The 70,964-nt window shown below is 45.4% G+C and overlaps 6 protein-coding genes across 7 annotated transcripts in view; 4 read left to right on the top strand and 2 right to left on the bottom strand.

The window, feature by feature from the left end:
• Positions 1 to 14,500: 14,500 nt before the first annotated feature.
• LOC109756906 (uncharacterized) lies at positions 14,501 to 19,858 on the bottom strand. Its single transcript, XM_020315749.3, has 4 exons — positions 19,701 to 19,858; positions 15,737 to 17,348; positions 15,059 to 15,130; positions 14,501 to 14,938 (listed from the first exon to the last, which is right to left on the bottom strand). Exons 1-4 carry the CDS (start codon positions 19,856 to 19,858, stop codon positions 14,501 to 14,503), a joined length of 2,280 nt encoding a protein of 759 aa, XP_020171338.3.
• A 3,395-nt stretch (positions 19,859 to 23,253) lies between these two features.
• Positions 23,254 to 27,284, top strand: LOC141042605 (probable apyrase 3). The gene is made up of 4 exons (XM_073511453.1): positions 23,254 to 23,259; positions 26,738 to 26,794; positions 26,885 to 26,977; positions 27,066 to 27,284. The coding sequence occupies exons 1-4, from the start codon at positions 23,254 to 23,256 to the stop codon at positions 27,282 to 27,284; spliced, it is 375 nt and encodes a 124-aa protein (XP_073367554.1).
• On the top strand, positions 26,736 to 28,241 carry LOC109756907 (probable apyrase 3). Its single transcript, XM_073495867.1, has 4 exons — positions 26,736 to 26,794; positions 26,885 to 26,977; positions 27,066 to 27,453; positions 27,543 to 28,241. The coding sequence occupies exons 3-4, from the start codon at positions 27,354 to 27,356 to the stop codon at positions 28,076 to 28,078; spliced, it is 636 nt and encodes a 211-aa protein (XP_073351968.1). The 5' UTR covers positions 26,736 to 26,794; positions 26,885 to 26,977; positions 27,066 to 27,353; the 3' UTR covers positions 28,079 to 28,241.
• Positions 28,242 to 46,273: 18,032 nt separating this feature from the next.
• LOC109749830 (protein DETOXIFICATION 32) lies at positions 46,274 to 48,593 on the bottom strand. 2 transcript variants are annotated; one of them, XM_020308770.4, is made up of 7 exons: positions 48,313 to 48,593; positions 47,688 to 48,232; positions 47,515 to 47,601; positions 47,130 to 47,425; positions 46,932 to 47,050; positions 46,770 to 46,856; positions 46,274 to 46,652 (listed from the first exon to the last, which is right to left on the bottom strand). In XM_020308770.4, exons 1-7 carry the CDS (start codon positions 48,508 to 48,510, stop codon positions 46,479 to 46,481), a joined length of 1,506 nt encoding a protein of 501 aa, XP_020164359.1. In that variant the 5' UTR covers positions 48,511 to 48,593; the 3' UTR covers positions 46,274 to 46,478. The 2 variants fall into 2 exon arrangements, with proteins under 2 accessions (XP_020164359.1, XP_020164360.1); XM_020308771.4 differs by having other exon boundaries at positions 47,688 to 48,237; positions 48,313 to 48,504.
• Positions 48,594 to 54,139: 5,546 nt separating this feature from the next.
• Positions 54,140 to 61,544, top strand: LOC109749831 (putative disease resistance protein RGA1). Its single transcript, XM_020308772.4, is given in 5 exon segments — positions 54,140 to 54,448; positions 57,042 to 58,102; positions 58,575 to 60,698; positions 60,837 to 60,934; positions 61,285 to 61,544. Coding segments are annotated over 3 exon segments (3,180 nt in total). The 5' UTR covers positions 54,140 to 54,448; positions 57,042 to 57,064; the 3' UTR covers positions 60,855 to 60,934; positions 61,285 to 61,544.
• Positions 61,545 to 69,189: 7,645 nt separating this feature from the next.
• The window catches only part of LOC109749833 (transcription factor MYB2), a 1,909-nt gene continuing 134 nt past the window's right edge, over positions 69,190 to 70,964 (top strand). Inside the window, exons 1-2 of the mRNA XM_020308778.3 lie at positions 69,190 to 69,830; positions 69,921 to 70,964. The exon at positions 69,921 to 70,964 is cut by the window's right edge and continues 134 nt beyond it. Of these exons, the coding sequence (XP_020164367.1) occupies positions 69,650 to 69,830; positions 69,921 to 70,774 (1,035 nt within the window). The 5' untranslated portion in view covers positions 69,190 to 69,649 and the 3' untranslated portion in view covers positions 70,775 to 70,964. The remainder of the gene's footprint in view (positions 69,831 to 69,920) is intronic.

Raw genomic sequence — 70,964 nt, 5'->3', positions numbered from 1 at the left:
CATGCATCATCTCAAAAGTACTGCAGAGTTATATTACATCAATTGTTGCTGCGGTTCTAACTAAAGATAAAAATTGTCTTGGTCATGAACCTGAAGCGGCGGGGAGAGACGGGGTGCCTAATACCAGCGCTGGCCCTCCACCCTTTGGATTCTGTTGACGCGGCTGATGATGGGCTCGATACGCTCCTTGAGCGCCACGAGGTCAGCATCCTCCGGCAAGCTCTCCAGCGTGGCGTCGAAGTCGAGGTCGGGGTTCCAGTACGCCACCTTGGTGAGGACCTTGGTCATGGCACCCCGGCAAAGCCTCCGGGCCTCATCGGCCAGAGAGGCTGCCCGATTGGAGTGGAGCTGCTCCAGGGCCCCGAAGACACCCTCAAAGAATAGGGTCAGCTTGGCGTTGGGACTCACGTTGCGCTCCGGGGTGTACCTCACATTTGGCATCCCCATGGTAGCCAGCTGTGTGGTGATCCTGCCGGCGACGCCTTCGAGGCGACCGATTCAGCGTTTCTCACCCTCCACAAAATCCTTGTGGTTGGCGGCTTCGTTCTTCCGCAGCTGCTTCTCGGCCTCCAGATCCTTGGCCAGGGTCTCCTCCCGGGCCTTGGCCTCCGAGAGCATCTCCTCAAGGCCCTCCAGCTTTAGCTTCAGGTCTTTGATGGAGTCGTTGTCCTTGGAGAGCTGCTCAGCCTTGCCGAGGACTGCGCCCTGCGCCTCCACCAGGGCACCATTGAGCGTGTCCTTCTCCTTGGCTAGCTTCAGGGCCTGATACTTCAGCCCGTCCCGCTCCTCCTCCAGCTCTTTCACCTTGCCGGCGTGAACCAGAGCCTGGGCATTGAGTGCCTCCTTGTGCCTCTGCTCCAGCTCCTGGGTCCGCTGCACGACGAGCTTCTCCACCTCCTCGTCCTTGCCGCGGAGCATTGTGGAAAGCTTCTCCTCACGCGCGGCAAGGTCCTCCTCCTGGGAGTTTAGCGCGGCCTGCTGCTGGTGCCGAGCAGCCTCGGCCTGGGCAGCCTGCTGCTCCGCCAGTTCCTGGGCCTTCCCGATGTCGGCCTGCTTCATGACGAGCTCCAAGTTGCACTCAGCCAGCACGTCCTGGGCGGCCTTCAAGTCCTTGTGGGCTTGGCAGAACCAAGCCTGCGCCTCGGAGACGCGCTCCTCGAGGTCCGCCTCCGCCTTGTCCACCACCGCCATCCTGGACTTGGCCTTGTCCAGGCGGGCTTGGTGAAGCGCCTGGAGCTTCTGGAAGTTGGCGCTCATGGCCTGGAGGAGCCGCTCTTCCTGGGAACCGCCACCACCGGCGCTCGGCTCGTCAACAACCTCAAGACCGGCGGCGGCGAGCACTTCGTCATCAAACACCTCCCCCTCGACGGGCGCCCCGGTGCTCGCCGTCCCTGGGAGGTGGATGAACAGGTCGTCGCTCACCCTCAGGTACCTGCCCGAGCCCGAAGCAGCGGAGGAGGACGGTTGGTCGTCGACCCCCCCCCTCCTCAGCAGCAGCCTTGCCGGCCTCCCCGGCAGGCCCCTTGCCGGCCTCCTCGGCAGCAGCCTTGCCGGTCTCTTCAGCAGACCCCTTGGCGGCCTCCTCGGTGGCAGCCTTGGCGGCCTCCTCGGTGGCAGCCTTGGCGGCCTCCTCGGCAGCGACCTTGTCGGCCTCGGCCGCGGCGTCCCTGGCGACCTCCTCGATGACGGTGTCAACGTCCCCCGGGTCCACCGGGGAAGGATCTAGACGCCGAGGAGGGGAGTGAGGCGAGGCCAAGACCAAGATTCAAGAAGAGAAAAAGAACAAGGACAGAGGCGAATCACTTACCCGTGCCGGGCCGGGAAGAAGTAGCCCCTTCCCTGCCAACATCTGGCACCGGGACGGAGCCACCAGCACCCGGGTTCTCCTCATCCTCCTCCGTGCGCATAGGCTCGACGCTTGGCGCCCTTGCCGGGGACGCCCCTCGGGGCGGCGTAGTTGATGGGGGCGGCGTGTTGGGGGTGGCCCCCAGTGGCTCCTCCTGCTGCCGCCCTCCTCCTGCAGCCACGACAAGGTCAGCACCAAGGGATTGTACCCCAGCACACGTTGAGGGGGGATGAGTGGTGAACTTACGCAGGGGGCTGCACCGGGGGCTGCTGTCCGGGCTGATCACCACACCACCAGCGGCGTACTCGAGGTACCCGCCAGGGGCTGGCCGCCCGCCGAAGCCCTGGCCCTCTTCACCCTCTGGGCCAGCGTCTCCACGTCCCTGCGGAGGCTAAAACAAATCAAGATGAGCGACATAGTCTGAGGAGACGGAGATGACAAGGAGAAAGCAAGATACTTACTCATCCTCCACCTCCTCTTCTGTTGCCTTCCTCTTCCTCCTTGGGCTGAGGGACCCAAAATCGAAGACAACCTCCGTGTCGTCATCTGCGGGAGGAGGAGAAGCAGATGGAGTCCGAGGACGCTTGGACGAGGAAGAGGCAGTTGCCTTCTTCTTCGCCACCGCGGCCTTCACCACCTTCCTCACCGCCGCGACCCTCGTCTGGCGCACGGACGCCTCCTGGCTTGCTGCGGTTGCACGGCCCTGCCGGGGCGAACCGGCTCGCCAGAGCTGGCCCGCCGCAGGACTTGCCCTCTCCCCGTGACCAGAGGGTCGACAGTCTCGACCTCCGACGACAACGACTCGTCGACCACATCTTCGATCAGAGGGGCCCCGGTGCCGGCGCTGCTGGCCTCCCCAGCGGACTCTGCCCACTGGGCAAGCTCCTTTTCCTCTGCGGCCGCCGCGGCCTTGTCCTCCACGCCGCCGGCACTGCCGGCCTCCCTGGCGAGCTCCGCCTCCGCCGCCCTGGCGGCGACGTAGTCCAGCTCCGCCTGGGTGGTGTCCTGGACGAGCAGTGGCTCGTCGCGGACGTACTTCTCCTGCAAGGTATCGAAGAACTCCTGCACCTGATCCGCCGGCGGCTCGGCCCAATTTGGGACGAGGTCGAGCGCGTTGAACTCCGGCATCATGGCGATGATGTCGTTTCAGCGCGAGTTATTGCTCAGCGGGACCACCCCCACCGGCAAACCAAACAAGGGCCCCTTGGCGACCTTGCCGGCCTTCGTGGCCTTGCCGGACCGCTCGACCTTGCCGTCACAGTTCACGTCGAGCTGGAAGAGCCGCTGGCAGAAGTGGGCGTGCCCCATCACCGTGAGGTTGTGGTCCAAGCCGAGGCAAACCATCATGATGTCGGCCGCATTCATGAAGAGCCAGGCCGGCCTCCCCTTGTTGTGCAGCGGGGCGATTCGGCGGCGGATGAAAACCGGCCCGATCATCTCAAGGGTGAGCCCGGTCTCGGTGAGGCGAAGAATCCTGGTGCTGGCGGCCGTGAGCTTCGCAATGTCAGCATCAACATCACCCCAGTCGTTTCTGCGAACCGGCGGCGTCTGGCGAACCTGACAGAAATCCTGCGGGTCCTCCTCCTCAATCCAGCACCACCGGCCCCGCCACTCCTCCCACCTCTCCTTCCGAGCGCCCTCCGGGTATGTCCCTTTGGTCCTTGGGATCCAGGCGACACAACCAGAGATGGCACCTTCCTTTTGGATTCGAGGATAAAAGTAGTGGCGGAATAGCGCCGTGTTGGGGAACACTCCGGCGAAGCCCTCGCAGAGATGGGCAAAGAGAGCCATGCACGCCACGGAGTTTGGAGTGAAATCCAGAAGGTGAAAGCCATAGGTGTGCATGACGTCATTGAAGAAATCAGAGAAGGGGGGCAGAGGCCGCAGGAAAAGTAGTCGACGAAGAATGGGTACCGATTCGGGCCGGCTTCGGCGAAAGCGGCAGGGATGACGCGCGTGGCCGGGTGCCCCGTCGTCTCCCCCCCCCCCCCCCCGTCTTGCACCCCACAGGTGCTTGAAGTAGTCCCGAAGATGGACCGCGTCGACCGTCGTGGGGAAGTAGGCGGACTGCGTCCGCCGCGCCGCCAGCTCGCTCTCCGGCGGCTCCTTCGCCCCGGTGTCCTTGGCCACTCCCTTGCCTTTACTGGTTTTGGGTGCCATGGCGTCTGCGAGAGGCGAAGGGGGAAAGACGACGAAGGTGCAGCGGCGGCGAGCAAGGGCAAGAACTTGAGAGGGAGGAAGAAGGGGACGGCGTTTCCGAGATTGAAGAAGACGCAGGGGGTAAATGACCAGTGCGCCCGCGGTTGTTCCTTTTTACGGGGAAGGCGCGGGCCGCCTCTTTTCCCATTAACTGCGATGTGACGCATGCGTGCGGAGACCGCCCCACGCATGACCCCCACGTCACGCATGACCCCCCATGTTGCGCGTTCAACGCGGGTCATGGGGAAGCGCAGCGGACGAAAAAGTTACTGCGGTAAAATCCGCCCCACCTGCCCGCGCACCGTCCTGGGCCTAGCCCAACAACGCGTCACGCTTATGTGTGGCCCAGGCCCGGGGGCTCCTGTCGGTGTACAAAAGTAGGGGCTCTCCTTTTGACCCCTTTACTTGTGCACGAGCAGTCAGAGCCGCGCCCGCGCCCACACTTAGCAGGACAGAGGAGGTAAGCCGGAGCACAAGACAGCCAAGACGACGCCAAGACTAGGAACACTAAAGAGCAAAGGGGCGAGGTGGACTCCCCCGGCAAGGCCCTTGCCGGGGCGGCCTCCACGGCTCTAGCCAGAGCCTTGCCGGGGCAGCTTGCCCAACACCAGCAGAGCGAGCCACCCTTGAGCCCAAGGGTTCCAAACACCGCCAACAACTACGTTGGAACCAAGGCTCGGGAGGCACCTCCGTGGTGGCATACAGATCTTTGTCAAGATCATAAATACACAAGATCAGATGAGGACCAGAAAACGACGACCCTCGGCGGGCTCCTAGCCGAGGAAATCCACAAGACCCCCGAAAAGATCCTTGCCGGGGACGACTGCGGCGCCACGGCAAGACCCTTGCCGGGCCCCTGGGAAGACACTTGCCGAGGGCATCAGCGGGGCCACAGCCAGGCCCGCGCCTGCCAAGACTCCACCGCCATCCCCGTGCAGCTGCTAGCCCAACCAGCTGGGCAGGCACCTGCGTGGCGACGAGCGGCCTCTACACCAACCCAGCAAGCACCTGCGTGGTGGCATGCAGATCTTCGTGAAGGCTCCACCACCGCGCCAGCCCAGCAGCCAACATGGCGCCACGATGCCTCATCAGCTCGGACGCGTGTAGAAGCCAGGCGGGGCGGTGACAGCTGGGACGTGCTTCCTTGCCGTCCCCAATAAAGCAAGAGGGGCATGTCGGCAACGCATTAAATGCGTTTGTCCGACGGTGCCAGAGGATAGACTCATCCACTGTACACATTTCCACCTCCTGCGTGCCACTGTGGCGACCCCTTTTGTCTATAAAAGGAGGCCCGAGGCGACCAGGAGAAGGATTCAGATCTTTTGGGCAAGTTACACCCCGTAGCTAGCTCAAGAACACAAGAACACTCAAATACATCCACCAAAGCAGGACTAGGGTATTACGCATCTCCGCGGCCCGAACCTGGGTAAACGATCTATGTGCTTCCTGTCAGACCCGCTCTTTGCACAACCCCGCGCCCGCCAACCGTAGAAGGAATCCCAGTGATTCCATAGGTGTTGATTCCCCCGACAGTTAGTTGCGGGATGATGCATTACGGAATGAGTAAAGAGACTTGCCGGTAACGAGATTGAACTAGGTATGATGATACCGACGATCGAATCTCGGGCAAGTAACATACCGATGACAAAGGGAACAACGTATGTTGTTATGCGGTTTGACCGATAAAGATTTTCGTAGAATATGTAGGAGCCAATATGAGCATCCAGGTTCCGCTATTGGTTGTTGACAGGAGATGTGTCTCGGTCATGTCTACATAGTTCTCGAACCCGTAGGGTCTGCATGCTTAACGTTAGATGACGATCGGTATTATGAGTTTATGTGTTTTGATGTACCGAAGGTTGTTCGGAGTCCCGGATAAGATCATGGACATGATGAGGAGTCTCGAAATGGTCGAGACATAAAGATTGATATATTGGAAGGTTATATTCGGACACCGGAAAGGTTCCGAGGGTCACCGGATAAATACCGGAGTAGTGGGGAGTTACCGGAACACCCCGGGGGGTCAATGGGCCTTCATGGACCTTAGTGGAAATAGAGGGCAGCAAGGGAGCTGTGGGGCGCGCCCCCCTAGGCCCAAACCAAATTGGTTTTGGGCTTGGGGGGGGCGGGCCCCTCTTTCCTACTCTCCTCCTCCTCTTTCCTTCCCCTCCTAGTTGGACTAGGAAAGGGGGAACCTACTACTAGTAGGAGTAGGATTCCCCCCTTGGGGCGCACCCTATGAGGCCGCCGCCCCCCTCCCCTTGCTCCTTTATATACGGGGGAGGGGGCACCCCTAGAACACACAAGTTGACAATTGTTTTAGCCATGAGCAGTGCCCCCCTCCATAGATTTCCACCTCGGTCATATCGTCATAGTGCTTAGGCGAAGCCCTGCGCCGGTAACTTCATCATCACCGTCGCCACGCCGTCGTGCTGAGGAAACTATCCCTCGGCCTCAACTGGATCAAGAGTACGAGGGACGTCATCGAGCTGAACGTATGCTGAACACGGAGGTGCCGTACGTTCGGTGCTAGGATCGGTCGGATCGTGAAGACGTACGACTACATCAACCGTGTTGTCATAACGCTTCCGCTTTCAGTCTACGAGGGTACGTAGAGAACACTCTCCCCTCTCGTTGCTATGCATCACCTAGATAGATCTTGCGTGATCGTAAGAATTTTTTGAAATTACCGCGTTCCCCAACGGTGGCATCCGAGCCAGGTCTATGCGTAGATGTTATATGCACGAGTAGAACACAAAGAGTTGTGGGCGATAATAGTCATACTACTTACCAGCATGTCATACTTTGATTCGGCGGTATTGTTGGATGAAGCGGCTCAGACCGACATTACGCGTACGCTTACGCGAAACTGGTTCTACCGACGTGCTTCGCACACAAGTGGCTAGTGGGTGTGTGTTTCTCCAACTTTAGTTGAATCGAGTGTGACTATGCCCGGTCCTTATTGAAGGTTAAAACAGCAAACTTGACAAAAAATCGTTGTGGTTTTGATGCATAGGTAAGAACGGTTCTTGCTAAGCCCGTAGCAGCCACGTAAAACTTGCAACAACAAAATAGAGGACGTCTAACTTGTTTTTGCAGGGCATGTTGTGATGTGATATGGTCAAGACATGAATATATAAATTGTTGTATGAGATGATTATGTTTTGTAACACAGTTATCAACAACTGGCAGGAGCCATATGGTTGTCGCTTTATTGTATGAAATGCAATCGTCATGTAATTGCTTTACTTTATCACTAAGCGGTAGCGATAGTCGTAGAAGCAATAGTTGGCGAGACGACAACGATGCTTCGATGGAGATCAATGTGTCAAGCCGGTGACGATGATGATCATGACGGTGCTTTGGAGATGGAGATCAAAGGCAGAAGATGATGATGGCCATATCATATCACTTATATTGATTGCATGTGATGTTTATCCGTTATGCATCTTATTTTGCTTAGTTCGGCGGTAGCATTATAAGATGATCTCTCACTAAACTTCAAGGTATAAGTGTTCTCCCTGAGTATGCACCGTTGCGACAGTTCGTCGTGCCGAGACATCACGTGATGATCGGGTGTGATAAGCTCTACGTCCACATACAACGGGTGCAAGCCAGTTTTGCACATGCAGAATACTCGGGTTAAACTTGACGAGCCTAGCATATGCAGATATGGCCTCGGAACACTGAGACCGAAAGGTCGAGCGTGAATCATATAGTAGATATGATCAACATAGTGATGTTCAACATTGAAAACTACTCCATCTCACGTGATGATCGGACATGGTTTAGTTGATATGGATCACGTGATCACTTAGATGATTAGAGGGATGTATATCTAAGTGTGAGTTCTTAAGTAATATGATTAATTGAACTTTAATTTATCATGAAATTAGTCCTGATAGTATTTGCATATCTATGTTGTAGATCAATAGCTCGCGATGTAGCTCCCTGTTTTATTTTTGATATGTTCCTAGAGAACTAAGTTGAAAGATGATAGTAGCAATGATACGGACTAGGTCCGTGATTTGAGGATTATCCTCATTGCTGCACAGAAGAATTATATCCTTGATGCACCGCTAGGTGACAGATCTATTGCAGCAGTATATGCAAATGTTATGAACGTTTGGCAAGCTCGATATGATGACTACTTGATAGTTTAGTGCACCATGCTTTACGCCTTAAAACCGGGACTTCAAAAATGTTTTGAACGTCATGGAGCATATAAGATGTTCCAAGAGTTGAAATTAGTATTTCAGACTCATGCCCATGTCGAGAGGTATGAGACCTCTGACAGTACTTTGCCTACAAGATGGAGGAGAATAGCTCAACCAGTGATCATGTGCTCATATTGTCTGGGTACTAAAATCGCTTGAATCAAGTGGGAGTTAATCTTCCAGATAATATAGTGATTGATAATGTTCTCTAGGCACTATCACCAAGCTACTAGAACTTCGTGATGAACTATAATATGCAAGGGATGACGAAAATGATTCCCAAGCTCTTCGCGATGCTGATATCGGCGAAGGTAGAAATCAAGAAAAAGCATCAAGTGTTGATGGTTGACAAGACCACTAGTTTCAAGTAAAAGGGTAAAGGAATAGAAAGGGAACTTCAAGAAGAATGGCAAGCTAGTTGCCACTCCCATGAAGAAGCCCAAAGCTAGACCCAAGCCTAAAACTGAGTGCTTCTACTGCAAAGGAAATGGTCAGTGGAAGTGGAACTACCCTAGATACTTGGCGGATAAGAAGGATGGCATAGTGAACAAAGGTATATTTGATATACATGTTATTGATGTGTACTTTACTAGTGTTTATAGCAACCCCTCGGTATTTGATACTGATTCAGTTGCTAAGAGTAGTAACTCAAAACAGGAATTGCAAAATAAACAGAGACTAGTTGTGGGCGAGATGACGATGTGTGTTGGAAGTGATTCCAAGGTTGATAAGATCACCATCGCACACTCCCTTTACCTTCAGGATTAGTGTTGAACCTAAAATAAATGTTATTTGGTGTTTGCGTTGAGCATAATATGATTGGATCATGTTTATTGCAATATAGTTATTCATTTAAGTCAAAGAATAATTGTTATTCTGTTTACATGAATAAAACATTCTATGGTCATACACTTAATATAAATGGTTTATTGAATCTCGATCGTTGTGATACACATATTCATAATATTGAAACCAAAAGATGCAAGGTTAATAATGATAGTGCAACTTATTTATAGCACTGCCATTTAGGTCATATTGGTGTAAAGCACCTGAAGATACTCCATGCTGATGGGCTTTTGGAATCATTTGATTATGAATCACTTGATGCGTGCGAACCATGCCTCATGGGCAAGATGACTAAGACTCCGTTCTCCGGAACAATGGAGCGAGCAAATGACTTATTGGAAATAATACATACTGATGTATGCGGTCCGATGAGTGTAGAGGCTCGCGGCAGATATCGTTATTTTCTGAACTTCACAGATGATTTGAGCAGATATGGGTATATCTACTTGATGAAACATAAGTCTGAAACATTTAAAAAGTTCAAAGAATTTCAGAGTGAAGTGGAAAATCATCGTAACCAGAAAATGAAGTTTCTACGATCTGATCGCAGAGATGAATATTTGAGTTACGAGTTTGGTCTTCATTTGAAACAATGTGGAATAGTTTCGCAACTCATGCCACCTGGAACACCACAGCGTAATGGTGTGTCCGAACGTCATAACCGTACTTTATTAGATATGGTGCGATCTATGATGTCTCTTACCGATTTACCACTATCGTTTTGGGGTTATGCATTAGAGGCAGCTGCATCCACGTTAAAAAGGGCACCATCAAAATCCGTTGAGACGACACCGTATGAACTGTGGTTTAGCAAGAAATCTAAGATGTCGTTTCTTAAAGTTTGGGGCTGTGATGCTTATGTGAAAAAGTTTCAACCTGATAAGCTCGAACCCAAATCGGAGAAATATGTCTTCATAGAATACCCAAAGGAAACTGTTGGGTACAACTTCTATCACAGATCCGAAGGCAAGATCTTTGTTGCTAAAAGTGGTTCCTTTCTAGAGAATGAGTTTCTCTCGAAAGAAGTGTGTGGGAGGAAAGTAGAACTTGATGAGGTAATTGTACCTTCTCCCGAGTTGGAAAGTAGTACATCACAGAAGTCAGTTCTAGTGATTCCTACACCAACTAGTGAGGAAGCTAATGATGATGATCATGAAACTTCTGATCAAGTTACTACCGAACCTCGTAGGTCAACCAGAGTATGATCCGCACCAGAGTGGTACGGTAATCCTGTTCTGGAGGTCATGTTACTTGACCATGACGAACCTACGAACTATGAGGAAGCGATGATGATCCCAGATTCCGCAAAATGGCTTGAGGCCATGAAATCTGAGGTGGGATCCATGTATGAGAACAAAGTGTGGACTTTGGTTGACTTGCCCGATGATCGGCAAGCCATAGAGAATAAATGGATCTTCAAGAAGAAGACTGACGTTGACGGTAATGTTACTGTCTACAAAGCTCGACTTGTTGCGAAAGGTTTTCGACAAGTTCAAGGAGTTGACTACGATGAGACCTTCTCACCCGTAGCGATGCTTAAGTCCATCCGAATCATGTTAGCAATTGCTGCATTTTATGGTTATGAAATTTGGCAAATGGATGTCAAAACAGCATTCCTGAATGGGTTTCTGGAAGAAGAGTTGTATACGATGCAACCAGAAGGTTTTGTCAATCCGAAGGATGCTAACAAAGTGTGGAAGCTCTAGCGATCCATTTATGGACTGGGTACAAGCCTCTCGGAGTTGGAATATACACATTTTGATAGTGTGATCAAAGCATATGTTTTTATACAGACTTTTGGAGAAGCCTGTATTTACAAGAAAGTGAGTGGGAGCTCTGTAGCATTTCTAATATTATATGTGGATGACATATTGTTGATTGGAAATGATATAGAATTTCTGGATAGCATAAAAGGATACTTGAATAAAAGTTTTTCAATGAAAGACCTCAGTGAAACTGCTTACATATTGAGCATCAAGATCTATACAGATAGATCAAGAAGCTTGATAAGTTTTTTCAATGAGTACATGCCTTGACAAGTTTTTGAAGTAGTTCAAAATAGAACAGTCAAAAAAGGAGTTCTTGCCTGTGTTGCAAGGTGTGAAGTTGAGTAAGACTCAAAACCCGACCACGGCAGAAAATAGAAAGAGAATGAAAAGTCATTCCCTAGGCCTCAGTCATAGGTTCTATAAAGTATGCTATGCTGTGTACCAGACCTATTGTGTACCTCGCCATGAGTTTGGCAAGAGGGTACAATAGTGATCCAGGAGTGGATCACAGGACAGCGGTCAAAATTATCCTTAGTGGAATAAGGAAATGTTTCTCGGTTATGGAGTTGACAAAGAGTTCGTCGTAAAGAGTTACGTCGATGCAAGCTTTGACACCGATCTGGATGACTCTAAGTCTCGATCTAGATACATATTGAAAGTGGGAGAAAATAGCTAGAGTAGCTCCGTGCAAAGTATTGTAGACATAGAAATTTGCAAACTACATACGGATCTAAATGTTGCAGACCCGTAGACTAAAAATTTCTCTCACAAGCAAAACATGATCACACCTTAGTGCTCTTGGGTATTATCCACATAGCAATGTGAACTAGATTACTGACCCTAGTAAACCCTTTGAGTGTTGGTCACATGGCGATGTGAACTATGGGTGTTAATCACATGGTGATGTGAACTATTGGTGTTAAATCACATGGCGATGTGAACTAGATTATTGACTCTAGTGCAAGTGGGAGACTGAAGGAAATATGCCCTACAGGCAATAATAAAGTTATTATTTATTTCCTTATATCATGATAAATGTTTATTATTCATGCTAGAATTGTATTAACCAGAAACTTGATACATGTGTGAATCCATAGACAAAACAAAGTGTCCCTAGTATGCCTCTACTAGACTAGCTCGTTAGTCAAAGATGGTTAAGTTTCCTGACCATAGACATGTGTTGTCATTTGATGAATGGGATCACATCATTAGGAGAATGATGTGATGGACAAGGCCCATCCGTTAGCTTAGGATAATGATCGTTAAGTTTTATTGCTATTGCTTTCTTCATGACTTATACATGTTCCTCTGAATATGAGATTATGCAACTCCCGAATACCGGAGGAACACCTTGTGTGCTATCAAATGTCACAATGTAACTGGGTGATTATAAAGATGCTCTACAGGTGTCTCCGGAGGTGTTTGTTGGGTTGGCATAGATCAAGATTAGGATTTGTCACTCCGTGTATCGGAGAGGTATCTCTGGGCCCTCTCGGTAATGCACATCACTATAAGCTTTGCAAGCAATGTGACCAATGAGTTAGTTGTAGGATGATGCATTACGGAACGAGTAAAGAGACTTGCCGGTAACGAGATTGAACTAGGTATGATGATACCGACGATCGAATCTCAGGCAAGTAACATACCGATGACGGGAACAACGTATGTTGTTATGCAGTTTGACCGATAAAGATCTTCGTAGAATATGTAGGAGCCAATATGAGCATCCAGGTTCCGCTATTGGTTATTGACCGGAGATGTGTCTCAGTCATGTCTACATAGTTCTCGAACCCGTAGGGTCCGCATGCTTAACGTTCGATGACGATCGATATTATGAGTTTATGTGTTTTGATGTACCGAACGTTGTTCGGAGTCCCGGATAAGATCACAGAAATGACGAGGAGTCTCGAAATGGTCGAGATATAAAGATTGATATATTGGAAGGTTATATTCGGACACCGGAAAGGTTCCTGGGGTCACCGGATAAATACCGGAGTACCGGGGAGTTACCGGAACACCCCGGGGGGGTCAATGGGCCTTCATGGGCCTTAGTGGAAATAGAGGGCAGCAAGGGAGCTGTGGGGCGCGCCCCCCTAGGCCCAAACCGAATTGGTTTGGGGCTTGAGGGGCCGGCCCCCTCTTTCTACTCTCCTCCTCCTCTTTCCTCCCACTCCTAGTTGGACTAGGAAAGGGGGAACCTACTCCTAGTAGGATTAGGATTCCCCCCCTGGGGCGCACCCTATGAGGCTGTCGGCCCCCTCCCCTTGCTCCTTTATATACGGGGGAGGGGGCACCCCTAGAACACACAAGTTGACAATTGTTTTAGTCGTGTGCGGTGCCCCCTCCACAGATTTCCACCTCGGTCATATCGTCGTAGTGCTTAGGTGAAGTGTTGCGCCGGTAACTTCATCATCACCATCGCCACGCCGTCGTGCTGAGGAAACTATCCCTCGGCCTCAACTGGATCAAGAATACGAGGGATGTCATCGAGCTGAACGTGTGCTGAACACGGAGGTGCCGTACGTTCGGTGCTAAGATCGGTCGGATCATGAAGACGTACAACTACATCAACCACGTTGTCATAACGCTTCCGCTTTCGGTCTACGAGGGTACGTAGACAACACTCTCCCCTCTCGTTGCTATGCATCACCTAGATAGATCTTGCGTGATCGTAGGAAATTTTTGAAATTACCGCGTTCCCCAACAGTTCGTGTCCCGAGGGCAGAGGTTTGTAGTAAGCATCAATTTTCCTCAAGTGGATGACCTTAAGGTTTATAGAACCATAGGTGTACTTGGAAAACGACCACTGGACAATTTCTGCACAAGCAAATACATAACTTTATCTTGTCCCCCAACAAACTAGTAAGATTGCCAGTCTTACTAGCCTGGCTAGTTGTGTGTGTGTGTGTGTGTGTGTGGAGTACTCCTTAGGACATCAAACCCTATGGAAATTCCCCAGCCCCGCGCCCTGCTTCTCTCCTCTCACCTAGTTAATGTAGACGGGGACGCCGCTAGTCAGCCTCTCCTCCCTCTAGTTCTTCCAGCAATTCTTTAATTTGTGTTGGTCCAAGAAGTGTTGCCGAACCTCTAGATCGGTACACGTTGATCGGCGATCATCTAGAGAAATGATCACGGCTAGGAGATTCAACCTAGCTGCGGGAATCGTCGGTATTCATCAATAATCTACTCTGCTTCCGCTATGTTCTAGTTAGTGAGGGTGATTGTTACCCGCATCTTCATGGTGTTATGTGATCGCGTACATAGTTTTTTTGTTGCGTAGCACGTTCCCCTACGAAAAAGACATGCTTCATTTGAGAGAATACGTCTATTCTACCGGTCAACAATGTGAAATTGGTGGCGAGGTTATTTCCAAAGCAGGAGTTCACTGTTTTTTCTTGGTGCCATAAGCTGAAGTTGTGTTTATTATCAAGAAATGTGAATTATATTTCCCTAATTGTGGGTTTATGCTAAGTTCTGTTGTGCGTAGGCCGGGGTTACAACCTCCTTTTCAAACAAAGAGTTTCTATTGTGCATAGAGGTCTTCGAGAGGCTTTATAAATATCACCAACAAATTAGCATATGTCTTATACATAGGACATGAGGTACAGATCTTGCCGATCCAACTATAAGCCGGAGCCACCAGCCTGCAGTAGTGGCGAAATGCTCAGAAGAGAATAAATGGATTCATCATGCCCGAAAGTCCCAACGTCAAAACGAAAGAACCAATAATTCTCAAGCTTCAGTGCCGTCTGTGCTACTTCTTTCAGTGCCTTATCCATCTCATGCCTCAGGAAAATGTTGATGTACTTGCTATCCCTAGCCATCATCCAGTTCATTTGTTGAATCACCACCCTTCTTATGCCCGGAGCATCAGAAGATGGCGACTTGTACAACTCCAGTATCTTCCTAAGCATCTGGACGAACATATCGTCTGTAATCTCGGCATTCCTCAGCGCGTTAGTGAATTTCTTTGCATTCCCGCTGGTGCAGATTTGCATGCACAAGCCAATAAAGCTCTCCAGCAGCTTGCCTTGTTCATTTATCATGAGCGCCTCCATTTCCTGCATATATAGCGCTTATAATTTCGAGGACATATCCCAAAGGAAAACTAACAGAATTGGATAATGGTCATGTGATTTCACTATCTTAAACTGGGAGGATGGATAACTCTATTTGCTTACATGATCAGAAGGTTCACCAGAACCACCGACACCTTCTATTTTATCCAATGCATGTTTGATTGCTTCCAATACCTGTGAAAGCATTCATACACTTATCATCCCCAAAAGAACAAACGGACTATTTCAAGCATAATATACGCATGCTTGCTTTGTTATATAAAAAAATGCTTCGACAAAATCAAGCGTAAGATAATCCAAAGCCAGCCATTTTAATTTGGAAAAGTTGTATTGAGCTCCTAGTAGGTGTAACCTTATCTCGACTGTCCAATTTTGCATCAGAGTTTGTGCATAGAAATTTATCTTTTTTTCTCTCCCAAACAATAAAACATCCGAACATGAAACTTTGCAGGTCAACATTACACAAGTATTATGTGCAGAAATTGTTTCGGGTATTATCATTTGAGAAATTTATGTTGTAAAATATCTAAACATTTCCTGCATAGATTAGTACATGTGTGATGTTGACCTGTAAAGTTTCAAGTTCAAATGTTTGCTTCTTTGGAACAAACCTAAAAAGAAATTTTCTATGTAGAGATAGCACAAATCTTGAGACGAAACTTGATGGTCCAGATAAGAGGGGTGCACCTACATGTGTGCTCGGAGTAGGGGTGAAAAATAGATGGAACATAATTTTCACTTCCAAGTTTTGATTCAGGATAGAAAATGCTTAGCATTTACCTTTGGTAGAGCTTTGTTGACTGTCTCCAGCTGATCACCGTAATGTGGTCCCTGGTAACCCCGAAGATTCTGCAAGAATTTCGCCACCATAATTCTGTGCTCTGCGGACTCTTCGGAGAGTGTAGACACAATTCGTTGCATGTCTTGCAGCTTAGTTTCTGACAATATGGCCATGATGCTCCTTCCACTCACTGCGTTGAGCATGGCATTTTCTTTGATAGGAGCACTGAGTAGTACTAACGCTTCGACCGCCGACATTCTGACTCCGGTTGACACTCTCAGAGAGCTGTCTTGGCCTTCATCACTGTCTTCAGCTAGGAGACTAATGAGTTTCCAGATGATTAGGTGTGACCTTTCTATCTCCATCCTGGCATTGTCATTTAAAGCTAGACATGCAAGGATGTCTGCTGCTTGAGCAAGCATCGCTGGTTGGCTTTCAGCATAATCTATGATGAACTTTCTGATATTCCGTATGGTGTGTATATTCTTGGATACTTGGCACCTGAGCTCCTCGCCGGTCTCACCAGCTGTGCTCACAAGCTTGCGCAAGACATTTAGTGATTTCTCGACTATAATTTTATCAATATTAGAGTCTAGAGTTTTTTCATCCTGGCAGCTTGTAATGTCTAGGATCTTGGAGAGCAGGTTCTTGGCATTCTTCGCCTCCGCACGGTTTTCCGGATTAGTCAGGAGTTTGTCAAGAATATCTACACCAAGCAATGTGAGCTCTTTGCTCACACGGATTGAGTTGCTAAAGGTCCCACTGATCTTTGTCTTGTGTGTGATAAGCAGTGAAGAAATAGACTGGAAAATACCAGGAAAGCTCTCGACCTGAAGGTCAGGCGCGAGCTCGAGCAACACGCGCGCAGCATGCCCCCTGGTGTCTTGTTCCGCATCTTTCTTCAAGCCCAGCATGTAGACTGCTTTCTCGACAGTATCAAGAGAAGATCGAATCTTCGTGAGCACCATTGCTTTGTGTTCCTTGATTCTGAGGAGGTGGTCAAGAATACGAATTCCCAGCAGCTGGTCATCCAGTGAGTTAGAGGTCAACTTCTGCTTTGCAAAGGAAACCAAGTCCATGTTGACTGCCTCACGAAGATCCCCACTAATGCATTTTAGAAGGCATTCCTGTAGATAGCGAGCAACAGCTAGAAACCCCCAAACTCCTAGCTTATATTTCAAACAAACCACAAACATCCGTTTCAATGGGCTTGCCACTATCGCAGACACGAAATAGAGAAGGCATTGGCTGAGCACCAGTGCGTAGAATATGTTCAGGGACAGCCTAATGTTCTTATGATCATCGTCCTCTTGATTCCAAGCATCAACATAATCTTGTCTTCTCAGACGCAATGAAGACATAACAATACAAGCAATGAGTGCGGCGAGCTGCACATACCCGACTAGACTTGTGTAGAGGAATCCGAAGCAATAAGATCTATGAGAGGAAAATGCAGATTGTAACTCGGGCATCATCTCATCTATGGAATCTTCAGTGCTTGCATGTCTCTGCCAGCTTCCACGCCCTAGAATTGCAACGTTTTCTGTGTTTACCATTGTTTCAGCTAGGCGAAAGAAGAACTGGTCCTCAGATTTTGCATTGTTAAAAAGCCTGGCAATTGAAATACAAGTATGCAAAATTAGTTCAACATATAATCATTGGTTTGGTGATCCTTATAACTCACAAATTACAGTTAGTGGATCTTTATTGGACCACAGTTAATAGATTAGGTCTTATTAATTTGATCTTAATAACGTACCCAGTCAAGCGTTAGTACCATTTATTAGGTGAAACTTCTGGTCCATAGATCACAACCTTTCAGTTCGATCTACTCAAATCAAACCAGCCTATTAGGGCACGAAGTCCTGACCGATGGCAATGCACCCTTCTCACAGTGAGGCCACTTAGAAGAGAAATGCACCCTTCTTACAGAGAGGCCACTTAGAAGAGAAATGCACTTACAGTGAGGCCATTTAGAAGAGAAATGGTAAAGAGAATAGACTATATCTTGTGATTTGATCCACTGTGCCAGGTGTAGGGTCTAATATCTTGGTAATTTCATACGGGAGTGGGTGGCCAGTAACTGAAATTTACTGGATGGTAAGAAACCCTAGTTTCACAGGCAATTATCAATTTTCTCGATGCAAATTTACAAAAATGTTTCATTTAAACTCGTAGGATTTGACAACGTGGGAACTTTGTGGGGGGGGGGGGGGGGGGGGGGGGTATTTGCGGACCGATAACCAGCAATATTGTCCGGTTAATGGGACATCGACTAGACGACATCCTTTTCGAAATGTGTTTTTCAATCAATGTATAGTTTTATGTCTTTGTTTAGGTAATACACTTGACCATGTGCATTTCATTCAAGTTTCTTCTCCTCTTTTAGTGCATCTACCTTCTCTCTTTTGATGTCATGCACACCTTACGGCTGGATCTCATCGAGCAATCTCCTCACCAATGCGCTGATGGTATGTCAAGAACACAAGATAGCCTAATTTAGTGTGTCAAGGGTGGTCGATTCGATAGCGTAACCCTAAAACAACCTTTCGTATGATAATTTTATTTTTAAATATAAATAATTTTGCTCAAACATACATGTATTCATCCAAATCGACAGATTTTTGTAGGTATGCCCATTTGTTGGAGGGTAACAACATATTCAGAAAGTTAGGTATTATCAAAACGCTAGCACCACAGACAATGTTAGGTATTTTTTTTTGCGGGGTAATGTTAGGTATTAATTTATACATGCTACATTTTTTATCAATCATGAATGTAATACAACACGCCGAAACGTATATCTTGGAACTCCTAGCACACCAGTGGGAGTTGGGCCAATTCTGACCCTACCTAATGATTGCATGCATTTGATGAATTCAAAATTTCAAGTTTTTGTTTCATTGACATTTTTACCTAACTTTATTTTTTTAATTGTTGGCTTTATTTCAATATTTTTATCTTTCTTAAGTGCAGTAATTTTCTTGTTTGAACGTACTCCCATTTTCTTTTGACAAGCCAACAAAATTGTTCATTTCATTCAAAAATTGTTCCTTCCGTTCAAGTGTTTGGTTCATGTTATTACGCATCATAGTCAAAATTAGGTTGATTATGGACAGAAATTAGTTTACTACTTTTGAATTCTTCATTTATTGTATTCAAATATTTAGTTCACGATATTCATATTTTTAGTTCATTGTTGTCAAATATTTGGTGCACAGTAGTCAAATGTTAGGTTGACCACATCAAAAACATTTTGTTGTCCATAATAAAATATTTGAATCTCCAACTTAAAAAAAGTTGGTCTGTAATAGATAGATTTATTCAGTACATAACATCATTTATTTCCTTTTTGTGGACAATATAGAATATTAGATAAATAAAGAAACAACAAATAAAAAAAGGGGGGATATAACAAGATAAATGAAATCATAAGCAGGCAAAGAATAACAAGAAACAAATGCGCAGATGAAATATTAAAATAATACCGGGTGAAAACCTTGTAAAAATGCAAAAGTCCGCTTCCATGGTTAAATACGTCTAGAATAGAAATCCAACATAACGTCCTCTAATTGGTGTAAGCATTGTTATTCTGTCCAACCATTTGGAGGTTTTTGGATCCTATCATCGCTAGCATCGCTCATGGTCAAATCACTTGGTTACGATTCACTACCATGGGTACTTGTCAACTTTGCAATAACTAATTAAAGGCTATGTGCATATGCAGATGCCGGGGTTGTTGCGTACCCTCGTTCCATAAGAAAAATGATTCACTCCCATGGTGGTAAGACATGTACACTTCACTCTTGCATTAGTACAGCAGGAAGATTAATTGCTCTTTTTGAACAAAAAAATTATTGCAAGATAAATCTTAAGAAAAGAAGTAAACATGTCAAAATGGAATGATTCATGTGTAAAAAGAATGATTTAGATTTTTCAATAAAGAAAGAATGAGTGATATACCAGGTAGCTTCCATGAAGACGATGATGGTTACGAACCAGAAGTCCTTCTGCTTGATCAGCGTGGAGAATCCACCGAGCAGCACAACGGTGGCCCAGATGAAAGCTAGCGCACCACAACCACTCATCACCTTTTGAAAGAACGCCATCCGGAGGGCCATGGTATTGATCTTCTTTTCCGGCGCTTGTGATCATATTTCAGAGGGTGGTGCGGGCTATTTTCTTGGTTGAGTTCTGGTATATTCGGCCCGTTCATTGTTGTGGCACGTGGAGAGCTCTCTCTCTCTCTCTCTCTCTCAAATCGAGTGTGGGTCTCTCTTTTTGTGTTCTCCTGCCTCTCAAATCGAGTGTGGGTCTCTCTTTTTGTGTTCTCCTGCTGAGGGTGGCACCGCCATTTTATAGTCCTCAGTCGCAGGTTCATCTTTCCTCATGCAATTCTTCGCAATGTGTCTGATGTGGTTAAAGGCATTACTTTGTTTACTATATCAACTTAATTAGATTCATTAACGAAGCTGCGTAGGTAGCTGACGTTCTTTTTGTATATATATTTTGTTCATTAACGAAGCTGCGTAGAGCTGACATGTGCTCTATCTGTATACACGCAAAGCCATGCAGACGATACATAAGATGTATCGCATGCAGCTTCCATGCATCTTGTGTCGATGACAACGATGCATAGACACATCCATCTATGTAATTAATTAAGAAACCATGCATAGTGTAAACCGTCCCACCCTCGCCAGGATTAGTAACGCTGACCCAGTCTTCCTCTCCATTCATTGTTCATTGTAGAAAAATATATCCTTTGTTTTTTTTCTTACTAGAAAAATATATTCTTTGGTGATCGATCTGGCTTCTGTTGACGGGTCAAGCATAGCACATTGCTTGAGGTTGTTACCATTGATGGGCCTCACCGCCCGTTAGCAGAAGCTGCCTCCTAGTGGCTGGTTTTATATATGGCCCCTTCCAACAATATTGGCTCGGTTCCTTTATTGATGGATTATATTTTAACGACGGATTATTTTTTAATGTCAACATAATCCATCTCCATCTTTCTCATATTTTGCCAAAATAAACATAAGGAAAAAAATAAACCTTTTGTATTATCATGTGCAACATATATATAAGAATATTTATTTGTATGCGTCTCTTCTGATTGTGTAAAACTCAGTGAGTTTTTAGTCCGAACCATCATAGTATCTACTATTTAGTGACTTGTCAATCAACATTTTCAAAGCATCATCGAAGCCATCAGTTTTTACTCTGACCTACAAAAGTGAACGTATAAACACATATTAAATAAAAATTAAAAATATGATATATATATATATATGTGTGTGTGTGTGTGTGTGTGTGTGTGTGTGTATATATACATATATATGTATATATATATAGTGTTACTATTCATCACCCAGGGTGCAGAATAAGCTATTCTTCAGCCGAGGTAATCTTACGATCATTTCATAATTAAATTACGTTCGGAATTCAAATAGTTACATTCCTATTGTTTCACCACGTAAAATTTGGCAGAAGAAAATAAAAATATAGGTCATAGGACAAGAAAATTCGCAGTTTATGTGTATTTTACACTATGTTTTTACGTTTGTAATTTTACATAACAAAAAATATTTTTTACGACGATTATATATTTTCTTGCGGTTTCTTTTTACGTCGGAAATAAGACAAAACTTACGAAACGTAAAATTATGGTGCATTTATGGTAAAATAGAGGTGGGTGAAGAATAAGTATTCCTCACCCAGGGTGACGAATAGTCAATTTTTAGTAGAGTGAGTTGCATCCCCATTTTAATAAACTGTAGGTTCGCATGTAAATCACTTGTTGGCAATTATTCTTTGGAAATAACTTGTTATAGTATGTGATATTTTTCACTATATAAATAAGTATGTGACATTTCTCTCATAGAAAACAACCGTTTTTTCTTACAGAAAACAAAAAAAAATTAAGTCTCTCTCACACACACACACACACATGCACGCACGCACGCACACACACACACACACACCGCACGGCACAACACTCACACTCAAATATCATTCCCCCAAATTGTTGTCCCTGCTACGGCGTCTCCGCTGCCATCTCTCCCTGCCACGGCTTCTCGCTACCGCATCTCCTTGACACACGACACTCAGTCCGCACCTTCCTCTCATCGTCATCTCCCCTCCACATCGTCTGGGGCCAATTCCCGGTGCCAAGGAGTGCACACCGTCGTAGACGACTGCTTGAAGCCCTAGAGGCGGAGCACCGTTGTCTCGTTTAAGCAGAGGTAGCTTGGAGCAGACCTAGGGCTGGCGATGATATCGATCCATACGTGCTTGCACTGTTTGTGTTTCTTCCCATGATCTCACGGTGTTATTCATTCAATATGTTGTCCATCGATATCACCGCAGTGACGAACTCAATTATTCGTCCAATGTGTTGTCTTTTTTACGCATGTAAGCGATGTTGAAGTTATGTTGGCACTGTGGCAATAAAATAATTCCTACAATGGTAGGATGATGTGGGCATGGTGTTAATAATATCAAAACAAGCACAGTGCTAGCATGAAACAAGTACTGATCGCACATTTAAATACATGTATTTCAAAATTTAATTTACTTCAAATATTAAAAGCACTCATCGCACATTTGAAAATTGTTCACGTTGTGTAAACAATGTGTTTGCACAATTTTATAACATGTTCATAACATTCAGAAAATATGTTTGTGACATTTAAACAATGTTCACGTGTTTCAAACAAATGTTTGTTACATTTTTCTAAAAAATATACAATGTCAAAAAAAAATGTTCGCATAATCTTTAAACATGTTTCATATCATTCAATATAATGTGCATGACATTTTAAAAAAATGTTCAAATGTTTTCAAAAATATGTTCGTGACATTTAAAAATAATTATTATTACAATCTAAAAAATATTTATGTAATTGAAGAAAATGGTTCGTAGCATTAAAAAATGTATGTGGCATTTCAAAATGTTCTTAACACCTAATATGTTTTGCACTTTAAATGAAATTCACGGCATTTCGGAAAAATCTTCGATATGTGTGTGAAAAAAAATTGAACGCGCATTTAATAAATGTTCAACGTGTATTTCAGAAAAATGGTCAGCGTGTATCTGAAAAATGTTCAATATGTAGACGGAAAATGGTCCACGTGTATATGAATAACGAAAAAGGAAAACAAACAGAAAAAAATTAAAGAGGAAAGAACATTACAAAAACACATAGAAGCAAAGAAGAAGAAGAAACCGCACGTAAGATCTAAAATAGGTCTGAATCAGTTCGGATAACCTTCCTCTCCATTCATTGTTCATTGTAGGTAAAAAATATACTTCTTTTTTTTCTTTTGAAAAAATATATTCTTTGGTGATCGATCTGGCTTCTGTTGACGGGTCTAGTATACCACATTGCTTAGGTTGTTACCATTGATGGGCCTCACCCGTTAGAAGAAGCGGGCTCCGATACTAGTGGATAGAAACAGGTATGTCTTTGTCTCGTCCGCAGCAAGATACACGGTAGCCTTGCCACAAACGACCATGTCGGTTTGTTATGCAAGTGTGTTTCGTTCTTTATTTTCCTTATTTTTTCTCATTTAGGTTTTTTGTATATATTTGAAATATTCTAAATACATATATTCCAAAATTTGATTTACTAGAAATTTGAAAAGGGCTCACCTCACATTTAACAAATTTTGATGGAGTGTAAAAAATGTGTTGGCACAATTTCGTAAGATGTTGCTAACATTCAGAAAATATGTTCATGACATTTAAAACAATGTTCGCGTGTTTCATACAAATGTTTGTTACATTTTTCTAAAAAATATACAATGTCAAAAAAATGTCCGTGACATCTTTAAATATGTTTCATATCATCCAATATATTGTGCGTGACATCTTACAAAAATGTTCAATGTTTCAAAAATATGTTAATGGCATTTAAAAAAATAATTATATGATGTAAATATTGTAATAAAATCGTTTGTAACATTCAAAAAAATGTACATGGCATTTCAAAATGTTCTTAACACTTAATATATTTTGCACGTTTAAGTAAAATTCATGGCACTATTTAAAAATATTCAATGTGTGTGAAAAAAATGAATGCACATTTGATTAATGTTCAACGTGTATTTCAGATAAATGTTCAGCGTGTATCTAAAAAATGTTCAATCTGTATATGGAAAATGGTCAACGTGTGTATGAATAGCGAAAAAGGAAAAATAACAGAAAAAAATTAAAAGGAAAAACCTATACAAAAATCACATAGAAGCAAAGAAGAAGAAGAAACCACATGTAATCCTAAAAACAGGTTTGAATCAGTTCGGATAAGCTTCCTCTCCATTCATTGTTCATTGTAGGCAAAAAAATCCTTTATTTTTCTTTTGAAAAAATTAGATTCTTTGGTGATCGATCTGGCTTCTGTTGACGGGTCTAGTATAGCACATTGCTTGAGGTTGTTACCATTGATGGGCCTCACCCGTTAGCAGAAGCTGGCTCCGATACTAGTGGATGGAAAAAGGCGCGTCTTTGTCTCGTCCGCAGCGAGATACATGGTAGCCTTGCCTCAAAAGACCGTGTCGGTTTGTTATGCAAGTGTCTTTAGTTCGTTTATTTTTCCTTTTTCTCTTATTTGCTTTTGTCTATATATTTGCAATTCTACATACATATATTCAAAAATTTGATTTACTTCAAATTTGAAAAGGGCTCACCGGACATTTAACAAATGTTTAGGCAGTGTAAAAAATGTTGCTAACATTCAGAGAATATGTTCAAGACATTTAAAAACAATGTTCACGCGTTTCAAACAAATGTTGTTACATTTTTCTACAAAATATACTATCTCAAAACAAATGTCCGCATAATCTTTGGACATGTTTCATATCATGCAAAATCATTGTCAAAACATGTTCATGTGTTTTATGTTCATGACATTCAAAATAATGTTTATACACTGTGAATAATATTCATGTAATTTAAGAAACTGGTTTGTTCCATTCAAAAACAATGTATGTGGCACTTAAAAAATGTTCTTAACACTTAACAAGATTTGAACGTTTAAATAAAATTCATGTAATTTATGAAATGTTTGATGTGTGTTGAAAGAAATTCAATGTGCATTTGACAAATGTTCAATGTATATCTGAAAAATGTCCAATCTGTATACAGAAACTGTTCAACGTGTATATGAATAACGAGAATGAAAAAACAGAAAGATAAATAACAAAAACACATAGAAACAAAGAAGGAGAAAAAAATGCATGTTAGATCTAAAACAGGTCTGAATCAGTTTGCATAACCTTCCCAAAACAGCTCGAGAAAGCTACAGTGTTGGGCCCTGCTCATTAGGGGACCACGATAGGTGAAATGAGGGTATGTATGGCAGTAAGCAAGACATAGCCCCTGCACACGGAAAATGCTATTCTTCACACATACTTAAAGATAGTGGATTGGTAGAACTCATGCACCTTAGCCTTTAGCTTTTTTCACTTCATTCAGTCCATCTTGCAGCAGTATTGTTTTCTGCAGGCTTTCTTTGCTTTTCTATCATTTATTTAGTTTTCCTTTTTCTTTCGGGATTTTGTGAGTTTCTAATTCTTTAAAATCAATAAATATGTTCTCAAAAAAAATAAGGTCATGATTTTAAAAAATGAAATAATATTTGGAAATTCATGAAGTTTTTTTATAAATTCTTGAAATAATTCCAAATTGGTGAATTATAATGAAAATATAAAAATATTTTTTAAATCCTTAACATATTTTTAAGTCGAGAGTCTTTTTCAATATTTTTAATATATATATTTGTTTTGTAAATAAAGGTAGCTCATCAATTGCTCCCTCCATTTCATCATATTTATTGTCCTAGCACACAACGGGGCCTAATGATATCATTCCTTAATGAAGTCAACATATAACAATTTTTATTGTATTTATATTTTTTTTACTTAATTTATTTTTAAAATCACTGCCTTTCATAAATTTGATGTTTTTTTATTTCCCTTCACTTTTATTAATTTTATTTCTCAACCAAGTCTCATTTTCTATTGATAAGCCAATTTTTGTGTTCAGTTCATTCGAGTATTTGGTTCTAGTTTTTACGCACCACAGTCAAATATTTGTTTGATTATGGCAAAAAATAGTTCACTATATTTGAAATTTGAGTTTACTATATTCAAATATTTGGTTCACACTAGTTCTAGTTCAGAGTTATAAAATGTTTTGTACACTGTGGTCTCAAAATATTAGGTTTATGCAACAAAAAACATTTTTATAGTGATAACAAAATATTTAAATCACTATATTCACAATTGTTTTTATTATAGATAGTTGTATCATTACAATAAGATTATTCAATTCCTTTGAGGACCATATAGAATATCAGATAAATAAAAAACAACCTAGAAAAGAAAAAAAAGGGATATAGAAAAAGTAGAAAAGATAATGAAAATCAGAAGCAAACCAAGAAAATCTAGCAACCAAACCAACACAAGAAAAAGTTAAATAAATACCGGGTTAAAACAAGGGGGGAAAACAGTAGAACAAAGGAATATATCATGTAACAGGCATAGACTCTCAAGCAACACAATCTACGCCCTTCAATTATTTTCCAACTGATTTCTTTCGTTGGTGCTGGACGACCGCAGGATGCTGCCAAGTCTATGCTTCCTCTGCTTGGCAAGGTCAAGAGCGTTGTCCCGGGGTCGCTTATGAAAACGACTCCCCTTAAACTGGGGGTAGGTATACAACAGAAATGAAATTCAGTTCCAGAATAAGAAACACATGATAAGAAACACATGACGAAATACTACTACTACTGACAATTCAGCTCAGCAGAAACAATTACTACTGACTTGTTGATATAAACTTTTATATAAAAGACAAGTGAGGATGCAGAGTGGCGCAGTGTCTTAATTCTAAAATAAATATGTTTGAACATATATATTCTAAAAGTTGACATATATCTAAGCAAAATTAATTTGATCCTGAAAGTATATATGTTCTGTTGCGGAAATGAAATGTGCAGCCGACGGCTGGTCTCAGACTCATCGGAGATGAGGAAGCAGAGGAGATTCTTCAAGCGGTAATCACTTTCATCTTGCACATGTCTGGTTGTATATACTGTCACTGAAGATACACCGTTGAACAAGGGCTAGAAATGATCTTGTTGCAGGTCAGGGATGTCGTCCACACCGAGAGCAGGTTTCAGTACAATCCAAAGTGGATCAACGTTCTTGAGGGATCTCAAGAAGGATCTTACATATGGGTATCATAGCAAACCACCAATCGCATATAAAGATGAGCAATGGATTCATATACACCTGCATGCACCTTATGATTTTTGTACATGGTAGGTTGCTCTGAACTATCTGCTGGATAGATTAGGAGGGGATTACTCGAAGACGATAGGCGTGATTGATCTTGGAGGTGGGTCGGTGCAAATGGCGTATGCGGTCTCCAGTGATGCTGCGGCGAATGCTCCTGCTGTTCCCGACGGCAAAGACCCCTACATCACAAAGGAATACCTCAAGGGAAGAGACTACAACGTTTATGTGCACAGGTTATTGTCCTGACTCCTGAGTCCTGACTGACACACATCTGTGTTGCAGTTTAGAATTTCGAAAATTAAAGAGAACATATGAATGAGTGCATACTTGTACTACGGCGGTTTGGCCGCTCGTGTGGAGATCTTGAAGGCGAAGAAGCGGCCATTTAGCTCCTGCATACTCCGTGGATTCAGTGGTACGTATCTGTAACAGAAACAGAGGATCACAGCCATGCACCATTTTCAGTTGGATTTCCTGTTAACAATGCAAGCTTGTTCCATGAAGGTAAATACACCTACAATGGCGAGGACTACGACGCATCAGCCTCGCCGGAAGGCGCGGCGTACGACAAGTGCAAGGAGGAGATCGACAGGGCGCTGAAGCTGGACGCGCCCTGCGCGGCCAAGAATTGCACCTTCGGCGGCGTGTGGAACGGCGGTGGCGGGGCCGGCCAGGACACCGTCTACGTCGCGTCCTTCTTCTACGGCAAGGCCACCCAGATCGGGTGGGTCGACATGGGCGCGCCCAGCGCCAAGTCCAGCCCGGCGGCGTTCCGGGCCGCCGCCGAGAAGCTGTGCCCGCTCAGCGTCCGGGAAGCGAAGGCCACGTACCCCGGCCTCCTCGACGTGCCCTACGCCTGCATGGACCTCGTCTACGAGTACACCCTGCTCGTCGATGGTTTTGGACTGGCGCCGGCCAAGGAGATCACGCTGGTGGAGAAGGTGAAGCACGGGGAGTACTTGATCAAGGCGACGTGGCCGCTGGGTGAAGCCATCGATGCCGTCGCGCCCAAGAAACGAGTTGCGCGATTGCTACTCTAATAATCTGCCGGCTGTCGGCCGGTAGGATCGATTGTGTTGCGTTGTGTGCCGCTTAGTTAATTGGTGTAACACGACATGGTCTGTATCGCTCGATGGATGTATCGATTCGCAACAATAATCTCCTGATGAGAAGGTAAAGAGAGCTTTGCTCTTTCGCGGCAAATTTGACGAGTATAAATATCATCATTTTTTAAGAGAGTACTAATTTTGAAAAATTAAGTATCCACCGGCTCTCATATTTGACTAGCCAGACTGAATTCTCAGAAAAATACTCCTCTCGCGCACGGCCTTCTCTCTCTCTCTCTCTCTCTCTCTCTCTCTCTCGCCCGGTCGCATCCACATCGGCGCCACCGATCACTCCCACACGCCCACCAACAACCTGCAACCCTGCCAACCTCCGGCCGCCAAATTCCGGAGAGAATCCAATGAACTTTTTTTTCTTCACTTTTTCATCCTTCTGGTCGTCTCTGGCCATGTCGGTGCTCCTCCTCGTCGGTCCTAGCCTGGTGGCGGTCCTCACTGTCGTCTCCGACCACGAGTAAAGCTGCACCTCCCCCAGAAGAGAACTACATAGGGAAAGCTCAACTTACAAAAAAAAATGTCACCCTGCCATCGCCGATTCAGATGAATCATCATGTTCCGGACCATGACATCGCACCACTAGTAGAAGGATGAAGGGAAGAAACCATTCAGATCAAGAAGCACCTAAGCCATGGCCGAATTTCGTCAGCTTTCTCGACTACTTTGTCGCACGTTTACATTGTGCACGATGATCCTCTATCAAATTGCTTCTGTGGAGCATCTATCCTGGGTCCTACCTAGCTTATGACATTATCTAGCGGCAAGAAGTCATTGTTAGCCGTGTGGAAGGAAAAAGGAAGAAGGAAGAAGAATGTAGAAGTAAGAAAAGGAGGGACAAAGGCTTCCATGTAGGGTCTAGTTCGTTTCATGAGTTAAGTGTGAGGATTTGGTTAGCTCTGCACTTTTTTTAACTTCTCATACTCAAGAAGTGAAGGTTTGAGAAGGTGTTCGAGGAATTAATTGTTGAGGACTCGATTAAAAATGCCCCAAGAGAAGATATATACGACAAAACGAGGTAAGCTGATTTTTTTTTTTTTTTTGAAACGAGGAGGTAAGCTGATTTTGCAGGCGCTCCTGCAGTTTTGCATTTCTTCGACGGTGACGATTTGGGCGACCAAGTGATGGTTTCCAGCGGAGGTTGGGCTCAGCCTCAGCGTCGCCGTCTTGCCCTTTGGGGTGACGAGGGGAACTCTATACCAGACAAACGTGAGCATGAAGCACCGTTCTTATTAGTGAGTCACTCGTGTGTAGCACATGTGCACATGAAAGCTCATGCTTCCACAACGCACGGTGATGCTGTTATTCTGTGCTGATGGTGATAGTGTCGGGCGTATGAACATGGAGGAATATGAAAGGAACACAATCCTGATCGACAGAGAACAGGCATCACATCGAGAGTGCGCAGCATGCTTAGCGTATATGCCAAGTATACATGGTTGCATTTTTCTCAATTTATTTCACTCATTTTGACGCTATTCTTCCAGGGATATGATTGTCGGTCCCTACAAGATGTCTATGGTGATTTTATTAATCTCAAAATCTACTGGCTTAGTCCTTGGAGATGAGCTTTGCTACATCCATGTACAGTTACGTGAGAGGGAGGCTTACGGGGCGAGATGGCATTATTTAATTGGGCTTAGTTGGGCACGGCCCCACCCTGAAAATCAGGGGGGGGGGGGGGGGGGGGGGAGGTTTGATCGGTGGATTGGAAAGTTTCGTAAGATTACATAGAAGGTCTTCGTAGGTGTAGCATTTTTGCTCAGAGATGCTCATAGGGGTTTAATGCGCGTGTGAGCGAGGTTAGGTGTGTGCGCGTGTTTGTGAGCATTTGTGTATGTTTTGTGTATCTAAAAAAAGTATATGTCAAGTATCTTAGTATATCACAATGTTTTTCTTAACTGGAATATACATTTCTCAATAAAGAATATTTCCTCTTTTGAGGCTTCCGCTTTTCTCACAGAGTTGGTTCTAAAACCGGCAGAAACTCTGCATTTTCATATAGAAGAATAGAATTGACCGGTTAATAAATAAAACTGGCAAAAACTGATACATGTGACGCGCACACACCAGCTATGAGGCTTTGCTACAATCAACTCGATGACTTTGTCGCCTAAGCGACCGGAGTTGACACCCTACAACACGACCCAATGTCCTTGGCCCAGCATACAACACACACACGCACATGCGCGCGCGCATACCCCAGTCCCACGACCACGTACCAAACGAGACGACTCTGTCACCCAAGTGACCAGAAACAACACGCTGTAACACCGGGCATGGGGTGCGTACGTTATCAGATTGTTTGCAAAAGAATTTATCGGGCATGAAAATCTGAACTTTTTGCAACTTCTAACTTTTTTAGGTTGAAATTTATCACCCGGAAGTACAAGAGTTATTCATAATGTTCATGTGTTGTTAGTAGCGAACATTATGTAGCTTATGGGATTACTCATGGATAGTCGACTCCAAAACTAGTTCTTCGCCGCAAACACCAATGTACTACATGGTGAATATGATCTAATACATTGGACAAAATGTAGCATGCATAGCTGGTAACTATTAAGAACAGTAAAACTGAGCCTAATCCCTGCTCTCTCATGAATTAGGCATTTCTGGCCGTTTGATTTCGTTTGTTAAACGTTTCTGACCATCCGATCTAAAGTTAGAGCCACGTTAGCCGCGAGCTGGGCCTAACGCCGCAAGTGCAGCTACTCCCGTGTATATAATATGACAATCCTGGTATTCATTGCTCCCAGTTGCTTGAGGCAAATAATTAGATTAGTACATTTGATGGAGTTGTACGATGTGAAAGAACAATGTTCGTTTCTATCAGTAAGAAACTGAAGAATACATCTAAACTGACTGCTGTCAAGAATACAAATTAGTGATAGAGATGATGCTATTTAAGGATTAAGATGTACGGATTGATGAATCCATTAGAATCCAAGAACATTTCAGTGGCTCCATTTTTTTTACTACGTATATGTAGTTGGCCGTACAAACAATTCTTTGTATCTTGCAAAGTTCCTTTTTGTTAATTTAGTACATTGCTGTGTCCTTTCCGGCACACAATAGTTTAGTTTAAGTAAGAGGATAAATGTTGCAAAAGAGCTGGTAACTTTCTCAATTATGTACTCCCTCCGTTCGGAATTACTTGTCTCGGAAATGGATGTATCTAGAACGATTATTAGGAGATGTGAAGGAAGTTTGAGTGGATGAGTTATATCCTATCCATGATACCTGGTGTACAATTACCCTGCAATTGTCCATCGCCGGCGAGTGGCGCACATCAGTCGCCATTAAGGTCCTGTTGCGATGGTTATACACCTCCTCGATTTCCGGCAACCGTTCGCTGCTCAAGGTGACCCTCTAACTTTCAGGCTGATTACCATGGTCAGCTGGATTGACCGGCCCCTGATTCACCTGCATCCCACGTCTCGGCTTGATCGACTGGATACCATCAAGGGCTGGATTCCTTCGGGTGCCTTGCCGCAGCTGAATCTCCTCGAGCGCGTCGTCTCCCTCCTGCACTGGATCCCCTCGGATATTTGAATATCATTCCGGTCTTAAATTATGTTCCTGGAGAGAAATGCAGGAAACTGAGGTACTGCTACGCTACCTGATCTTCCGTGTCCCCAGCGGATGTCCTCTCACATGATCTTGTGACGGTTGACGTGCAGGTATTGACTTCAGTTTCTACATTTTAGATAGATCAGTAGGCTAAATTTTCACCATGGAGATGACTAAGCATGCTTTCTCTGTTTTGTGCACTATTCTTCAGTACAAAATATTGCACCTGACAGGCAGAATTTTTTTTGAATGTTGGTAGTTGATCTACCAAATTCATTGATCAGGAGACAGAAGGTTGATCCAGTTTATGAGGGAAACCAGGCCCAAAAACCATACAAACAGCGCCTTTCGGTGAACAACACACACATCCTCACGAGCCACGGGTCCCTCTGACCGGATCCACCTCCAGTACGATGCCCCCAAGAGAGAACGCGACGCCGACAAGCGCCGCCATCGTCCGATCTAAACTAGATCAAGGGTTTCCCCCGGAGCACGTCGGGAAAGGCAAGGTGAGAGCAGCTACCTCGATGCCTCCAACGAGGAAGCGACGCCAGAAAGCGCCGCCATCGACGACTCCGGCCGCAACCGGAGTAGGCTTTCGCCGGCAGTCTCACCTGCATAGCCCGGACCCAAGATCCGACCAGCCTACACATCAAACCACTATCCCTGCCTCCACGGCCAACCGCACCTCCCCGGCGAGCTCGACGTGCTTCCAACCTTGCATCCGCATCCCCCACTGAACGGAGGATGCAACCCCTAGCGGCGCCATTCGTCTCCCATCGGAAGGATGCAACCAAGCACAACGCCATTCGTCTCCTCGAGGATGCAACGATTGCCGGCCATTCATCTTCCAACGAAGGATGCAACAAACCGCAGCGAGGCCATTCCTCTCCCTCCAGCCACCACCATCTCGTCCTCCTACCCGAAGCAACGTCGAGCTCACCGAACCACCAAACAGGAGGATGCAACACCAGCCGAGGTGCCATTCATCTCCCACAGCTTTGCCCGACACCACCGCTACAGCCACCACACGGCAAAACGTCGCCGGAGCAGGCGCGAAACGCAGCCGCACTCCTATGGCGCCTGATGCCTCCTCGTGCCAGCCCACCATACATCCGCCGACTCCACCTTGACAGCCTCCACTGGCGACAAGATCCGTCCACCAGCGCGCCAGAGGAGCCACCAGCGCGCATCAGCAGGCATCTCCCATCGCGCAAGCACGAGCCAAGCACGCCCGCCAGCTGCCGCGCAGCCCACGACGAAAGGACGGACGCGCCTCCCACCCACAGGCCCGCGGAGTCCAGATCTGGCCCGCCCCCATCGCCGCCGCCAGAGCCCCGCAACCCCGTGTTGGAAATATGCCCTAGAGGCAATAATAAATTGGTTATTATTATATTTCCTTGTTCACGATGATCGTTTATTATCCATGCTAGAATTGTATTGATAGGAAACTCAGATACATGTGTGGATACATAGACAACACCATGTCCCTAGTAAGCCTCTAGTTGACTAGCTCGTTGATCAATAGATGGTTACGGTTTCCTGACCATGGACATTGGATGTCGTTGATAACGGGATCACATCATTAGGAGAATGATGTGATGGACAAGACCCAATCCTAAGCCTAGCACAAGATCGTGTAGTTCGTTTGCTCAGAGCTTTTCTAATGTCAAGTATCATTTCCTTAGACCATGAGATTGTGCAACTCCCGGATACCGTAGGAATGCTTTGGGTGTACCAAACGTCACAACATAACTGCGTGGCTATAAAGGTGCACTACAGGTATCTCCGAAAGTGTCTGTTGGGTTGGCACGAATCGAGACTGGGATTTGTCACTCCGTGTAAACGGAGAGGTATCTCTGGGCCCACTCGGTAGGACATCATCATAATGTGCACAATGTGACCAAGGAGTTGATCACGGGATGATGTGAGTTACGGAACGAGTAAAGAGACTTGCCGGTAACGAGATTGAACAAGGTATAGGGATACCGACGATCGAATCTCGGGCAAGTAACATACCGATGGACAAAGGGAATTGTATATGGGATTGATTGAATCCCCGACATCGTGGTTCATCCGATGAGATCATCGTGGAACATGTGGGAGCCAACATGGGTATCCAGATCCCGCTGTTGGTTATTGACCGGAGAACGTCTCAGTCATGTCTGCATGGTTCCCGAACCCGTAGGGTCTACACACTTAAGGTTCGATGACGCTAGGGTTATAGGGAAAGTTTTTACGTGGTTACCGAATGTTGTTCGGAGTCCCGGATGAGATCCCGGACGTCATGAGGAGTTCCGGAATGGTCCGGAGGTAAAGATTTATATATGGGAAGTCCTGTTTTGGTCACCGGAAAAGTTTCGGGTGATATCGGTAATGTACCGGGACCACCGGGAGGGTCCCGGGGGTCCACCAAGTGGGGCCACCAGCCCCAGAAGGCTGCGTGGGCCAAGTGTGGGAGGGGACCCGCCCCAAGTGGGCTGGTGCGCCCTCCCACCAAGGCCCAAGGCGCATGGGAGAGTGGGAGGGGGCAAACCCTAAGGCCCATCTAGTGGGGCGCCCCCCCCTCTCCTCCCCTTGGCCGCCCCCCTTGATGGGATCTAGGGTTGGCTGCCTCCTCTTGGGGTGGGAACCCTAGAGGGGGGCGCAGCCCCCTCCCCCCCTATATATAGTTGAGGTTTGGGCTGCCCAAGAGACATGAGAACGTCTCTCTTTCGGCGCAGCCCTACCCCTCTCCCTCCTCCTCCTCTCCCGCGGTGCTTGGCGAAGCCCTGCGGGATTGCCACGCTCCTCCATCACCACCACGCCGTCGTGCTGCTGCTGGATGGAGTCTTCCCCAACCTCTCCCTCTCACCTTGCTGGATCAAGGCGTGGGAGACGTCACCGGGCTGCACGTGTGTTGAACGCGGAGGCACCGTTCTTCGGTGCTTAGATCGGAATCAACCGCGATCTGAATCGCTACGAGTACGACTCCTTCATCCGCGTTCTTGCAACGCTTCCGCATCGCGATCTACAAGGGTATGTAGATCCACTCCCCTTCCCCTCGTTGATAGATTACTCCATAGATTGATCTTGGTGATGCGTCGAAAATTTTGAATTTCTGCTACGTTCCCCAACAGTGGCATCATGAGCTAGGTCTATGCGTAGTTTCTATGCACGAGTAGAACACAAAGTAGTTTTGGGCGTCGATTTTGTCAATTTACTTGCCGTTACTAGTCTTATCTTGATTCGGCGGCATCGTGGGATGAAGCGGCCCGGACCGACCTTACACGTACTCTTACGTGAGACAGGTTCCACCGACTGACATGCACTAGTTGCATAAGGTGGCTAGCGGGTGTCTGTCTCTCCCACTTTAGTCGGATCGGATTCGATGAAAAGGGTCCTTATGAAGGGTAAATAGAAATTGGCATATCACGTTGTGGCTTTTGCGTAGGTAAGAAACGTTCTTGCTAGAAACCCATAGCAGCCACGTAAAACATGCAACAACAATTAGAGGACGTCTAACATGTTTTTGCAGGGTATGCTATGTGATGTGATATGGCCAAAAGGATGTGATGAATGATATATGTGATGTATGAGATTGATCATGTTCTTGTAATAGGAATCACGACTTGCATGTCGATGAGTATGACAACCGGCAGGAGCCATAGGAGTTGTCTTAATTTATTGTATGACCTGCGTGTCAATGAATAACGCCATGTAATTACTTTACTTTATTGCTAACCGTTAGCCATAGTAGTAGAAGTAATAGTTGGCGAGACAACTTCATGAAGACACAATGATGGAGATCATGATGATGGAGATCATGGTGTCATGCCGGTGACGAAGGTGATCATGCCGCGCCTCAAAGATGGAGATCAAAGGCACGGGATGATATTGGCCATATCACGTCACTTTATTTGATTGCATGTGATGTTTATCATGTTATGCATCTTATTTGCTTAGAACGACGGTAGTAAGTAAGATGATCCCTCACTAAAATTTCAAGAGACGTGTTCCCCCTAACTGTGCACCGTTGCGAAGGTTCGTTGTTTCGAAGCACCACGTGATGATCGGGTGTGATAGATTCTAACGTTCGAATACAACGGGTGTTGACGAGCCTAGCATGTACAGACATGGCCTCGGAACACATGCAAAACACTTAGGTTGACTTGACGAGCCTAGCATGTACAGACATGGCCTCGGAACACAAGAGACCGAAAGGTCGAACATGAGTCGTATAGTAGATACGATCAACATGGAGATGTTCACCGATGATGACTAGTCCGTCTCACGTGATGATCGGACACGGCCTAGTTTGACTCGGATCATGTATCACTTAGATGACTAGAGGGATGTCTATCTGAGTGGGAGTTCATTAATCAGATGAACTTCATTATCATGAACATAGTCAAAAAGGTCTTTGTAAATTATGTCATAGCTTGCGCTTTAGTTCTACTGGTTAAGATATGTTCCTAGAGAAAAATTTAGTTGAAAATTGGTAGTAGCAATTATGCGGACTAGGTCCGTAAACTGAGGATTGTCCTCATTGCTGCACAGAAGGCTTATGTCCTTAATGCACCGCTCGGTGTGCTGAACCTTAGCGTCGTCTGTAGATGTTGCGAAACATCTGACATACACGTTTTGATGACTACATGATAGTTCAGTGCGTAATGCTAACGGTTTAGAATTGTGGCACCAAAGACGGTTTTGAAACGTCGCAGAACATATGAGATGTTCCGAAGACTGAAATTGGGATTTCAGACTAGTGCCCACGTCAAGAGGTATGAGACCTCTGACAAGTTTCTTAAGCTTGCAGACTAAGGGAGAAAAGCTCAATCGTTGAGCATGTGCTCAGATTTTCTGAGTGCCACAATCGCTTGAATCGAGTGGGAGTTAATCTTCCAGATGAGATAGTGATGGTTCTCCATAGTCACTACCACCAAGCTATTAGAGCTTCGTGATGAACTATAACATATCAGGGATAGATATGATGATCCTTGAGCTATTCGCGATGTTTGATACCGCGAAAATAGAAATCAAGAAGGAGCATCAATTGTTGATGGTTAGTAAAACCACTAGTTTAAGAAGGGCAAGGGCAAAAGGGATACTTCATGAAACAGCAAGTCATTTGCTGCTCTAGTGAAGAATCCCAAGGTTGAACCCAAACCCGAGACTAAGTGCTTCTGTAATGAGAGGAACGGTCACTGAAGCAGTACTACCCTAGATACTTGGTAGATGAGAAGGTAGGCAAGGTCGACAGAAGTATATTGGATATACATTATATGAATGTGTACTTTACTAGTACTCCTAGCAGCACCAGGGTATTAGATACCGGTTCGGTTGCTAAGTGTTAGTAACTCGAAATAAAAGCTGCAGAATAAATGGAGACTAGCTAAAGGTGAGATGACGATATGTGTTGGAAGTGTTTCCAAGGTTGATGTGATCAAGCATCGCATGCTCCCTCTACCATCGAGATTTGGTGTTTGCGTGAGCATGATTGGATTATGTTTATCGCAATACGGTTATTCATTTAAGGAGAATAATGGTTACTCTGTTTATTTGAACAATACCTTCAATGGTCTTGCACCTAAAATGAATCTCGATCGCAGTGATACACATGTTTGTGCCAAAAGATATAAGATAGTAATGATAGTACCACATACTTGTGGCACTGCCACTTGAGTCATATTGGTGTAGAACGCATGAAGAAGCTCCATGTAGATGGATCTTTGGACTCACTCGTTTTTGAAAAGATTGAGACATGCGAACCATGTCTATTGGTATATATGCATGAAGAAACTCCATGCAGATGGATCGTTTGTACTCACTTGATTTTGAATCACTTGAGACATGCAAATCATACCACATGGGCAAGATGACTGAAAGGCCTCGTTTTCAGTAAGATGGAACAAGAGAGCAACTTATTGGAAGTAATACATTTTGATGTATGCAGTCCAATGAGTGCTGAGGCATGCAGTGGATATCGTTATGTTCTTACTTCACAGATGATTTGAGTAGATGCTGAGTGTATTTACTTGATGAAACACAAGTCCGAATTATTGAAAGGTTCAAGTAATTTCAGAGTGAAGTTGAAGATCGTCGTGACAAGAGGATAAAATGTCGGTGATATGATCATAGAGATGAGTATCTGAGTTATGAGTTTGGCACACAATTAAGACATTGTGGAAAGTGTTTCACAATTGATACCGCCTGGAACACCACAGTGTGATGGTGTGTCCGAACATCATAACTGCACCCTATTGGATGTGGTGCACACCATGATGTCTCTTATCGAATTACCACTATCGTTTATGGGTTAGGCGTTAGAGATAACCGCATTCACTTTAAAAGGGGCACCACGCAGTTCCGTTGAGATGACACCGTTTAGAGAAACCTAAGTTGTCGTTTCTTAAAAGTTTGGGGCTGCGATGCTTATGTGAAAAGTTTCAGGCTGATAAGCTCGAACCCAAAGCGAATAAATACATCTTCATAAAATACCCAAAAACAGTTGGGTATACCTCCTATTTCAGATCTGGAAGCAAAAGTAATTGCTTCTAGAAGCAAGTCCTTTCTCGAGGAAAAGTTTCTCTCGAAAGAATTGAGTGGGAGGATGGTGGAGACTTGATAAGGTTATTGAACCGTCACTTCAACTAGTGTGTAGCAGGGCACAAGAAGTTGTTCCTGTGGCACCTACACCAATTGAAGTGGAAGCTTATGATGGTGATCATGAAACTTCGGATCAAGTCACTACCAAACCTCGTAGGACGACGAGGATGTGTAATACTTCAGAGTAGTACGTGATCCTGTCTTGGAAGTCATGTTGTTGGACAACGATGAACCTATGAGCTATGGAGAAGCGATGGTGGGCCCATATTCCGACAAATGGTTAGAAGCCATGAAATCCGAGATAAATGGATCTTTAAGAAGAAGACGAACGTGGACGGTAAGGTTACCGTCTATGAAGCTCGACTTGTGGCAAAGAGTATTTTCACAAGTTCAAGGAGTTGACTATGATGAGATTTTCTCATCCGTAGCGATGCTTAAGTCCGTCGGAATCATGTTAGCATTAGATGCATTTATGAAATCTGGCAGATGGATGTCAAAACAAGTTTCTTTACCAGTTTTCGTAAGGAAAGGTTGTATGTGATACAATCAGAAAGGTTTTGTCGATCCTAAGTATGCTAAAAGGTATGCTAGCTCCAGGGATCCTTCCATGGACTAGAGCAAGCATCTCGGAGTCAGAATATAAGCTTTGATGGAGCGATCAAAGTTTTTGGGTTTATACAAAGTTTGTTAGAAACTTGTATTTACAATAAAGTGAGTGGGAGCGCTACAACATTTCTGATAAGTATATGTGAATGACATATTGTTGATCCGAAATGATGTAAAATTTCTGGAAAGCATAAAGGGTTGTTTGAAAGGAGTTTTTCAAAGGAAGACCTGGATAAAGCTGCTTACATATTGGGCATCAAGATCTATAGAGATAGATCAAGAGGCCTGATGATACTTTCAAAGAACGCACACCTTGACATGATTTTGAAAGAGTTCAAAATAGATCAGCAAAGAAGGAGTTCTTGGCTGTGTTACAAGGTGTGAGTATTGAGTAAGACTCAAGACCTGACCACAGCAGAAGAGAGAGAAAGGACGAAGGTCGTCCCCTATGCTTTAGACGTAGGCTCTACAGTATGCTTTGCTGTGTACCGCACATGAAGTGTGCCTTGCCATGAGTTGGTCAAGGGGTACAATAGTAATCCGGGAATGGATCACATGACAGCGGTCGAACTTATCCTTAGTATCTAGTGGACTAAGGAATTTTCTCGATTATGGAGGTGAAAAGGAGTTCGTCGTAAAGGGTTACGTCGATGCGAACTTTGACACTAATCCGGATGGCTCTGAGTAGTAAACCGGATTCGTATAGTAGAGCAATTATTTGAAATGGCTCCAAGTAGCGCGTGGTAGCATCCACAAGATGACATAGATATTCGTAAAGCACGCACGGATCTGAAAGGTTCAGACCCGTTGACTAATAACCTCTCTCACTAGCATAACATGATCAAACCAGAACTCATTGAGTGTTAATCACATAGAGATGTGAACTAGATTGTTGACTCTAGTAAACTCTTGGGTGTTGGTCGCATGGTGATGTGACCTGTGAGTGTTAATCACATGGTGATGTGAACTAGATTATTGACTCTAGTGCAAGTGGGAGACTGTTGGAAATATGCCCTAGAGGCAATAATAAATTGGTTATTATTATATTTCCTTGTTCACGATGATCGTTTATTATCCATGCTAGAATTGTATTGATAGGAAACTCAGATACATGTGTGGATACATAGACAACACCATGTCCCTAGTAAGCCTCTAGTTGACTAGCTCGTTGATCAATAGATGATTACGGTTTCCTGACCATGGACATTGGATGTTGTTGATAACGGGATCACATCATTAGGAGAATGATGTGATGGACAAGACCCAATCCTAAGCCTAGCACAAGATCGTGTAGTTCGTTTGCTCAGAGCTTTTCTAATGTCAAGTATCATTTCCTTAGACCATGAGATTGTGCAACTCCCGGATACCGTAGGAATGCTTTGGGTGTACCAAACGTCACAACGTAACTGGGTGGCTATAAAGGTGCACTACAGGTATCTCCGAAAGTGTCTGTTGGGTTGGCACAAATCGAGACTGGGATTTGTCACTCCGTGTAAACGGAGAGGTATCTCTGGGCCCACTCGGTAGGACATCATCATAATGTGCACAATGTGACCAAGGAGTTGATCACGGGATGATGTGAGTTACGGAACGAGTAAAGAGACTTGCCGGTAACGAGATTGAACAAGGTATAGGGATACCGACGATCGAATCTCGGGCAAGTAACATACCGATGGACAAAGGGAATTGTATACGGGATTGATTGAATCCCCGACATCGTGGTTCATCCGATGAGATCATCGTGGAACATGTGGGAGCCAACATGGGTATCCAGATCCCGCTGTTGGTTATTGACCGGAGAACGTCTCAGTCATGTCTGCATGGTTCCCGAACCCGTAGGGTCTACACACTTAAGGTTCGATGACGCTAGGGTTATAGGGAAAGTTTGTACGTGGTTACCGAATGTTTTTCGGAGTCCCGGATGAGATCCCGGACGTCACGAGGAGTTCCGGAATGGTCCGGAGGTAAAGATTTATATATGGGAAGTCCTGTTTTGGTCACCGGAAAAGTTTCGGGTGATATCGGTAATGTACCGGGACCACCGGGAGGGTCCCGGGGGTCCACCAAGTGGGGCCACCAGCCCCAGAAGGCTGCGTGGGCCAAGTGTGGGAGGGGACCAGCCCCAAGTGGGCTGGTGCGCCCCCCCACCAAGGCCCAAGGCGCATGGGAGAGTGGGAGGGGGCAAACCCTAGGTCCAGATGGGCCTTAGGGCCCATCTAGTGGGCCCCCCCCCTCTCCTCCCCTTGGCCGCCCCCCTTGATGGGATCTAGGGCTGGCCGCCTCCTCTTGGGGTGGGAACCCTAGAGGGGGGCGCAGCCCCCTCCCCCCTATATATATTTGAGGTTTGGGCTGCCCAAGAGACATGAGAACGTCTCTCTTTCGGCGCAGCCCTACCCCTCTCCCTCCTCCTCCTCTCCCGCGGTGCTTGGCGAAGCCCTGCGGGATTGCCACGCTCCTCCATCACCACCACGCCGTCGTGCTGCTGCTGGATGGAGTCTTCCCCAACCTCTCCCTCTCACCTTGCTGGATCAAGGCGTGGGAGACGTCACCGGGCTGCACGTGTGTTGAACGCGGAGGCACCGTTCTTCGGTGCTTAGATCGGAATCAACCGCGATCTGAATCGCTACGAGTACGACTCCTTCATCCGCGTTCTTGCAACGCTTCCGCATCGCGATCTACAAGGGTATGTAGATCCACTCTCCTTCCCCTCGTTGCTAGATTACTCCATAGATTGATCTTGGTGATGCGTAGAAAATTTTGAATTTCTGCTACGTTCCCCAACGCCCCGTAGATCTCGCACCGGCCGCGGTGACCGTCTCACGTGCCCAGGGGCGCGTATAGCAGCCCGACGCAGTCACCCCGCACCTCCAGCCCGTGCCCAGCCGTCCGCCATACCCGCCGCCGCGCCTGCTGTGGCATGCCAGATCCACGCGCGCCCGCACAGCAGCGGCCCCTCAGCCCACGCACGCGCCGCCCAGTCTCCAGCTAGCAAGGCCGCGTCGCCCCGCCTCCAGCGCGCGCCAGGCCGCGCACGCGCTCCGCACCGCGCCGCCGAGCGCCTCCTCCGCCCAGGGGAGCAGCCCCGCGCAGCTCCAAGTCCAAGCAGGAGGGAAGAGAAGGCCCGCCGGCCCTCGCCGGCGGCGGCGGAGGGAGGTGTGGTGGGGGGAGTGCGCCCTGCGGCGCCTAGGGTTTCGCGCCCGGGTCGCCCCGCGGGGGAGCGACACGGGGCTCGGGACCTGACAGGCAGAATTGAGAGGACTCGAATGGGGTAAGGACCTCTGCTACATCTGCTAACACAGCAGCAAGGATTCGCTTACTCAGTATCATCCATTGCTCCAGCCGTATATAACCGTGCAGGTTAGGTTATATCGATGAATATTATTGAAAACAATTCTTCATACATTACAACAATGTGATTTATTTCTGGTTGCATAATATCTATTTGTGGTCTGCACTCTGGAATATGCTTACAACAATCGAGTAGAAGGAATACTTACTGAAGTTGCCAGCATTTCCATCAACTGTGGTATTTGATCTTTACTACCACCAGTGTTTTTCAGATGTATTTTTAATTATTCTCTTTCTCCCATTTAGAATGTGAAGAAGTTGCAGCTTTCTTTAGTCCACAAGTAAATCGTCGATTGATTATATGTTATTCTTTGGTTTTAGAAAAATTAAAGCATAGTGATATAAATACTTCTCAATATACGAGATATAGAAATGTTAATATTAGAATTGATAGTGTGTCATTTACCTATCTATGCATAAAAAATTAACTTGCATTTTTTACTTCCATGTTTATGTGGAACAACTGGATGTATTTGGGACACCTCTTTGGTTACTCCATACTTATCCAGATGACCGCAACAAGTATTTGTTTCACATTGTCTTTGGTTAGTACATGTTTATCCGGAGGACAATAGCAAGTCTTCCTTTTGCCGGGCTATAGGAAGTCTTTGTTTCATAGCATCCCGTCACTGCTTTCCTTCACTTTACAACAAGAAAGAAAGGTTCTTATGAGGTCTTTGGCTCTTCCTACATGAAAACTTTTATGTAACTATTTGGTCAGCAGGGGGGCAGCATCCAACAAAAAGATAGTGCTGCAGACTAGATGTGGAGTTCGTGCAGCTAATCAGGTAAGTGTGCTGCAGTACCCACGGCTGTCTATATTTTTCCTGTTACGATTGCTAATCTGCTGATTTTGTTTCTTAGTTGTGATAGATTGCCATACATGTGTTGTCTCTAGAGCTCCAGAAACCTGTGATGAAAACATGTTGGTTGAATGGTCAATTCCGTTGTTATTTCAATCTATTTTATCATTTCCATGCGTTATCTTGTCTTCATGTATTTACAAAAATTATATATCTCTCTGTCAAGAAAATTTTAAAATAGACGGGCGCAGCAACGCGCGCCAACCATGATCTAGTACTTTCTTATGTTGGTAACTATAGTTTGGGCAGCTTGATAACTTACATAATCATTATGTAGGTAACTTCAGTGTGAGCAGCCTGGTAACAACAGCATGGGAAGCCTAGTAAGAATAGCATGGGAACTTTAACATTAGCATCCCGAATCATGTTGGTTATTATAGTACATGTAGCCCGATGACTACATTTTAACCATATTAGTAACTATATCACATGAAAGATCCAAATGATGGATTTTGGCACAAACTAAATTTTCATGTTATTCCCATGATTCAGAAAACCATGAGCATGGATCAGACACAAATAGATGTTGATAGAAAAGTGTTGTATGCTTGCCATTTTTCTCTTATTTTACCCTTTTCAATGCTATTTTCTCAGCGGTATGATGTGTGTGTGTGTGTATGGGGTGTGTGGGTGTGTGGGTGTGTGTGTGTGGGTGTGTGGGTGTGTGTGGGTGTGCGCGCGCGCTGTCTGTCTGTGTCTGTGCGCGCGCGTGCGTGCGTATGTGTCTGACTCTGTCTCTGCGCGCGCGTGCGTCTCTGTGTGTGTGTGTTTTGTGTATCTAAAAAAATGGTATGTCAAGTATCTTAGTATATCATAATGTTTTTCTTAACTGAAAATATACATTTTTTAATAAAGGATATTTCTTTTTGAGGCCTCTACCCACTATTTTCATTGTCTTCATGGTCAAATAAGCAAAACTTTGTCGTCAAGAAGCCGTCCTTGGTAAATGTTATACTCGTCCGAGTCATTAGTACTTAGTTATTGTTAAACATGTTCTTAGCAAAAATAAACTTTCTTATTCTAATGAATCGAGTTACATTTTATATTCTATAAAAGTGAACTACATTCTAAATTCTTTGGACTAATAGACCTAGGATGAGAGATTAGTTTCTGACGGGAGGGCCACCATTATATAACTGAACAAAATTGGGATCCTCGTAATTTTCATTTTCAAGAGTTATTCAGAGCTGGCCTATTTATATTAAATATTTTTACATCCTTATTACTCATTTTGTTTTACATGTGTGTTGTTTTTCATTGATACACACATATAGACTTATATTTTTCAATATCAACTAGAGAATTAACCATGATATATTGCTCAATACTAGATTTGTTTTCCATAGAACTCTAATGTCAAATACAATTGTGCAGTATGCAAATTATGTTGGCCTTAAAAGGCAGTCTTACGAGAACTTGTGAAAATATTTAGGTTAGTTAGATCGCTCTCCAAATCTAATAAACCCAAATGAAGAGAAATAAAATTACATTTCTCCATAGATTAATTTGTGACTCTTCTAATGTGGTGTATTTGGCCATTTTAGTATATTTAAATGTCTTGGTAGAGGCATGTAGAGCTCTAGAGCCTAAGAAATATCTAGATAAATATTTGTATATAGCTTCAAGTCGGTTTATTTGCGAAATATATAGTCCCCCACCCCCCTCACCCAAACAACTTTTGCACTGCCAATCTGGAGCATCCATCTATCCAACATGTTATCTTTTTAGAACGACATAAAAATACAAATGGACGGAAAGTATTAATTAGGGGTACCATTTGCAAAGCTTTCCCCAAACACACGAAGAGCCACTCGCGCCAAGGCTACAACACAACATCGGTGCCACCGACAAATTCGAAGGGCATAATATGGAGCCAAGCACACACCCGGATAGCTTCGCATACACGCACACTAACCGTCGTGTGAAGATTGAAGAGACATGAGAGCACCCGAAGGGCACAACATAGCCAAGGCTGCACCATCCACCGGCACCACTAAAGGGAAATACTAGCTGAGGAGACACCGGGAGACCATGCCAGGCGCATCCAGAAATCCAAAGCCTGGGCATTACCAGTGATGACAACATGCCAAAGGGAAAGAAGGGGCCACCCCCTAGCCACGACACTCCTGGATGGGAGAATGTCGCATCCATGGACGCCATCTGCAGAGCCATGGAGCTTGCCAACCCGACGGAACAACGCCCTTCACGACAGGCAGCAAGACAAGGGAGCCCCGCCCCATCTGTCCATTGCTGCTCCTGACGTAGAGAGCAAACCACCATTCTTATGAGTTGCATGCCCGAAAATGGACATCATTCTTTTGTTTCATGGTAATGCACGACATTCAACTGTATGTCGCACCATAACAATGACTCGGTAGACATCGGATCTGCTTTCTTGGGTCGCCCCCCCCCCCCCCCCCCCTCCTGATGGCGGTGGCGGATCAACATGGGGGGAGGGGCGTAGACGAGGCGGTTGCCGAGGAACTCCTGATTAACGGTTTGTGGGGGAAGTATGGTGTGAACGAGGGAGGGCACCATGGCGAAGGTGAGGTGGGTGTCATCCAGTTTTAAAGGAGAGGGCTCCAGCGAGAAATGTCCTGCTACGGCAGAGAACTGTGCATGAAGGGGAGGATCCGACAACAAAAAGGAGGGTGCGTCGTGAGGTGTGGTTTTTGTGTTGGGACCGCGCGTTGAAGGTAGCATGGTGGATTGTTTGGACAACCATATTTCTTCCCCACATATGGGTTGGAGTTGGGACAGTCCGGACAGTCCGGGATTTTGGGTAGCCCGTTGGGCGCCTTTTGATGTGTGAACATGTCCGAACGTTCTTGACCTTGGAGACGACTTTGATATTTTATTTGATTCATCTATATCCATTGTAGCCCGTAGCAACGCATGGGCATTATACTAGTAGTTGGTAGTGTGGCACTGCTGGAAGAAATTGAGTAGTACTCTCATACTTTAAGAGAAAACCCATGGAGGGCTTTGGGGCCGTGTTGCATGCATGTGGATGGAGCTGCGAACCGTGATGCATGGGGGCCATGAGCGTCGCTGGAGGATCTACATCCGTCCCTTACTACTAGACAGCAACATGTTCTGCAGCTGGCCTTTGTCACGGCAGTGTGCCCATAAAGGCCCGTACAACGCAACAAACTCCATAAATTCAATGCCGCAGCTCCCACCAAATTTTACCAGCCGATCAAACTTGATGCCTTCCTCTGTACTACGTTGGCTCCTCATTGAAACAATAGTACCGTGACAGTGATGAAACGAGGCCACCTACTCTTTCTTGCTACTCCGTATTTGACAAATTTGATCAATGATCAGTGAAAGTAGATGAACTTCTATACTAGTGCCTGTTCATTACACTCTAACTCTCTATTTCTCTCGCGTGTTTGCATATAAGTTTCATCGTTTGCAGTGTCCATTTGCTCGTCTTCTCTACATGCCGCTGTGGCCAATGGCTGGTCCTCATTCTTCCCTCCGACCTCCTTGATCCTCGCCGCTGCCAACAAGGCCTGTAATAGCACACGGTTCGTCTTGTCTCGTTAACTGATAGAAGTTGCAGCTGTGTTTTGCACACACACAAAAACATTATTTCTTTGAAAAAATTAATTTAACATGCATTGTTGTACCTGTTTCTCCCACTCTGTTCTCATGATAATGACAAGAACTATAGCCATCTGTAGCAACGTGCCTGTTAGCATGCCCGTCCATACCCCCTGCATCCATCATCAATTGAACAACGGGTAATTTCTTTCTTCAATTCGTCAAAGAAAACTCATCAACAAGCTTACCAATGCACCAAGTTTGAACTTGAATCCAAGCAGGACACCAACCGGAATGCCCACCAAGTAGTAGCAACCGATGTTTACGAATGCCACCTGCAATTGCCACCCTGCTCCAACAGCCACACCTGCAAATTCACAAACAAAGGATCAATAACCATGTTAAATTGTTGATTAAAGCCATAGACCTTCTGGGTGTTCTGCTACCTGAGAGCACTGGCCCGATGCTGCTGAAGAAGACGGTGACGGCGAGCAGATACCCCAACCTCGCCGCTCCGTCGACCACCTCCTCGTCGTCGCTGAAGAGCCTCGGCAAGCCTCTCCTCCAGATGAAGAAGACGGCCATGAAGGTGGCCCCGATGAGCGCGGATGTCATGGCCGCCATGGCCACCGCGAACTTGGCCTCCTTGGGTCTGCTCGCTCCCAGCTCGTTGGACACCCTGACGCTGACTGCTTCGCTGAAGCCCAGCGCCACCATCATGGTCCAGAACTCGTAGTTGATGCTGTCAAATTAGTTCTCCATGTTAACATGGTATTTCTTAGAGAAAATTGAGAGAAGTACCATTAAAAGAAGACAAGAAGAAACACTCACCAAACTGACATGATATCAAGCTGGAGCTGGCCATTCTTGAGGAGACCCACCAGAATGAGCAATGCCGCGTAGTACCAAAACTCCAAGCTTTCCCAAATCAATTTACAAAATGAATGAAAACTCATGTGAAAGTATGGATCTGCTCAACCTCAACTGGAAATTTTTACACCAACCAGATCATGGCGGCGGACACGAGGGAGATCTTGACGAAGGCGGCGAGGTTCCTGAACGCGAGAACGGAGAACCCCATCCACGCCTCAGGGAACCGGCCGCTGACCAGGTAGGCGAACTGCGCGGCGTCGATAAGCCAGTAGGAGACGTTGCCCGCGACCGCCGCCCCGCGGAGGCCGTACCCGAGCCGGTTGACGGCGACGTAGGTGAGCGCGACGTGGATGGCGAGCGCGGCGCCGGTGATGGCGGTCAGGGCCCACACCCTGCTCTGCGTCTGGAAGAACTTCTGCAGCGGGAAGTTGGCGGCGTGCGCGAGCAGCCGCGGGATCGCCCACCGCGCGTACGGCCCCGCGGCGACCGCGACGGCGGCCGGCTGCCGGAGGAGGGAGCCCAGGATCGGCGTGGCGAAGGCGTACGCCGGCGTGAGCGCCACTGCGGCCGCGCCGCAGACGATCCACGACTGTTGGACGTAGACGCCCAGCAGGTCCAGCTGCCCGGCGCCCACCGCCTGCCCGCACAGCGTGTCCAGCGCGCACCCCATGCCGAACTGCGCTGCCGTGCCGCATCGCACGCACCATTGTTAGTAAGATTTCTAGCACGCACGGAGGCCTGCTGCGGTGTACCTACCAGGACTCCGTAGGCGAAGCCCTCAAGGATGCTCTCCACGACGGTGACCGCGGCGAGCTCGACGACGCCGATGTGCCCGACGAAGCTGGCGGTGACGAAGCCGATGGAGAACTGGAACACCTCGGTGAGGACCGCCGGGAAGGCGAGACGCCATAGCAGCTTCGACTCCTCCCAGCTCTTCGTCGCCAGCGTCCTCATTACTACCAACCACTGTCTCTCGGAGAGGGGAACAGAGGGTGACGTGTTAATATCACAAGCTACTAAGGCCAACTCGGACGGTAGACCCCGAAAGGACCTCCGTTTCGATCAGATTTTGTCCGTTTGGATCAAGAAAACGGACAACGGACGCGGGCGGACAGGCGGACACGGCCTCTGCACCCAACGGTGCTGCCCCATTTGATGAGCTGTCTGGCCCCGTCATTTCCTCGAACACCTAGCAGGCGTGGACGCCGTTGCCGGTGTCAGCGACCAGCATGCTCTCTGAGAGCGAGGGAGAGCGAGCTGTCGTGGCCAGGTGCGAGGGATCGCAGGGCAACCGGCGACGTGATTAATGGCAGGCGATAGAGGGACGGACGGGTGGCGCCGGCTAGCTATTCCTCGGCAATCGCACTCATGTTTAATGTAGGCAGGCGGACTGACGGATCGTTGTTTGAACATGGGGCTGCCACATGCACTCGGAAGCGGCGAGGGCGACGCTCTCAGCCGGCGGGGCGTTTTGATGTCGAAGTGCAGTGAGAGATCGCGTCGCTCTGAGCCGGCATGAATGCGGCACTTGTGCTTTGAAGAGGCGCTGACCGGCTTCAGGCGGGAAAGTGTGTGGGCGCGGAAGGGTTTTTTGGTCGGCCAACATAGTTAGGAGTGGACGTGGCAGCGGTCTGGACACCCGCAAAGCCCCCCAGTTTGTCTTCGGTACCGCTCTACGGACCGATAAAGGCATATGCGTTGGATGGCAAAATACGTCCAGACCGCGTGGTCCGGACGATTGCAGGTTGTTTGAGGGTGTGCGTAAGCTAGTCTGTAAGAGTAACTCCAACGGGGCGACTCATTTCGTCCGCCGCCGTCCGTTTGGGTCGGCGCGGACACAAGAGGCGGCCCAACGCGCCGACCCAAATGGACGCGCATCCGCTTGGCGTCCGCATGGCGACCCATTGCCGGCCCAATTTTGAGCCGGATTTGCGTCGGCGCGGACACGAGACGGACGCGCGCGCGCCTACTCCTCTCCCCGGGCCCGCCGGCCGGTGGCAGACACCACCATTTCCCCCAGAAACCCTCCCGCCCCCACACCCGCCATGGACGACGCCATCGACCTCGACGCCGCCGCCGGCCTCGCCTCCTCGCCTCGTCCGTTGCCGCCGCCCCCTCCGGGAAAGGCAAGCCTCGTGCCCCGCGCAAGACCGCCGTCGCGACCAAGCCAAAGAAGCCGCTGACGCCCGAACAACGGGCAAGGGAGTCGGCCAAGAGGAAAGGCCGGAGGCATGCCGCGAACGCGAGGGATGAGGCCGCCGCGCAGGCCGCCGTCGTCGCCGCCGCGCAGCAGGAGGTCACCAACGCCCGCGTCGCGGCGGCAACGAGGGAGGCGCTCTACATGCTAGGGTTAAACCCTGGCCAGCACGGCCTCGTCCAAGCCACCGTCGCCGTGGCCAGCACCGGCTCGTCGGCTTTTCCTCGGATGGTGCTGCCCGGCTCGCCCTGCGCGTCGGCTTGCAACCCGGTGCCCGGCTTCCACGTCGACCCGCAGGCCTCCCACCTCTCCGGGGGAGTGCTCGCCCGACGTGAGCGTGGTCGCGCCTTCCACGCCCGCGCCCGCGCCCATCGACCCCAACGCCACCCCCGTGGCAGGTGGCTCGTCATCCGGCGGCGCGAGGAAACGCGCGCGGCAGACGCCGGCTGGCGTGCTCCCGGACGCCCGCAACTTGTTCGAGGGAATGCCGTCCGCCGTCGACGAGGACTACATGCAGAACCTCATCTTCGAGGGCGGTGCGCCGGCCGCTGGCTACGATCCCGACGAGACACAAAGCCAAGACGGCCGCGGGGCGTTCACGCCGGCCGCTGGCTATGATCCCGATCAGGCGGCCTTCATGCGTGATCAGGTCGGCATCGACCTGGACGGCTTCCCACTCGACCACGAGTTTCCGGACGACTACGGGCTAGAGGAAGAGGACAAGTGCGACATCGAAGTGGAGCCTTTGTTCGAGGACGAGCTCGCCAACCAAGCCGCCGTCCCTAAGCCGAAGCGCAAGAGCAAGCGCATGAAGGCATACACGGCGGCCGAGGACAAGCTTCTTTGCGAGTGTTGGCGAGACATTGGACAAGACCCCAAGACGGGCGCCGAGCAAAAGCATTCAATCTTTTGGATTCGTGTCCACTGAGAGTTTTATGAGCGCAAGAAGTTTCCGCCTTATCAATTTGTGAGCACGCGCTGGTGGGTGTCCATTTCCAAGCGATGGAGGGTGATCCAACAAGAGTGTAACAAGTTTTGCGCCACTCTTGAGAGCGTCAAGGCCCGCCCCGTGGACGGCATCGGCATGCAAGACATGGTATGCTAGCAAGCCGTCCTCTTTTGTGTCATCAAGTTCATGCTTGCGTGTTCACTTGCATATCATTTGCCCATATGCTTACATGGAAACATTTTGTAGGCATTTCAAGCTTTGGAGGCATTCAAGGTTCCACACAATGGCAAGTGCTTCAACCTCTTCCATTGCTTTCGGGTCATCAAGGACGAGGAGAAGTTCAAGGCGCAATATGCCGCACTCAAGTCGCGTGGGGGGGGGGGGGGGGGGAAGCAAGCCGTGGAGGATGTTGGGGAGGGTGAGCCGGCACGGCCGCGGGGGAAGACCAACTCCAAGAAGGAGGACAAGCGGGATGCGACATCCAATGCCTTGATCGCAAGCGTGGAGGGTATGATGAATAAGAAGGACCCAAGGGAGGAGGAGCCCAGCGTTTCAAGGCGGAGCAAATGGGCGCTTTCATGGAGATCCAAAGGAGGAGGCTTGAGATGGACGTGGAGAAGCAAGCCAAGATGTTCGAGTTGGAGGCGGAGAAGCAAGCCAAGATGATAGAGATCGAGGCCACCAACGCCAAGACCAAGGCGAAAGAAGTGGCTCTCGCGAGCATGATGACCGGGGTGGAGATCAGGAAGGTGGATCTCAACACCGTGTCGCCAAAGAAGAGGCCGTTGTTCGAGAAGATGCAGGCCGACATGCTCAAGTTCGACGACGAGTGATCTATGGTGGCGAGCGCCATCTTTTTTGTACGCCGGCAGGTGTGCTGGCATGACCACGGGAGCCGCGATGGTGTGGTCGAACTCAAGTCCCACCCTTTTTTGTTTGCCGGCCGGCTGGCGAGTGCGCCAGCATGAATTGTGGTGATATTTTCTGAAGCCGGCATTGTATGCCGGCGCTGGCATGATGCCTACATGAGATATGGCCGCTGGCATGATCGGCCGCGGACCTTTTTTTTCAAAAAGTTGAGTGCGGACATGAAATGGGTCGACGCGTTAGGCGCACTGCCGACCCAAATGAAAAACAGGGCGGACGCCGGGCGGGCGGCCGACCCAAACGGACAAATGCACCGTCCATTTGGGTCGGCCTGTTCGGCGGATGTATACTAGTAATTTATAAAGTCATCTGTTTATCAATATTCAAATGATTTTTTGAACAAATTGTGAAATAAATGTTGCTTATGTGGAGGAACACTTCACTTGACGAAATTGAATAATGTTCGTGATTTTGAAAAAAGAATTACGATTTTTACTGATGACTTTTTTTGAAAATATTAATGAATTTAAAATTGTTCACGAATCTGAGAAAAAAATTGCGGCTTTAAAAAAGTTCACGAATTTGGAAAATATTCAAAGAATTTAAAATTTTCACAAAACTGAAAAATGTACACGAATTCGAGGAAAGTTCATGAATTTTAAAAAACATCAATTTTCAATAAGGTTCACAATTGCTTTTAAAAAGATCATGAATTTGGTAAAGTTCACTAAACTGAGAAATTTACACGAATTTGAGGAACGTTCACAAATTGGAAAAAAAATTCTTCAAATTTAAAAAAAGTTCATGCATTTGAAAAACATAAAAAATAGAAAAAGTAAAGAGAAAAATAAAGAAAGAAAGAAAAGAAAAATAAGAAACTGAACAAAAGCGAGTGAAAACTACAAACAACACAAAACAAGAAAGAAACAACCAGAAGCTTCTGGAAGTTTCACAAAATCTGAAGAGAATCGCGCACTAGATGAGCCGGCCCATTTAAGTCCAACGATCGGCTGCTGTGTAGGCGCCATGTACGAAACGCACAGTACATGACGCCATAAGCGCAGAATAGGAATTCGCGCCGCTCGGAGGAAGCTACTGTTTTTCTTTTCTCAGTTATTTTTTTAGTTTCCTTTTCTCTTTTATTTTTTCCCTCGTGTACAGGATGCATCGGGGATATAGGTTGTACTCCCTCCGTAAACTAATATAAGAGCATTTAGATCACTATTTTAGTTGTCTAAACGCTCTTATATTAGTTTACAGAGGGAGTACTGCGCACCAAGTGCAAGTTGCTTGGAATACACCATTTCTTCTTTGGCATACACATTTCTAGTGGTGTGCATCATCACCCCACCAAAACCGTGACATCACATCTTAGATACCATTGTAAAAATTTATACGTTTTACAAAACGGAGATAGCATAGGTTGGTATTGCTTGTGCTATCGACTTTTCTGAAAACGTCCTTGACTGCTGAAGATAGACATCTTTCTTTTCAACTATTTAACCTCTGGATTAAATGGTCCACCAAATATCAACACCATTTTTGTGGAATCCAATGTTACCGGGATGCACAAATATTTTTCATACATAGCTTATGTCATTATATTACTATACTATAAGGGTAGAAACACACCCAACCCTTCGTATTGACACTGGTGCTAGAGCTGAAGAGGACAATTGATTTATCCACGCTAACAAGTTGCCCAGATGCCAAACAGTATTGATCAAATATTGATTTCAAACAGTCAACATTTTGTGTGTTGGCTTTCACAAAAATTAAAGAGTTATCAACAAAGAGTAAATTGGTGATTGCTCGTGCATCTACCACTAAATCACCATTATCTACAGTATGTGACAACTGACAACAAACATGCCAGTCCTTCCGTACATAGCAAAGACCTCTCGATGGTTTAATCGTGTCAGTTTCCTCAGAATTAAATCGTGTATTTTGTATTCCACCAGTGTCACACAAAAGCATAACAAGCTTGGCCCAGTGAACATGATAGCCTCCAAAGGAGATGGCCACGGCTTGACCTTCTTCCTGAGCTAACCCACTTTGAACAGTTACTTATTACCCCCGCAGAAAAAAAAGAGAGAACAGTTTCTTATTACCGATCGGGAAGCCAAGGTACGAAAATCAACACACTCACTTTGAAGTTCAGCTTGCGAGCTACGTTAAGCTGTTCGTCATAAGCTTCTAAAAGTCAATTGTAGAACATACAACGCAATGATGCGTGCATCTCAAGGAATGGATCATTTGGTAAGAAAAGGATCAAAGAAACAAATAGATTAATCACTCGGGCGGATTTATAAACATACTCCGTATGGCCCTGCAGATTACACGGTCGTGTTGATCAATGATTATATATAATATGCTGCCGCCGGTCCAACCAGATCAGAGTCGGTCGTTCATCTATATTCAAACTTCTTATCATGACCAAGTAATCAAGTTGACATGTAACATGATGACATCAAATATCGTTCGATGGCCACACGGTATGTGTGGTGAGCAACTTCTGAATGGAAGTTATGTTATGATGATTTATATACGTATTTTGTTGCGGGAAATGATGATTTATATCCTTAGCTCTACTTAAAAAAAGGTACATAATCCAAACAAACAAAAAATCATTCGGTGAACACACGGTAAGACCGTGCAACTGGAATACATGAATTACTTACCTACCCGGGGTTGTTTAACTAAGCCAACTTGCATATCTTTTTATTTCTTTTTGCAGGGTAACTTGCATATCCTTCACATTCGTCTCTACATAAACAAAAAAGCAATGTCTCTTCCCATTTCCACAAGCTGACATAGAACAAGCCGGCAACGAAGATCAACCCATCCATCTCGCACTCTTCATCTCCAACCGATTGAAGGTAATTCCAGCTCGCTCTATCTCTATACACTCTTTTCTCCCAAATATCTGATATCCGATCTTTAAGCTTTCTTGCGGTTACTTATTTTCTTTTTTGATTGCCAAGAGAGCAATTCCGTGGTTTCTTCTATTTTTTGACGGAAACCATGGTTTCATTTAAAGAAACCTTCATGGCATCAAGTTCAATTTTTCCGGGCATATCTTTCTTTTCTTGTTAACCTGATGAAATATGTTCCCTGTGTTCTTGAGCATATCATCCGCAAACCTAAATTTTTTGCTGGCATAGTTTATTTTCTTGTTAACTTGCAGTATCCTCACAAAGGAAAAAGAACTTATACTAATATGTTACTCCCTCATAAACAGAAATAAGAGCGTTTAGTAGTGATTTAAACGTTCTTATATTTCTTTACAGAGGATTACATGTGTTCTTGAATGTAACTACTATCTAGATTTGGGATCATAGGAGGATATCTTCCTGGACGTGCAGCTTCCTCCTCTTTCCCCTTTCTTTCGCTTGGTACCTCCGCGCGCAGCGTCCTATTCCTATGTCATACTCTGCGGCTGTGCCCACTCTGCCGCAATCGGCTTGGCCGCCACCCGGCGCGGATGTTGCCGGTGTGCTTCTGCACCGCGTCCTCGCCGGACAGCCTCCGGTCCGACCCCGCGCCGTTTCGCTCCAGCGCTACCCGCTGCGGCGGGTCGCCGTTGGGCGGGCACGGCGCGCGTAGGTTCGGCAGGAACACCGGACTGGTCCAAGGGTTCGCGTTGCATATCCGCGGCGCGATGCAGCCCCGCGGCCACAGCGAGGCGCCTTCAGGATTCTGAATCCTTTGCGATGCAAGCCAGGTTCTAGATCTGCACCTCTGACTTTGTTATACCTCACTGTATATGTATTCAAATCAAAATTGATAAAAAAAACTGAACTTTTTATACCATTGTCTGTCAACAATATATGTTCTGATCCCTCTTTTTTTTAAATATATATGTTCTGATTTATCTGTGCACAAGTTCGTTCATGAATGTTACATACAGGTATATAGGTTTGACCTCCGTATCTGTATTGCGTTTTCTTCGTGGATATTATCACCTTCAGAGCTTTTGTTGTGTTTGTATTTGCTTGCTGAACCTTTCAACACACACAAGCATCTACTGACTTGGTGTCTACATAAAAGCTTTATATAGAAAGCTAACTGTAATCGTTTCCTGAACCTTTCTACACATACAAGCATCATTTTATACCTCACTGTATGTGTATTCAAATCAAAAGTGATTAAAAAAAGAACTTTTTATACCACTGTCTGTCAACAATATATGTTCAGATCCCTCAATTTTTTGAAAAATATAGTATATGTTCTGATTTATCTGTGCACAAGTTCGTTCATGAATGTCACAGGTATATATAGGTTTGACCTCAGTATCCGTGTTGCGTTTTCTTCTTGGAAATTAATTATCACCTTCAGAGATCTTGTTGTGTTTGTATCTGCTTGCTGAACCTTTCTACACACACAAGCATCTACTGACTTGGTGTCTATACAAAAGCTTTATATAGAAGGCTAACTGTAATTGTTATTACTCTTTTGTGAATTAAGTAGTTTCTTAGTGGATCCCAGGATTATAACGTTCCTTTTTATCGGGTTAAAATGTTGCCATTTTCAACACGTGCGGCATCGAGGCGTCGGTAAGCAGTGTGTGTAAGTATGTGCAAGCTTATTGTGCGGCTACGCTGTATTTGGAGATATTTTGTGTTTCTGAAAAATAATTTCAACCTAAGGCCATTCAAATCGGACCCCCTTTTCGAATCTTTTTAACACCGATACATTTTTAGATATTTAAACACCTTCTTGCGTCGAATCATATTAGTTAGCAGCATGCTGTAAGACATGCATATAAATGATTGGTCATGTTTTAAATTTGTAAATTAGATTTGCTGGCTTGAAGGCTCGTGTTGAGCAACACACAACTTCCAAATTCTCTCCATCTGTCTAAGCTCCACCCTCTGGCGCTTCCACACAAGTTACACTAAGAGCAGACCGGAGGAAACTTTACCCATCCATCTCTGATCTGTTCCGTTGATTGAAGTTAATTTCGCTAACTTTTTGTAGTTTGTTCCGTGCGCCGAGATCACTAGCTCCTACTCCCTCCATTTCCATCTCATAGTATAAGATGTTATTACAACCAATATATGAGTACATTGGTTGTAATAACATCTTATATTATAGGACAGAGGGAATAGTATATACCATGCAGAAAATTTATGGGCTTTCTACTCTTTATTTTTCTCTTCTAGTAATGTTGTGCTTGCAGTGTATTGTAGCTCTTTGTCGTTAAAAAATGTCTTCGTGTTCTTTTCTCGGAAATGGGGAACCCTTTGCTTTCGTATATGGCATGCATGTTTGAATTAGCCAGGGATTCAGAAGATAACTAGAATCAGACTACATTTCAGATACATTATTGGTGAACGAACTTATTATCCTTTTTCTCTAATTATTAAATGAGATAATGACATGTCGTTCAGTTTCAAGCATTCATGGGATTGTATGGTGATCATTATGATAATGAAAGAGTAATTTTCTTTATATGTTTCGTTCTGGCAGCAAAAACAACATCCTTCCTGCTGATGGCAGGAGTTTTGGATGCTTTGGCATCTTATGTCAGCAACATGCTCACTGAGATGGCAATAGAAGAAGTGGCCATGCTGATTGGGGTCTCTAGCGGGATTGATGACCTAAGCGTCAAGCTCAGGGACCTAAAAAATGTCCTTGCAGATGCCGATAAGAGGAACATCACAGACGAGAGTGTGCGGGAGTGGGTGGAGGAACTGAAGCGCGCCATGTATCACGCCACTGACATCCTCGACCTGTGCCAGCTCAGAGTCATGGAGCAAGGTCCATCCAAGGACATGGGGTGCCTTAACCCACTCCTCTTCTGCATGCGAAACCCCCTCCATGCCCACGAGATCGGGAGCCACATCAAGGCGCTCAACCAAAAGCTAGATGAAATCTCCAAGAGGGGCGGTAGTTTCAATTTTATCAAGCTGGAAGCCTACCAAAACCGAAAGACAACCAACCCTCCTCCTGTCAACCGCAAGACAAATCCACTGCTGGAGCGATCGAGTGTGGTCGGGGAGAAGATTGAAGATGATACAAGGGCACTTGTCCATATGCTCATGATGGAGTCAGGGGACAAGAGTGATAGCATCATGGTGTTTGCCATAGTTGGTGTCGGTGGAATTGGTAAGACTACCCTCAGCAAGAAGGTCTTTAATGATGAGGCCATTCAAGACAAGTTCACCACAAAGATATGGTTGAGTGTCACACAAGAGTTCAGCGAGGTTGAGCTGTTGCAGACGGCCATCACTTCCGCCAATGGAAACTTGCCAGGGCCAGGTGGTGGGTCTCAAGACAAAGCTTTGCTTGTGCCGGCTCTTGCGAGTGCTATCAGAGACAAGAAGATATTTCTTGTGTTGGATGACATGTGGGGCACCAATGAATGGACCAACTTGCTGAAGGCTCCCTTTAGCCACAGCGCCCCTGGTAGCTGAGTCCTCATCACATCAAGACATGAAGCTATTGCTCGAGGCATGAAAGCTGTGCTTCCTTACCACCATGTTGACAAATTAGAGCCCGAAGATGCTTGGTCATTGCTCAAGAAGCAGGTGAGTGTATGGCTACTAGCAACCTCTGCTCTATCTCAAGTAAAAAATCAATAGTATATTCATTTATTACTTATTAGCACAGGTCATAGCCATATTTCGAGCAGTCTTTGTGCTTCATACCTATGTTCATTGCGTCTCTATGAGGGCACCCGCCGTTTATTGCGTCTCTATGTATATATGTTCATTGTTGTTTGATGAATGATGCTGCTAGGATTCAATTAGTATTGTTACCACGGCAAACTTGTTGCACTTTTATTTGATGTTTCATAACTGTAAGACAAGCAGAGAAAACGGCATTAATCCATCTGAGATGTCCCTGTGAGTGGAGCATCAAATCAATTATTAATCAACGGGTAGCTCGATGCTTTTGTTTGGTAACTTAACTTATGAGTACATCAGTTAGTCTAGTAGCCACTCCAGTGTGTTTGCGTATGTGCTTCTTATTAATTCTACATGCTTAAACTGCTTGCAGGTACTCACAACAGAGAAAACTGAACCTGCAGTTGATATGCTTAAGGATATTGGGTTGCAAATCATAGAAAAATGTGACGGGTTACCGCTTGCCATAAAAGTGATGGGAGGACTCCTATGCCAGAAGGACAAAGAACGGCGTGATTGGGAAAAGGTTTTGCATGATTCTATATGGTCAGTAAGTCGTATGCCAGAAGAGTTAAACTATGCAATATATCTTAGCTACGAGGACTTGTCTCCATGTTTAAAACAATGCTTTCTGCATTTCTCCCTTAAGCCTAAAAGGATATGTTTTACCCACGCACAGTTTGTGGGAATGTGGATTGGTGAAGGATTTGTTCATGGAGAGACTGATAAATTGGAAGAATTAGGAAATGAGTACCATAAGGAGCTAATATTGAGGAACCTTATAGAGCCAGATCCATTATATTCCAGTCAAACTATTTGCCACATGCATGATGTTGTTCGATCGTTTGCTCAGTTTTTGACTAGAGATGAAGCACTAATAGGTCATAGTGGAGAAATTCTTAATAGCAAGCTTAGTCTGCCAAAATTTCTTAGGTTTTCTGTAGAAACCAAAGGCGGGCAATCTGATGAATTTGAGTGGAGATGTTTACAAGAGCAAAAATCTCTAAGATCGATAATAATAATTGGGAATTTCAAGATTCAGTCTGGTGATTCGCTGATGAGCTTTTCAAGTCTTCGAACTCTACATGTAGAGTCTGCAAATTTTGCTGCATTGGCTGAATCTCTATATCAGCTCAAACACTTGAGGTATCTAACACTAGAAAACTGCAATGATATAAACAGCCTGCCAGAGGACATTCACAAGATAAAATTCCTACAACACCTTGGTCTTGAAGGTTGTAGGAGTCTGGTGAAACTTCCTGACAGCATTGTCAAGTTAGAGGAACTGAGATTTCTTGACCTTGACGACACATGTGTAAATAGTATGCCTAGGGGTTTCTGTGCCTTGACAAATCTGAGGGAACTATATGGGTTCCCAGCCTACGTGGATGGTGATTGGTGTAGTTTGGAAGAGTTGGGACCTCTTTCTCACCTCATTCATCTTGGATTAAAGGGTTTGGAGAATGTAGCCGTTACCTCGTCTGCCTTGAAGGCCATGCTTGTTGCAAAGGTACATCTTACCTTAATGAAATTACACTGCACCAATACACTTGACAACAATAGAAGAGTACCCTCTGAGAAGGAACAAGGAATAATTGAGGAGGTGTTTGATGAACTCTATCCTCCGTCTTGCATCGAAAATATCAACATCCGAGGATATTTTGGTCGCCAGCTCCCAAGATGGATGATGTCAACAGCAACATCGCATCTCAAGAGCTTGAGATTTTTAACAATGCACGAACTTGTTTGTTGCATCCAACTCCCTGATGGCTTGTGTCTGCTCCCATGTCTTGAGCTCCTAGCAGTTGACCGAGCGCCAGCTATCAAGCGTGTTGGACCTGAATTTGTGCAGTGCCCGGATCACCGTCATCATCCTTCATCCCAGGTGACAACTTCTTTTCCAAGACTGCATAAAATTAAGCTAAATGCATTGGTGCAATGGGAGGACTGGGAGTGGGAGGAGGAAGTGCAAGCTATGCCCATCTTGGATGAGCTTAGTATCGTAAGATGCAATTTGAGGCGTATCCCCCCCGGCCTTGCATCCCATGCAAGGGCGTTGAAAAAAGTATATATGAGCAACATCGAGCGCCTTGACGCTGTTGAAAACTTTGGTTCCATCATTGAGCTCAGGCTGTCTCACATGCCAGAGATGACTAGGATCTCTAATATTCCCAAATTGCAAAATCTTGAGATCTGCTTCTGCCCAAAGGTCGAGTTACTTGAGCAGGTGCCTGCACTCAGAAGACTTGTGCTGAATCTGTGGCACAGTGAGAAACAACTCCCGTTATACCTACAGACTGTGAAGCCAAGTCATTTTTTGTTGAGCTGCAGCCGAAAGGTACTCACCTCCATGGCTTTGGGAAAATCTGGCTCGGAGTGGTACAAGTTCAGCCACATCCAGCATGTCGAGGCTTATGCAAAGGATGGAGGCAATGAGAAAAAATGGCACCTACTGTACACAAGAGAGCCCTACAAGATCGATACAAATGTTGTGCAGGTGATAATTCTGTCACTCTTTCCAAACATAATAGCTACTCCTTTTGGTAATTCCATGCATCTGCATTTCATCAGTATACATATATGCTAGAACCTGAATGAACATATTTCATGTTGCTTTGTTTCGCTTAAATTGCAGGATTATTCAGATGAATAATATGACGTACAATAAGGAGAGGAAGGGCTACGAAAGGAAAGAAGGAACATCATCCAAGGTTATACGTGATTGAAGGAATTGTATGTCTGATGCTGCTGCTACTAGTACTTCTCTACTAGCCTTAGTTTCATACCCTTAAGTATTTCATAGGAGCGCTGCTACATTTGCGGTGAATAGTGGTACTTTTTTTCACTAAATTGAATTGAATTGTGATCTAGATCTGTTGTTAAGGTAGAAAATTTTATAGGTGTCATTATGAGATTTTTAGAACTGAAAAGGAGTTCTTTTTTAAATACTGAAAAGGAGATTTGGTAACTGTCACGCACCGACGCACAGTTATAATTCAGAACACACATTCAGCTTGCAATTAGGCATGAAACTGAACTTCATATGAAGGTGGTTTATAACTGTTTTGATCAAATGCATGCAGGTGAATCGAGGGCAGCCTCCCCCTCTTCCTGTAGCCAGAAGCTGGCTCAGACGTATCAAGTGTGCGCATCCATGGAAGCGAGTCAAACAACAATACAGTATGAAAGCGAGATCAAGAGAATGATACCGAATTTTATTTTTTGCAATAAGGCGAAGGCCATGTATTAAGATCATCCAACCCTTGCAGGCCATCCTTGTGAAAACAGAGTACTGTACATTTGTTCTATATATGAGCCCCTGGTCTGTTGCTTTATTGCTGAAGAATGAAGATGTGATGTCGTTAATCTTGTGAACATATATGGCCTGGTTGGGCAGACTCAGTTTGATGAGCAGGTGAGGAAGAGAATAGTATACATATATGGTGGCTTTTACTGTTCTGAAATGGAACTTAATAGGCCAAGCAGCTGTATACAGTGTGAGCACATAGTGTCGTAGATATTCAGAGGGTCACTGAGGATCATATGACACCATGGTCTCTGGAGACATGGAATTCTTGGCGTAGCGGGGCATCTCGCCGTATCCCAATTTGCTCTCTGGGTTCACCAAATGAAGTTGGTCTCTGGATTATTGATTGGAAGGAAACAGGAAGCTAGTAATTCAGGTTGTTGAAGGTTCTGAAACTGCAACTGAATACGCTGTGCTCTGCTTCACTTCAGTTTTCCTTTTTTCTGACAGGAGCTTCAGTTCAGTTCATCAAGTCTGAGACGAGTCTGTCACTTACGGATCTGTTTGGAGCGGCCCATTTCTTCCGCTTCCGCTCACTCAAAATCTCGTCCGCAACTGATATGTTGCCATTACCTCAAAAAAAAAAACTGATATGTTGCCGAAGCTTTCCTGCCGGTTTTGGGAAGCTTCCGGGCTGTTTTTCTTCTTCCTTTTTGCCGTTGTTTTTTCTGTATCTCTTTTATTTTTAGTTTTATTTTTCAGTTTTTTCTTATTTTTTTATTCTCTTTTTTCCTAAAAAATCATACTTCCGAAAAGTGATCCTCTTTTTTTAAAAGTGTTCACGTTTTTAAAATTGTTTGTGTTTCTCAGGAAATAATTGGGATTTAAAAAAAATACAATTTCAGGAAATGTTCACAAATTTCAAAAAGAGTTCAAATTGTACAGAAACTTTTTGGGATGTCGAAAATTCTTCATGATTTTCAAAAACTAGTTCAACATATATTAAAAAAAGTTCATTGTATATAGATAAATGTTCACTGCATATTAAACAATTTGACAATGTGTACTTTGTAAAAATGTTCACCGTCATTAAAAAATATACAGTGTGTAAGTGAAAATTGTTCACCATATACTAAAAAAATTCATTGTATATAAATAAAATTGTCATCATATATGTGTTAAATAATTGTTTGGTGTGTAATTTGCAAAACAAAAACCAGCTTATTTAAAAAAATGTTCAACGTGTAATTGGAAATTGTTCACCGTATATTGTAAAAAGTTGATTGTATATAAATAAAATGTTCATCTTATATTAATTGATTGTATATAAATAAAATGTATTTTTGTTGTTAACAGTTTCATCTATATATTTGGTCAAACATAGAAAGTACTGATTTTATGACTCAGTTTATATGCCATGTATTTTGGGACGGAGGTAGTACACTTGACGTGTGTGCAATCCGTTAAGTTAACCCAACGATTATTTTGAAACCGACGAGATTCCTTGTAGCTACTCAGCTAGTGGGCTATACATTTTTCTTTTGGTTCTGGCGGTATATATCATGATTGGCCATTCTTTTGCAGGAAAAACTTTAAATGTATTTATCAATTGTTAAGGTACTATAAAGACATTAAAAGTAAAAAAATACATCCAGGCCCGTAGATCATCTAACGATTATTACAAGCACTGAATCGAGCCGAAGGCGAGCCCCGTCATTGCCCCTCCTTCATCGGAGCCGGGCAAACCTTGTTGTAATAGACAGCTGAAAAGTCGTCGTGCCAAGGCCCATAAGACCAGCGCATTAGAATATCAACCGCCACCGATGAAAAGAATCGTAGATCGAAAGGATCCAACCTGTAGACACATGAAGACAGACGAATGAAGAATGGATCCACATGGATCAATCGAAGACAAACGCCGGTCGAATCCCACGAGATCCGCCAAAGACAAATCTTCACACGCCCTCCAACGAAACTAGAAGCACCACCACTCAGACGCCATGATTGGCCATTTGGCCTGTCGACCGTGTCAAAACGATTTATTTGACAAGCAAAAAGAGAAACAATTTGCTGAATCAAAAAACCATTCTCTGCCTTGGTTTGCCGACTAATCACGTACTGACGCAGTAGGAACAAGTTGCATTTGCTAGGCTACACAGTGCATATACTGACACACAAACTAGCTAGGAATATATGAATCTCTTTTAGGTGGTATATATATTCTAAAGCATATCTTTCCAGCTAAGCTACAACTCTTTTCTCTTTGCGACGAAAGCTACTACAGCTCTCCTTTTTGCTCTACTAGTTACAAGATTTTGTGTTTTGAAAAGTCCTTTTGGTTCATTTTTCGTTTCACCTAGCTAAAGCAGGCTATATGGCTATATACCTTTATCGTAGTAGCAAATTAATCCAGTTCCGTGTGAATATGTCACGGCATCATTCTCGCAGAATATATGGAAACGTGCCGAATCATGGAGAAAATCAGATAAATAAAAGCAGATTAATAGCAGCAGCCCAAGGCTCTCTACCGGTTAGTAACAAATAACTCAAGCCATGTTAACATTATTTGTCACGATCGACGCCATATATATTCCCTGGCAAGAGCTATATATATTCGCAGCAGCTAGCTATAGCTCGTGTCCATGGAAGTCAAGGAGGAGTGGCGTGTTCCAGCTACGATCCTCGGACTTGTCACCTCAGTTACAAGAAGCATGCATGCATATGGACACGAATTTAAACAATCAGTAAATACGCCCAACAGCTACTACACCGATCGCCGGCAGTCGCCGTCGCCATGGTCGTGGTCGCCGACGGCCGGCGTCGTCGCCGCGCCAGAGGGGCACCCGGGCGCGTCGGCGTCGACGTCGTAGGCCGGCGACCTACCCTAAAAGAACAGACGACTCTCGCGCGCGTGCCAAGTCGGATCAGGTTAATCAACCTGCTGCTGCACGCTTAGCGAAATGGAAACATGACAACGACGCCGTTGATCGGCATCACCATCACCATCACCATCATCCATCTGGCCGTGGATTATGGCGAAAGTAAGCCGGGCGAAGGCGGAAAAGAATGGCGCACGGCGATCATGGATGGATGGATGGTATAGATCATCGTGACGATGAATTCGTGTTGCATGCGTCAGTGGGTGAACGGGAGGGGGAGGTGGTCGATGGGGATCGCCGTCAATGGCGGTCGCTGTCGGACGGAGGGGCTGGAGACGGATGGGACGAGGCGGGAGGCTGCGTGCCATGTGTCGACCGGAGAAGCTGCGTGCCCAACCCCGGCGTGAGGTGCGCATGCACACACTGTGGGACACATATATGCTTGCTTGGTTGCCAGCTAGTGACGTGAGGATGTCGCGTTCGTACGTGTACACGTGCGTATTCGTACGTACCGCTGCGCGACACGTTTGTAAGCTCTGTACCGTGTGGTGGAGGCCGCCGTCTTTTTTGGCGCGTGGGTGTTCGTATTGTAAGATGACTATCGAACAAAGTTGTACTGAAACTGCGTTAATTAATTTGGATCAGATGGAGTAGAAAAATACAGTCACATGAATAATTATTTTTGCCATAGTATAGCTGAAATAAATATTTTAAGTTGACCCTTGAAATTTTAACTTATTGGAATTGTGTGTTCATGAAATATGAAGTAATGAAATCTCATATCCTTTTCTGGAATATAGTTGCTATCACTTTTTTCGAAAGTGTGAAATCTTTTTGGAATAAATGAGGCGTAATCAACCGGTGCCATTGGTGATGCTAGACCACCAACATATCCACATTTCGTTGTTCCTTTCCATTCGACGGCCAACGAGCGTGACATGTGCTTAAGACCGCAAATCACTTGCACGGGACACTCGCATCAGACACCAGTTTTTGTACGCTAGCTGCACTGTCAAGCATTTAATACCGTACGAATTTTTAAGGAGAATTTTAGTTTTTCAAGGGGAATCCTATACAATGTCCTTCTTCTCCTCCTCCTTTTCCTCTACCCGCTCCGATCCAAAAGAAGTGTAACTAAAACCACAATACTTATTTTGAATCAGAGGGAGTATGGATTTTCAAGGGGAACTTTAATTTTTAAGGTGAAGTAATAGCTAGCACTAATAATGGAGGACACTCCAAAAATCTATACGCCCACGTAGAGAATTGTAATATCTAGCACTAATAATCAAGGATAATAGTGCTAGCTAACATCAAAGTGATGATAGCTAGCACTATTATCACATTTTAGGAAATGCAAAATCTTTCTGGAATAATTCGAAATAATTTTGAAATAGTTAAACCCTTATTTTGAACAAATGAAATGCCTAAAACCAAACTTTTGAAAAAATCAGGAAAAACAGTTTTCGAAATTGTTGACTTTTTTGAAATGTATTTTTAGTTTTCTTAAATAGTCAACAATAATTATTTTTAATGGTGGCCAAAATAATTATTTAGATTTTTGAAATCTTGAAATTGTTTGTGATTCTGTCCAAAACTAATTAATATAATATTATTCAGTATTTCTGATATATGAAATACCCAAAATGTATTTATTACTTAACAAACATACAAAGCTCTTTGGCGGTTAATTGGCGGTCACCCTATAGAAAGCTTTCTAGAGGTACTTTTAGACAAGACCAACTTTCTAGTTTTTTAACTGGTCCTATTCCACTTGTATTCTATTTTTTATGAATTTCTCTTTTTTGGACTGGCACCTCAGAAAACACGTTTGGTGCTTGAGCTCGGTTGTTTTGGAAAATTCAAACTTTGTATTTCACAATCTCCAAAAATTCTGGAAAAAATTACACACTGACGATAGATGTATACTACATGTGTGCAAAATTTCATGAGAAAATACATCAACATGCAAGCTACAGAAAGATGTGAAATCGTTGATTTTATTTGTAGTGAACAGTACACACACTGATCACTGTTTCAAAATCAGAATTTGTCATTTTTGTGTAGCTCGCGTTGCGTGTCAATGTATTTTCTCATGGAAATTTGCACACATATATTATACATCCATATATCAATGTGTAATTTTTGCCAGAATTGTTTGAAATTTTGAAATGTGATTTTTTTGTAAAATTCAAGAGCTCCATGGAGCTTTAGCACCAAAAGGTTGCATCGCTGGTACCTCTTCCTATTTTATTTCATTTGCAAAAATTAAATATTAAAAAAATATTTTAATTTTTATAGCCTTTTTAAAGAAAAACAACTTAAAAATAAAGGGGAGAGTGAGGAGCCACATGGTGGGCCCTTAGACTTCTCTCATCTTGTTGTTTTGCTTACAGACATATCGCTGTATGCATATCTATAGTGGTGTATGTAATTGACATAAAATTTTGTTACACACTACATCTATCTAGACTATTTCTGTATGCCTTTAACCTGACATGTATATAATGGCTGACATGCACATGGTAGAAACTGGTTAGACATATCGCTTAGAAAGAAAATATAATAACCTTTTCATGCGTAACCGATTTATGGGTGCGTGCATATCACTAGATGCAGTGTCCGGGGACACCCCCTCCCTTTCAGGAAAATAGTTTACTCACTGGCATCGATAGCTCAGTTATCTTATATGGAACTTCATAAAGTATAATACTGAGTTACCGACGTCCAAAAGCACACATATCTTTGAATCATTGTTTTTGGTAGTTCAGGAGCTAATGCAATGATCATTACGTGGCCTAGTGTCACTTGTTAGCCACGGTAGTGCATACGTGGTCCATATGAAAAGCTTACCGGCCAACAATACTTACATGTGTACTGCATTCACCGAGTGATGTTGTTGTTTAATTATTACATGTGTAAGAATTTTCCGAGGATTCCGCTAGAGTATTTGATCAATTGACAATCTAGTTTTGCCCATTTGAAGGAATATACACACCATATCCATGCTATGATATATAACTACCCAAACTTTTCTCAATATGTAATGCAAATATGTATGGGAAAAGGTTCTGCTGTTTTCACTATATTATGCTACTTATATTAATAAATATGTTACAACTACATTAATAATAAAAAGCAATAAATCATATGTATTTTTAATTTCAGTTCTCGTATTATTAATACAAGGGATAAGTATATTTTTCGTCCTTGAACTCTTCTGAGAGTTTAGAAGTCGTCCCTCAACTCCAAACTGGATAGTTTTCGTCCCTCAACCATCAAAACCGGATAGTTTTTGTCCCTCGTGCCGTTTCGGGCGGTTTTAGTACGCGGCGAACAGTAAAATCGAAAAAAATAGCAAAAAAAATAAAAAAATATGAAATTTTACAGGTTTTGATAGTTGAGGGACCAAAACCGCCCGAAGCGGCACGAGTGACGGAAACCATCCGGTTTTGATAGTTGAGGGACCAAAACTATCCGGTTTGGAGTTGAGGGACGATTTCTAAACTCTCGGAAGAGTTCAAGGACGAAAAATATACTTATCCCTTAATACAAATATGCATTTTCTATACAATCAATTTCGTCGAAATATACCAAATTAAATCCCCGCAACAATGAGTGAAGTATCATCTAGTATATTATATGTATAGTTTACATTAACCAAAAAAAACTTGTTCGGCATAAACAGGGATCAATGACAAAAGGAGCCCAATTGTGTATAACACATTATCAATATTTGTGATGTTACAACAACCCTACTAGCTAGCTAGCTATCATCAGTTTTGTTTGAATGATTGATCTTTCAATTGACTAGGATATTTAATAGCTATGAGAACCTATTAATAACTGCAACTAGTTCCTCCCTTGCAACATAATTAACAGTGACTGTACTACTGAGAATTAATTCGGTCAAGGTAGCTGCAAACTGCAAGCTAGCCGCAAAGCAACCATTCTTCTCGCTTAATCTAGAATCTAGATGCAGCACAAGGATTAATCAGCTGCAAGTATTTGACCACATGTCATGCATGCAACTGTGGCAACATCATGCAAGGCTGTCTAAGCTAAGACACCTAGCCCTCTTTGGGTTGAAAATTTTCACCGGCCAAAGCAAGGCGGCCGTGAGTGTTAGGTCAAGAATCATTAGGCTCTACGAATATTTAACATGATTATCCATCCTAGGGAGCTACACAAGCAAGCACGTACGCCCACCTAATGTTTGCTTACTTCTCAGGGCGCTGTCTCCAAAGTTTGGTGTTTCACTTGGCTTTTTGGGGGAGAGAAAGTACACAAAGCTATGTGTATGCTTGGTGAGCTGAAGTCTCCTTGATTGTTTGCTTATTCTTTGCTTCAAGTAGACTTGGTGTGGCCACATAACTCCAGCCCCAAATCGGCACAAAAGGCAACAAAATACTACTACAAGTTGTTTTTTGTTTCCTTCCTTTCTTTTCTGCAAGCAAGGACAACAAAAGAATTATTCTGATGGAATAAAAGGCTAGCTAGGTGTGCATATACTTATTGATTACTGAGGTGTTCTATCAGGAGAAGGATAAAGAGGTATCAATGTACATATGGTGTACATGTCTATAATTTGGGTTTGATCTTATCACAAAAGGCTAGCTATTCCTTCTAGAATTTATACTCCTTTATTTATTTTTGTTTCTTAGTGCAAAAGGAGGTGGTGGTTCACAATGCACATATGTGTACATCCAACAATTTGCCCATCCCCTCCCTCTCTCGTCTAATCCTAATAGTGCAAGGGTGACAAATTGTTCAGTCAAACACGCTTCATGTAGGAAAGAATCTAAACATCAGTAGGCCACTATTTCTTCCCACAAAGCCTCTCTCTCTCTCTCTCTCTCTCTCTCTCTCTCTCTCATCCCCATTAAAAACGAAAGAAGCTTTGAAACATCTCACCAGCTTTTGATTTCCAACAACACACTTGCCCTTCTATCTTCCTCCCAAGAACCAGACTGCAGGCCAAAGTCCTTGAGCCTTTGGAGGAGCGTGGATGCAGTTACCCTAAAAAAAAGATCACGCTCCATATGATTGCCACAAGTCCTTATAAAAGGGTAGCTAGCCACCAATAACTTGTCTCTGCAGCTAGGCCCTCTTCTCATCTCATCTCATCTCTCCCACTTCTCCTTGCTCCGAAATCCTAACCCCCTACACACACAGTACACTCCTGCACTCGCTAGTAGTAGTAGTACTTGTGCATGGTCATATCCAAGCCCATCTATCTATAAGGTAAGGGAGCTACCTAGCTGTGCCCACAGAGGGGTTCATCGATCATAGTCATATATAGTAGCTACGAGGTGACCAACAATGTCACGGAGGAAAGGAGCAGCAGCAGGAGGAGGAGCTGGGCCCATGGCGATGGCGGCCATGGAGGAGGAGGCCGCCGAGCTGAGGAGAGGCCCCTGGACGCTGGAGGAGGACAACCTCCTCATGAGCTACATTGCTTGCCACGGCGAGGGCCGCTGGAACCTCCTCGCCCGCTGCTCCGGTGAGTTGATCTCCCGCCATGCATCTGGCCATGCATGTCGATCGCCATGAATATTTTCTTACTGCTGTATATATATCTCTGTCATGTCAGGGTTGAAGAGGACGGGGAAGAGCTGCCGGCTCCGGTGGCTGAACTACCTGAAGCCTGACATAAAGCGGGGGAACCTGACGGCGGAGGAGCAGCTGGTCATCCTGGAGCTCCACGCCAAGTGGGGCAACCGGTGGTCGCGGATCGCGCAGCACCTCCCCGGCCGCACCGACAACGAGATCAAGAACTACTGGCGGACCAGGGTGCAGAAGCAGGCGAGGCAGCTCAAGGTGGACGCCAACTCCGCCGTCTTCCGCGACGCCGTCCGCTGCTACTGGATGCCGCGCCTCCTCGACAAGATGTCCATGGCCGCTGCTTCCACGGCCGCGCCGCCGCCCCTGATGGAGCAGCACGGCCAAGGCGTCCTGTCCTCCTCGCAGTCGGCGGCAATCGGCAGCGACCAGCTCTGCTGCTACCCTGCCGCCGGCTTCAACCCGAGCCCGAGCGCGTCCACGTCCGGATCGACGGCGGCAGCCGCGCTGCAACCGGCGCCGGTGCCCTGCTTCTCCGAACTCAACTGGGAGGACCAGTACTGCTACCCGAGCGGAGGCGACCTCGACGGTGGCGCCGGTGGGATGGAGTTGGACTCGGCGGCGCTGCTGGGAAGCCTCGGCCTCGACGGGCTGGACCTAGGGCCGGCAGAGTCGTACCTCCCGGACGCCACGCTCCTCGACTACCTCAACTACTCGAGTTGCACCGCCAACGCCATGAACATGATGATGGTGAACGGCGGCAACTACAACAACAGCTACTGTGGCGGTGACGCCATGGTCGACGGCGATCACCACGACACGACGACGGCGGCGACGTGCCACGCGGCGAGGAAGCTGGCAGGCGAGTGGGGAGGAGGGATCTAGAAAATTCTAGCTAGCTAGCTAGTGATTAATTAAGCTAAATTAAGCCCAGCCAAGTGGATGGATGGATGGCACTCTCCTACTCCTAGCTAGCTACGTTGCTTCTTGCAACGTCTCTCTATATTAAAGCCAGATGTCACATTGGCTAATGGAGCTCATCATCATCATCAACCATGTAGTAGTGATCAAAGTT

Source organism: Aegilops tauschii, chromosome 3 (genome assembly GCF_002575655.3).
Source record: "Aegilops tauschii subsp. strangulata cultivar AL8/78 chromosome 3, Aet v6.0, whole genome shotgun sequence".
NCBI lineage: Eukaryota > Viridiplantae > Streptophyta > Magnoliopsida > Poales > Poaceae > Aegilops > Aegilops tauschii.
The sequence above is the reverse complement of the archived record's forward strand: the minus strand, read 5'-3'. Positions and strand labels throughout refer to the sequence as shown.

Excerpts from the sequence above, each read along its gene's own strand:
- LOC109756906 (XM_020315749.3), bottom strand. The coding sequence starts at position 19,858 with ATGGCCCTCCGGATGGCGTTCTTTCAAAAGGTGATGAGTGGTTGTGGT. Across the intron at positions 15,131-15,736 it reads TCAACAAAGCTCTACCAAAG|GTATTGGAAGCAATCAAACA; the intron begins GTAAATGCTAAG and ends ATGCTTTCACAG. Across the intron at positions 14,939-15,058 it reads CTGGTGAACCTTCTGATCAT|GAAATGGAGGCGCTCATGAT; the intron begins GTAAGCAAATAG and ends CTATATATGCAG.
- LOC141042605 (XM_073511453.1), top strand. Across the intron at positions 26,795-26,884 it reads CAGAGGAGATTCTTCAAGCG|GTCAGGGATGTCGTCCACAC; the intron begins GTAATCACTTTC and ends ATCTTGTTGCAG. Across the intron at positions 26,978-27,065 it reads AAGAAGGATCTTACATATGG|GTTGCTCTGAACTATCTGCT; the intron begins GTATCATAGCAA and ends TGTACATGGTAG.
- LOC109756907 (XM_073495867.1), top strand. The coding sequence starts at position 27,354 with ATGAGTGCATACTTGTACTACGGCGGTTTGGCCGCTCGTGTGGAGATC. Across the intron at positions 27,454-27,542 it reads CATACTCCGTGGATTCAGTG|GTAAATACACCTACAATGGC; the intron begins GTACGTATCTGT and ends TGTTCCATGAAG.
- LOC109749830 (XM_020308770.4), bottom strand. The coding sequence starts at position 48,510 with ATGAGGACGCTGGCGACGAAGAGCTGGGAGGAGTCGAAGCTGCTATGG. Across the intron at positions 48,233-48,312 it reads GCTTCGCCTACGGAGTCCTG|TTCGGCATGGGGTGCGCGCT; the intron begins GTAGGTACACCG and ends ACGGCAGCGCAG. Across the intron at positions 47,051-47,129 it reads CATCGGGCCAGTGCTCTCAG|GTGTGGCTGTTGGAGCAGGG; the intron begins GTAGCAGAACAC and ends GTGAATTTGCAG.